Source organism: Narcine bancroftii, chromosome 4, assembly GCF_036971445.1.
Source record: "Narcine bancroftii isolate sNarBan1 chromosome 4, sNarBan1.hap1, whole genome shotgun sequence".
NCBI classification, from domain to species: Eukaryota; Metazoa; Chordata; class Chondrichthyes; order Torpediniformes; family Narcinidae; genus Narcine; species Narcine bancroftii.
The window spans coordinates 290,364,500-290,436,588 of NC_091472.1; the positions used below are offsets into that span (position 1 = coordinate 290,364,500).

A 72,089-nucleotide genomic window follows, 5' to 3' on the forward strand; every position below is an offset into this window, starting at 1 on the left:
TCCAGTGACTCATCTGGGCGCTGCTGACATTGAGGGAGTTGGTGCCTCGCCAACACATCATTCTGGGGTCTCATGCAGCAGGCCTTCAAGCCTTCTATGGCTGACCCATAGGTAGGGCAGTCTCTGATGATAGCATACTGATCTCCGGAGACCATTAGAGTTGAAGACTTGCGTGGCTGTCAGGTAGGACTGGAAGCACTCCAGCCAGTAGATGAATTCCTCTGGGGCCTCGGGACAGATGGTCGATCTGGAGCATTCCTGGCTTCAACAGGGCTTCCATCCCATTTCAAAGTTAAGCTATTAAAATTGTAACACGACTGAATGGACTCGGAGACAAGTGAGGAGTACAAATGCACTTTTAATAGCTTACAGTCAGTGGCCGGTAGACACAATAGTCCTCAGGTGAATCTGAGGTAAGGCGAGAAAACCAGGGTTCGTATTGGGGTAGTTGAGGGTGGTCCCAGGGGAGGAGCCAGCCATCTGAACAATACGTACAGTGAATTCCAGTTCACTGCCTTCATACAGTGTCCTTCCAGTAGGATCATTATTAAAGGAAAGAATGTGGATTAATTTTGCTTCCCTTTCCTGAAAGGCACGATCATTTCAATCATGACAAGCCAACTTTGCACTGGTCAAACCTAGGATTTGTATAACATTTAAATATTTACATGCTCAGCAGATAATATTCTCTTTAATGTATATCTATATTAAAATAATTTGATCAATGCAGAGCTCTGAATAGATAAATACACTCTGTTCCAGATGATAGTTAGCCAGCCATGACGCATAACATTGTGATATAACTGACAGATTATGATTATTTTGAAATTAGTTACTTCTTCAATTTATTGTTGTCAAATTATAAGTAATGATTTCTTTCAAAGAATGTGAATACTCTAAAGCAAGTATGCACACTGAGAAATAAGTATTTCTGAATTGAGAGCCCTGTGGAAAATGTGTACATCTCTAGGGGTTCACCAACTCAACATGATGCAGCAAGTTTCCTTTGAAATTTATGCTTGTGTAGAGTGATTTCATTGTGACGAAAGGTAAAATCGCTGAGAAGTAAAATAATCTTCATTTGTGGAAACACATTGGCAGGGCCCTATACAGTGAAATATCAGAAATCCTGAGGAAAGGAACTCTTTTTCTCACCCTATCTCAGGAACATGCCTGGGTACATTACTTCCAGAAGAGTGTATCTCTCCAGCAGTGATGTCATGTTTAAGGTCCTTAAAACTTCTTAATTTGACTGAATCAGGCTTTCAGGTTCCTATCAAAGGATGTGTTTAAACAGGCAGATCTGAACCAAGTAGAATCTTGTTAAGAATACTTAAATCCATTTACTGGATAGAGAGTTTCACTTTATTTAATTAACTGGGTATGAATTTAAATATAGATTCTATAAATAGAAAAGTAAAATCACTAAACCCGTCATTCTCTCATGAAACAGTGATTGAACTACAAACCTACCATTTGCGACTCTCACGGAGGTATACTTAGCAACTTATTCTTACGCTGATGTTCAATTTAAAGGCAGTATTTTCACAAGCAAAAATACCATGTAAAAGTTAATAGCTGCTTAATATGAGCTGTTAGAATGTTGGTTTTGTATGGCCTTGTCATTCACAAATGCATTTACACAGTAGGGTATGAGTCATGTGTGTTGTATTCTCAGAATTATTATGTATGATACAGATAGATCGACACCTTGCCTCAAGTAAGATATCTTGGATCCATTTATTTAAAACTATCGAGCATTTTCATCTTAACCTCGACTTTCCACCCTTTAAATTAATGGCTGGTGCATTTAATATGTATTCGTTTTTTTTTGTAACTAAATTTAAACATAAATTTGTTTTCACGTTGCTTTGGAAGTTATTTGTAGATCTTTATTGGCAGTGAAATTCTAATGTAGACAGAACACTTTGTAATAGGAAATTTAAGGAAATAGAGCAAAATTGGAATGTATTTACACATCTGCAATTTGTGGTCCAGATCATCAGATTTCAAATTGTCTTTGTCTTGAATCATTCATAGTTGTTTGCTAAGCCATCATATTAAACATAGACTTTCACATCAGTTTATCGGAATGTTCTGTCAAACTTTTAATCAAAATCCTGCTGTCTTGAGGTTTTGAACTGTTATCTTATCCTACTTAAGATGACAATTTTCAAATGTGCAATTCAGTAGATTGAAAACCATGGAATTGATAGTACAATTTCTTATATTAGAAATTATCAATAAAGTGAGATAAACATGTCAGTGACATAAAATTGAACTACATTCTTAAGCAGAAACAAATAGAACAAAATAATGCTGTGATATTGGAAGATAGCCTATTGAAGCAACTGAGTATCTGGCACATTTACAGCCCCAAGAATACATTGGGAATACAGGCAATTTTAAAAAAACACATTAGAAACAAAAGAAATAGAAAGAGGAATGGACCATTCTTCTATAACTGGTTGATTATTTGATTATTTCGTGCACAAACTCCATGATCTTTGATCACCTTAATATCTATAAATGTATCAATCACTGACTTGGATGTACTCAGCAAAGACAATCTACAATTTCTTTGTTCCTGACCTTCAGCAATTTGGAAATATTCTTAAGACATTCTTTGCAGGATGCTTCATTATTCTTTTTCAAAAATGAGGAATAAAATGAAAATAATAACATGTACTTGTTCATCAGTCAGATTTTGCAAAATAAGACTGGTTTTTATAGTGAAGAGTGTCAGATAGTTTCCATTATTCTCAAAAAATTTAGAAATTTAAAAATATTTAAAGTAAAAGAATTCCATGTGGGGATAATAGTTATTTTTAGATTTATGATGAACTCGACAGTAGAATATTATTTGCCAGAAATGGATTTGAGAGTATAAAGAATGACTTGATTTATGTAATGTTCAATAAGTTTGCCTTAGCTTGATGAAGACAAAAACTTAAATTTCACGTTGGAGGGAATTAACTCATGTACACAATAGAAAGCCATTTATTTAGTTGCCATAATAATTTTATGGAAGACTGAAAAATAAGGATACATGTAGATATGTTATGAATTGAGACAATTGACAATAGGTACTGGAGTAGGCCAATTGTTATGCTATGATTGGCTGCTGCCAGCAAGACCTGCCTCCTGAGACCAATCCTACCCATAGTTGCATGCTCCCCATTCCACTCTATCTCAGTCAGTCAATGAGGTTGACGGCTGTTCCTGTCTATAGTTAATAAAAGCTTGATAGTTTCACAACTCCAGTCTTTTGTGATTATTGATGGTGCATCAAATTGATTAATTTTTTCAAAAGAAGCATGGAGCGATAACTGAAACCTGAGAATCTCAATGTCCACCCTCGATTGCCAGATGCCCTAAACATGTTAGAACTTTGGTTAAATTGTTTTGAAGACTTCCTGGTGGTGGCCACGGTCACTATCAGAACATATGCTAACCAACTAAGATTACGCTTCTCGCAAGTCAGGCCCCAAGTATTCGTGATGATCAGCGATGCAACTCTTACCCAGCAGCTATGGAGATCCTGAAGGCCCAGTATCAAGAGAAAGTAAACACGTTCTACACCAAGCACCTTCTGGCCACAAGAAAGCAGCGACTTTGGGAATTGAGCACCATGTACCTGTGGGCCCTCCAGAACCTATGCCAAGTGTGTGACTGTAAGGCCGTGTGGTCACCCAGGATGCTGAGGACCTCATCCAGGATGCTAACTTGTCTGGTATCTGCTCCGGGTGCATAAACACAGAGTCCTAGGACAAAAGGTACTTGATCTACAGAGGGAAGTTGGTTATCATCAGCTCCCGATCCAGCCAAAGGACCACCAGTATACTGCATTCAAGGCCAATGGCAGCCTCTACAACTTCTTCCGGGTCCCTTTCAGTGTCACAAATGGAGTCTCCATCTTCCAGTGGGAGATGGTCTACATGGTGGACCACTATAATCTGCAGACCACCTTACCATACTAAGGGTAATGTAACCATCTGTGGCTACAACCTGCAAGATCACAATGCAAATCTCAATGATCCTCCTGAATCTTGCTTGTAATGAGGACAAATGCGTTTTCCAGACAGCACAATTAGCCATCCTCTGCTGCTTGGTTGAGAACAGTGTCATTGGCCGCGACCCTGACTGCATGGATCCATGGCTGGAGCTACCTTGCCCACATACTCACAATCCACTGAAGAGATGCCTTGGGTTCTTCTCGTATTACATTCAAAGTGTCCCCAACTATGCGGATAAGATTCGTCCATTGGTCAAAGCCACCACATTTCCCCTACTAGCAGATGCCCAAACTGCATTCAATCATATCAAAGACTATATTGCCAAATCAACCAGGCATGCCATAGACAAGTCCATACTGTTCCAAATGGAGAGCGATGTGTCTGACTTTTCCTTGGCTACTACACTCAACCAAGCTGGGAGGTCAGTCGCCTTTTTCTCACACACCCTCCAGGGTTCTAAAATTTGCTACTCCTTTGAGGAGGAGGCCCAGACCATCATGCAGTCAGTTGCCACTGGAGGCACTACTTCGCCAGAAGACAACTCACTCTCCTCAGAGTGGTTACATTCATATTTAACAAGTAAAGGTGCAAAATCAAAAACAATAAAATCCTCAGATGGAGACTTGAACTGTCCACTTACAATTATAACATCCTCTACCAGCCTGGCAAACTTAACGAGTCCCCAGACACTCTATCCCATGACTCCTATGCCAGTGTCAAAATGTACAGACTGCAGCCTCTCCATAATAACCTTTGTAACCCTGGAGTAACTAGGTTTTTCCATTTTATTAAAGCTCAGAACCTACCATAAAAACTACCAGGTCTATGCAGAAGCTAACTGCAATTCTACTGACTGGGGAAGATGCACCTGATCAAAGCCACCTGCCCCTTCGAGTGCCTAAGTATTGATTTCAAGGTACTCCTCCCCTCCTCTGACTGGAATGTCTACTTCCTTACAATCATCGACGAATAATCCTGTTTCACTTTAGCCATCCCATGCCTGGATGTGACCATGGGCACAATTATCAGGCCCTCTACAATATCTTTATGTTCTTTGGGTCCCCAGCTTCATCAACAGTGACTGGAGGACTTCATTCATGAGTGATACTGAGTCATTACCTGTTGGCCAGGGGCATCACCACAAGCAGGACCACAAGCTACAAACTTAGAGGAAATGGGCAAGTGGAAAGGGAGAATGCCATTGCCTTGAAAACCATCCCCTTGGCACTGTTTTACAGTGCTTCCCCATCTCCTAATGGCAAGATGTCTTCCTAGACGCATTCCACTCTCTCTGGTCTCTTTTATACAGCCACCAAAAACATGCCTCATGAACGGATGTTTGGTTTTCCGAGGAAGTCTGTGTCAGGGATTATGCTGCCTGCCTGGCTTACCTCCACAGGATGGTTCCTGGTTTGGAAGCATGCCAGGCAATCTAGGACTGACCCACTGGTTGAGAGGGTCCACCTCTTCCACGGTAACCCCCAGTATGCCAATGTTGTCTTCCCTGATGGGTGCAAGGACTCTGCCTCTATCCAGGATTGGGAATCTCCCCGACCATCACTGACCACCTACAGACACTTACCTTTTTCCCACCCCCCCTCCCACTTCTACCTTGGGGGTCCCTGAGCCTGCAGACACTGTGATTGTAGTAAAAACACAAAAAAAACTTCTTCAGAGTAGGCATCCTTTGAAGTGATTTCTCAATGGAGCAACTGAATAGTGTAAAGGGATATCTGCTGAATTCCTTCAGCAATTTTTTTTTTCTAGATTGATAGTTACCACTCTAAATTATGCCAAGTGCATGGGTAAGTCTGAGTGAGTTGATAAGAATGAGGAGCATAAAACCTGGGATTCAAGTAGAGTAAATGGGTAGTTGACGGTTGATGCAGCCTCATTGGGCCAAAGGGGTGTTCCACTCTATGACCATGTCAGGTGGATAATCAGACTCCTGAGACCACTGAAGTTTAAAGAAAATGTAAATTCATCTTCACTGCTTATAGGCTGCATTTTTGAGGTACTTTGTTCTTTCAATCTGTAAATATTTCTGGAAATTTATTTTGTGCTGTAGGTTCACTTTTAAATATCTTTTTGATTACTGCTAGCATGTCTGTAATCCTTTTTCTTCCAGTCAATACTAGCAGTTAGTCACCAAAGCAACCTTGGTTTATCAGATACACATCAAAAGTTGTGTATAGTGAACTCCTGCATTACAAAAGGGTTGCATTCATAGAAAACTTTCCATGTCACCTTTTTCCAATACACCAACTCTTTCTTCCCTAATGTTGAAAGGAGAGATGAGTTCTTACAGTTTTTCTCTCAACAGTAATGGCACTTTCTATAAACAAGGCCATTTTTCTAACTGAATGGTGGGCAGGAGCGAAAAGATTGCTGGAAAAGTGTGTAATGTTATTTGATAGAGTATTGGTGTGCAAGTATGAATGGAAGAGATTCAGCTGTACTCCTTGATTGTAGCAGGGTGAAGAGGGCATGGCCTGGGTGGTGGGGGTCCTTGAGGATAGAGGCTACTTTCTTAAGACACTGTCTCTTGTAGATGTCCTTGATGGAGTGAAGACTGATGTCGCAGATCGAGTTAACAATCCTCGAGTATTTTTTTTTGTTCTGAGCATTAGCCCCTCCATACCAGACGGTGATGCAACCCACCAGAATTATCTCCACAGTATATCTGTAGGAGTTTTCATGAGTTTTCAGAGACATACCAAATCTCCTCATAAATAAAGGTAAAGGATAAAGGGTAAATATTCCATTATTGTCATACTACATTTGGAATGAAACATACATGAAATTCTTTAACTATGTGAAAACAAATAAACACAAAATATTTGTGGAGAACTGAACTTGTTTTCAAGAACAATGCAGGCACTTTGTCCAGTGCCCCTCAGAAACCCACAGCACCTAGTGTTCCCAGGCAGTTTCCCTTCCAAATACTGGCCAGTCCAGTGCCTTCTTAGCTTCCGAGATCAGACAATCCCAGGTGTGTTCAGGTTATTGGGTACTGCGAGCCTTCTTCATGATTGCATCAATGTGAAGGCTCCAGGACAAATCCTTGGATATGATGACACCCAGGAAATTGAAGTTTTTGACCCACTCCATTGCTGAGTCCTTGATGAGGACAGGTTTGTGTTCTCCTGAACTCCACAATCATCTCCTTAGTCTTGCTCACATTGAGTGCAGGGTGGTGGTTGTGACACCACTCAATTATATATTGCCGTCTGTGATTCTGCTGACAACTGTGCTGTCATTGACAAATTAATAGAGGGCATTTGAATTGTGCCTGGCCACACAGTCATGGGTGTTGAGCAAGAAGACCAGTGAGATGAGCATGCATCCTTGCGATGTATCTGTGTTAATTTAAGTGAGGAGGAAACTTGTTCATGACAGTTGATTCTGATTCATACTGAATGTGGTCTTTGGATGAGCAAGTCAAGGATCCAGTTGCAGAGGCCTAAGGTATTGAGCTTGTTGACAAATATGGAGAGTATGATGGTGTTGAAAGATGTAGTTGATGAAAAGTAACATGGTGTACGAGTTGCTGTTGTCTAGATGATCCAGGGCTGAGTGAAGAGCCAACGATATTGCATCTGCTGTGGAGCTACTATGATGGTAGGTGAATTGCAGTGAGTCCGGATCTTGGTTACAAATTAATGCTTGCCAAGACCAACCTTTCAAAACCTTTATTCACAATAGATACAAGTGCTACTGGGCGATAGTCCTTGATGCAGCTCGCTCTGCTCTTGGGCACCGGAATGATTGATGCTCTTTTGAAACTGTTGGGAACTTCTGACTTCAGCAGTGAGAGATTAAAAAAATGCTCGTGAGCACTCCAGCTAGTTGGCATAGATTTTCAGTACCTTGCCAGGTAGGCTGTTGGGGACTGATGCCTTGTGAGGGTTCACCCTAATGAATGATGTTCTGATGTCGGCCTTAGACAGATATCACAAGGTCCTTGGCCTTTGCATTGATTTTTTTTGAGGGCTCTGTTGGGATTCCCTTTTCAGAGCAGGCATGGAAGGTCTTCAGTTCATCAGTAATGAAGCATCAGCTATCTATTGTGTTCACCATTTCTTTGTAGGATGTGATGGCCTGCATTTGGAAATCTGAAATAAAAGGAAAAAATGCTGGGCATATTCACCAAGACAAACAGCTTCTGAGGGGAGAGAGTAAAACCGTTCAGGCCAATGGTCTTTCATCAGAACATTTTTTAGCAGAAACATTGTGTCTGCTTCTCGCTTCAAAAAAACCTTTTCAACATTTTCTGTTCCTTTATTATTCTGAGGGCTAAATTGGATCTCAGGCTAAAAGGCCTTAAGCATTCAGATGCAATATGCAAAGATGCAGATATACCTGAGACCTCGTATTGATCTGTGTCTAGTGTTCAGTGTAATAGGAAGAATTAAAACTATTAATTACACAAGCTTAACAAATGCAGATCTCCATTTCCAACATGCCACATTAGTAATGCATGTCCATTTTTCGCCCTCCCCTCCTCGACACCATATGACTTATTTTCAATCTGACACTTTTTTTGTTGCTTGCCATTTTCCTTTTATCTAGCACTTGTAAATCAGCCGCCACTGTCGCCATCCTTCACCAGTCCCCCATTGGCCCCTATTCAACCCCTCCCACTCCATCCACCTTCTGCTGACGAGCTCCTCTCTGCATGATCCCAAGATAAAGGAACAGAAGTAGGAAATTCTCCCCAATGAGTCTGCTCCACAACTCCACCTTGAGCAAAACCGTTCTCTCATCTAGTTCCAAATTCCGGCCTTTTTCCCATATCCCTGGATACTCTGACTAATTAGATACCTATGAATATCCTCCACACTGTATGTGGCAATGAATTCCACAAATCCACAACCTTCAGGCTAAAGAAATTTCTCCTCGTCTCTGCTTTAAATGGATACCTTCTAATTCTAAGACGGCACCCTCCAGTCCTGGATTCACCCACAAAGGGGAACATCTTATTTGCATCTACTCTGTCCAATCCTTTCAGCATTGAAATATTTCTGAGATCCCCTCTCATTCTTCTATACTGCAATGAATACAGTCCAAGAACTGCTAAACACTCCTCAAATGTTAACCCTTGCATTCCAGGAATCGTCGTCATAAATATTCTCTGTACTTGCTCCAAAATTATTAAATCTCAGATAAGAGGCCCAAGACTACACACAGTACTCCAAATGAGGTCTCCCCAGTGCCCCATAGAGCCTCAACACCCCTTTATTCTTGTACACTATTCCTCTTGAAATGAATGCCATTTGCCTTCTTTACTGCCGATCCAACCTGGTGGTTAGCCATTAGGTTATCCTGCATGAGGATCCCCAAGTCCCTTTGCACTTCCAAATTTTGAATTTTCTCCCAATTCAAATAATCTGCCTGTTATTTCCTCTTCCAAAATGTACAACCATACATTTTTCTCAACATTATATCTTATCTGCCATTTGTTGCCCACTCTTCTAAGCTGTTCAAGTCTCTCTGCATGCAAACTTTTGGTTTTTTCAACACTTCCTATCTTGGTGTCATCTGAAAACTTAGCCACAAAACCCTTCAATCCATAATCTAAATCATCAATGTACATTGTAAAAAGAAGTAGCCCCAACATTGACATCTGGAGAACACCACTAGTAATCGGCAACCAACCAGAACAGGATCCATTTATTCTTTTTTCTTTCTGCCTATCAGCCAATCCTCCACCCAATCTAACATCTTTCCTGTAATTCCATGCACTCTCATCTTATTAACCTCCTCTTGTGCAACACCTTTACAACAAAGGCTTTTTGAAAATCCAAATGCACAACATCCACAGCCTCTGTTCATCCTTCATCCTACTTGAGATTTTCTAAAAAAAATTAATAGGCTGATCAGACAGTATCTTCCCTTCATGAAACCATATTGGCTTGGACCTATCATTTCATACACCTCGAGGTATTTCATAACCTCATCCTTGAGGATTGATTCCAATAATTTACCAACTACCTATATCAGACTAATAGGCCTATAATTTCCTTTCTTTTTAATGCCTCACTCTTTAACAACAGAACTACATTTGTGACCTGCCAAACTTCTGGGACCTGCCAGAATCGATCGAAGCCTCTATGATCTCCAAAGCCACTTTATTCAGAGCCCATGGGTGCACCTCATCCAGTCCAGGAGACTTCTCTATCTTTAGTCCATTTAGCTTACCATCTCTAGTAATCTTGACTGTACTTAATTCTATTCCCTGAGACCTTGAACTATCAGGTATATTGCTAATGTCTTCCACAGTGATGGAAAATACTCATTTAATTCCTCTGCCATCTCTTTGTTACACATTATAATTTCTCCAACATCATTTTCAATCATTCCTTTATCTACCCGTGACTTTATTTTACTCATTTTTAAAAAAAAACTCTTACTTTTCTTTTGTATTATTTATCAACTTCCTTTCATAATTATTTTTTTATTTCCTGATGACTTTTTGTAAGTGCTTAAGTTTCCCAGTCATCTATTTTTCCACTAACGATTGCTCCCTTGTATGCCCTCCTTTTTGCTTTTATTTTGGCCTTGACCAGATTTGTGCCATTTTTTAAATTCATAATTTTTTTTTCTTGGAATATATCTATCCTGCACTTTATTTCTTGTAGAAATATCCAATTCTGCTCTGCCGTTCCTCCATCTAGCTTATTTTTTTCAGTCATCTTGGGCCAGTTCCTCTCGTACCACTGTAAGTTCCTTTGTTTCTCTAAAATGTTGACACACCCGATATCAACTTTTTCCTTTTCAAATTTGAAACTGAACTCATGAAGGGCTCTAGCTCCAAATAGTAACAATGGTCATCTCCCATTGATTGTTGCACCCATTTATTATGCTGCTTGAGGTGTGATTCTGGGTTAAGCAAAATCCAGCTTTTGAAAAATATTCATCATATTTCAAATGCCTCAATTTTCATGTTTCCCCCTCTCTCTGTAATCTAATTCATTTTTATGATGTGCCTCTTTGCACCCGTTGAATATGCTGAGATTCCAACACCAGAGACTGTCTTCAGCTTCAAACTTTCCAAACTCTGGGAATTCGCTCCATAAACTATTGATTATTTAATTTCCTACCTCCTTTAGAACGTTGCCTCAAATTTACTCAGAGCCACAGCGAGATGCAGAAAAGAAAATGCTCTTCACCCCATGCTGACCATAAAGCACCCATTTTATTACTCTAATCTTATCCTAACCCATTTTATTTTCTCACATTCTCATTAATTCTCCCACTCATTGTTCATTTAGGACAACTTACAATTGCCAAGTGGTCTCCTGACCCACACATTTCTTTTAGAAAGTGGGAGGAAACCAGGGAGGGAACACCCCTGCTTACAGCCCTGAGCTCTAGACAGATGGGTTCAGATGTTAGGTTTGAACCCCTGTCACTGAAGCTATGAAGTTGCATCTCCACCAGCTTGTAATCAAAGCCTTGATTATCTGTTCCTTGGAAGCAATTAGTTATTTGGTAACTCTCCTGTGAAGCACCTGAGCTCCTTTCCTTTGTTAAAGGTACAATATAAATTGGGTGGGGGGGGGGGGGGGGGAGGAGGAGAAGAGATGGAGGGAGGAGAGGAGGGTGGTTGTTACAACTGATCAGGCACATCATTAAATTATCATGGTTTATCCTGTGGAATTAAGTTGTATTTCAAGATGTAGCTGTTGAACCTTCCAAGGTCTGATCTTTGTTCAAAACATTTTAATAATGTGTAATTCAGTGGGTGGTTGTTGCATCTGATACAGTGCCTTGACTCTCATTATTCACCTGTAACATGTGATGACATTTTCAGGTAAATGAGAGTATTGGGTTATCTTTTGCAGCTATCTAAATTTGCGTCTCCACAACTACTTTATCTTATCAGTACGCTCTGCATCTTTGGTCCTGACCACCACCTCTTCCCAGCCATGTTCCTCTGCTCTTTTCAGAGGGAGAAACAGACCAGTATCTGTTGGCTGTTCTTTCATCAATTTAACAAAGTTACAGTGGGTAAATGCTGGAATAATGTGAAAGGCAAGTGTTGTGAAGCACCACTGCAGTTTGAGAGGCAAAGAAAAAAAATCCTCATGGTTGAAAATAAGTAAAAATTCAAAGTTTAAATGAAGGGAAATTTTCTCTGAATATATTAGTATTTTTCACTGTTCGTCGTATTTAACCAGCATTATGCTTTATTACATCATGATTTTGAATACCATGACATAATTTGACTTGCTGCAGGGGAAATCCAGACAATGTGCAGCTGTTTTATGTATTGTGTCAAATGTCCTCTTTCATAAATGTAATGGAGAACTGTGACAAATTTGTTCTGATATTTGTTTATTACTAATTGTTTTCTTTCTTTTAAGAAAGAGATAAAGAAAGCAAGCATTTAAAATAGTAATGGAATTGTAACACCATGAACAATTTCACAATCAGAAATCCCACGTATTTGAAAAGGAACCAAGAAGTTCTTTGTTTAGCATGTGGTTTGAACAAAAAGGAAATTTAATTTAGCTCACCTTGTGTAGTTCTGAAAACAAATAGTACTCTGTGACAAAATGCAGATTACTTAGAGATGCAGATTGATACATTTCATTGTTTCACAATGGAGTATACTTTACAAATCTGTATATTGTCTGATTTATCCTGACGAATCCTATGGAAGATCAGCTGGTACGTGATGCTACAGACGTGATAGAGATGCAGGTAATGGGTAGAGGGGCATTGTTGCCTTTTTGAACAGTATTTAGAGAAGATAGTCTTGGAGGATGTGCATGAAGATGGCAGCACTTAAAATAAAGAAGGGAATGATGTAACTATATTTATACGCCTCTCAAATGTCATTGGGAATTAGAAGAGTGGATATGTATGGAGATTGCAAATTGCTGAAAGAATAACGGAGATTTTAACTTCCCCAGTGTTGACTCGTTCACTCTTAGTGCAAAGGACTTGGATGAGACGGAATTTGTTCAATGTCTCTAAGAAAGCTTCCTGAATCAATATATGTGTAAGACCTCTACTAGAGAATGTGCAACACTGGGTCTTCTCTTGAAGATCTGGAAATAGCAAGTGACTTCTGTGTCAGCGGGAAAGACACTTTTGAGCCAGCTATCATAATTCTATCAGTTTTAAAATAGTTGTGGAAGGAAGAGAACTCACTCAACTAAAGGTCCCATAATGCTGGAGAAATTCTGCTGGACAAAGAGTGTACTTTATACAGCAAAGATAGATACATAATCAATATTTAGGGCTTGAGCCAAAGTTGAGATAAGGTCAATTTTAAAGACATTCAGCAGGAACTTGCAGAGATTGATTGAGAGGTTATTTGCAGGTAAGGTGATGCTGGCAAGTGGGAGGCTTTAATAATAAGATAGCAAGACAGTCAGCATTTTCCTGTTTGAAGAGCAAAGCTGGCAAGTTTAGAGAATGCAAGTTGATGAAGAATGCTGAGGGACTGGCTAGAAAAAAGATGGAGGCACATGTCAGATTTAGGCAGTCCAGATCAAGCAAATATTTCCGTGGGTGTAAGAAGGGTAAGAATGTACTTATGAGGGATAGCAGAAGGGCAAATGAGGGTATCAGATGGATCTAGCAGACAAGGAAAATCCCAGGAAATTCTGCAGATATTATAAGAGTGGGACTAGGAAGAGATTTGGTTCCCTTTAAGATTATCATGGCTATCTTTGTATGGAGCCACTGGATGTGCATATGGATGAAATTTAAAATAATATTTCACATGAATCTCTACCATGGAAAAGATCATGGAAGGTAAGGAATTGAAACCAATGTGCTGCTATGTGATGGATGAAATACGAATTATCAGAGAGGAAGTATAAACAATTTCAATGTGAATTAAGGTGGACCAATTCCCAGGACCTGAGCATCTGCATCCTCCTATTCTGTGGGAAGCGAGGTAAGACATTTCAGTAGCCTTAGAGCTAATTGGTCACTGGTGAAATTTAGGAAGACTAAAGGGTGGCTGATGGACCATTAATTTAAAAAGAGGACCAAGAACAAGCCAAATAACTACAAGATGCCAAACCTGACCTCAAGTGCTGAAGATGATTGTAAGGGAAAGAACCTTCCAGTTTGGATAGGCAAGAATGCTTAAAAGTATCCAGTATAGATTTGTGCAAAGAAAATATTTTCTCATGAATCACAAGTTTTAGAAGAAATGACAGGACTGATGAAGGCATGGTGATAGATGCTGTGCAAGTTGACTTTACCACTGCTTTTGACAACCTTCTGTATGATAAGGTAGCCTGGAAGGTTGTATTGTGTGGATTCAAGGTGAGTTGGTGACTGGATTCAAAAATAGCCTGGAGAAAAGAGCCAAACGACACTAGTGCAGGGTTTCACAAGGGTGCTGGAGAAACTCAGTAGGTCGTGCAGCTTCCATGGGAAAGAAAGGGCTCGGGTCTAAATCTTTGCTTACTCTTTCCTTCCTGTCAATGGTGCATGACCTGCTGAGTTTCTCCAGCACTTTTCGTGTATTATGCCGAATTTCCAGCATTTGCATATGTTCTTTAAATATATATTTTAAAGTTTTTGTCCGCACATGAAGTCGATTACAAAATTGAAAAGAAACTAATAGAAAAAATGTGCATCCATTATACACAGTGATATATAATTCATACTTCCACCCCAACCCTGTCCCACCCTAGAAACCCAAAATAAATAAAAAAGAAAAGACAGGAATGGAAAAGAGAAAAAAAAGAAAGCAAGAAAAGCAGAAAGGATTGCCAAGAAAGTGCCACACAGATCTCCAATATATAATCTATTTAATTCTTTGGAGAAGATTAGCACAAGTCTCTAGGATTAGAAAAACATCTATGAATTTGTACCTGAAAATTTTAATTACAGGTACCAAATTTGCAAAAATATATCATATTTGTTTCTTAAATTATAAGTAATCTCAAGGGGAACAAGACTATGCATCTCGGCATTCCATTGTGCCATTACCTAAATGTGAATCACATTTCCAAGTAACTACTATACATTTTCTTACTAATGCTATTTTGACAAATTCTAATTGGTGTTTAGATCATATCAATTTTGGTCTTGTCCCTGTGATATTTCCCAATAAAAATAATTTGGGATTTTGTGGAAACTTGATTCCTGTATCCTGTTTTTTTTTAAAAAAAAAAGCTTAAATTTATCCAAAAAGGTCTTATCTTGGGACACGTCCAAGTCTAATGTTTAAAAATAAAAAGTACCTACCTCTTCACCATATCTGTAGACTTTCTTGATTAACAAGTGGAGTGTTGCTTTTTTTTTTCATGATCCCTGCAACCAATTGTGTGACAGAGGTCAGTGCTTGGTTCACTGATTTTTTTTTTAATGCATATTAATGTTTTGGATGATAATGTAGTTAACATGATTAGTAACTTTGCAGGTGATGCCAAAACTGGTGGTGGTGTTGACAGAGGAAAGATCTCCTAAGTTCACAGCAAGATCTTGATCAGTTGGGCAAATGGGCCAAGCGGTGGCAAATGGAAATTAACTCTGACAAGCGTGAGGTGCTGCACTTTGGTAAGTCAAACCAAGCCAGGTCTATGCAGTAAATGGTTTAGTCCTGCAGAGTGTTGCAAAAAGAAGGATATAGAAGTACAGATGCATAGTTCCCTGAAAGTGAGGATTCTGGACAGGGTGGTGAAGATATTTGAGACTCACTTTCATGAGCATTATGTACAAATATGAGCATATCATGATACAGCTGTACAAGTAATTGAACACTACTACCACATGGAGTAAATTGGAATGGGTGCAGATGGCAGTCACCAGGATGTTGCTGGGAATTTGGGTTGAGTTATAGAGAGAAGCTGGATAGACTGAGTCTTTATTTCCTGGAGTGTAAGAGAGGTGGCTTGTAGAAGAAAATAAAAATGATGAGAGGCATAGATAATGTGAATACTTAAGACTTTTCCTCAAGTTAGATGATTCAGGAACCAGAGAGCATAGGTTTAAACAAAATGGAGACATTTAAGAGGGAGCTGAAGGGAAACTTTTTCATTAAGAGGATAGACTATATCTGGACTGAACTGTCAGAGGAAGTGATGGTAATATAATTTAAATTAAAGGTGACAATAAACTTGATTGCACAAGTAGAACCCAACAAAGGGGTATTCTCCACTTGGTGGAAAACACGCAGTGACACACAGATAATACATATGCAGGGAAAGTATTCATTTATGCAAATAAATACAGCTTCATAAATAGGAGTTCCTGATAGTTCGTGTGAGCAGTTACTATGGTGGTTCAGCATTCTCACTGCCCATGGGAAGAAGCTATTTCTCAGCCAGGTGGTGCTGGCTCTGATCCTCCTGTATCTCCCCCGACAGGAGCAGGTGAAAGATGTTTGAAGGGTGGACAGAGTACTCAATGATTTTGAGTGCTCTCTTAATTCAATGATCTCAGTAGATCACTTGGTGGGGAGGGAGACTCCAGTGATCCTCTCTGCCACTCTTGTAGTCCTGTGGATTATGACATTAATTTTATAAGGAGATTTGGAAAAAATTATGGATAGGAAAGGTCTGGAAAGATGTGGACCAATTGGACACGCATGGGATTATCCCAGAATGCCAACCTCGTCACCATAGATGAGTTGGAAGAACCTGTTCCTGTCGGTGTGGCACCATAACCTTAAGTATTACATATACAGGCACTTTTTAAAAAAAAACGAAAAGGTGAAAAGTTGCCAGATCTAAAGTCGAAGAGTGATTTGTTTCTGGTGCAGCTTGTAAATGCAGATGAATAATTGAGGCTGCTGCAAACCTGATTTACATCAGCAAATTTATGATGAATACTGGATTAATGAACAGGCTTTATTGTAACATTGATTAAATTAAATAATTGTTTAAAACCAGTCCGAGGCCAAACCTTGAATCATTGGACATTAATTTCCTCTCACATTCCTTCTACATAGAAAGTAGGAACCTGCAGTGCTCCGAGACTTGGCTCACCCAAATGGCCTTCTTAAAATTCCATCAGCAGATTACTTTCCATGAATTGAATCTTGCTCTTAACAGCTGATGAATCATATTAGAGGAATGTTTATAAGGCAATGCACCAAACGTTTCACCCACAAATGTCAAGCAGGATATAACTGGTTGATTTTTATTTGCAGTGATGTGAACTGCAGATGCCTTTTTTGTGATAGTGACATGGTTCTTTCACTTATTTATTAACAAATGGAAGAAGGCCACTCAGCCCACTGAATTCGTGCAATCTTTCAAAAGGCCAAAGATCTTTTGTTAGAACTGGGGAAGAGAAATCAGGGCAGTTTTAAATTGCAGGGAAGTAGATGAATTGGATACCAGGACCAAAAGGTTCCTGTAATTTTTGATCCCACACTCACTCTGATCCAAGTGGCGCTGCCCTCCTGCATTGTTCCACGTCTTTTCTTTCTGGTGGGCAGATGGCTGCTTTCAGGACTCAACATCAAATTCAACAATTTCATCAAACTCACTACTTTTGTATCAGAGCCAAGATTATCCTTCTGCAATATTAATTGTTTTTTCCGCTTTCCACTAACAATGTGTGGGTATTTTTTTTACTATATTCGAGCATGTCATATAATCATATGTCCCTTTGCTCCTTTCTCTCTCCCCCAAATATCCTTATTAATATATCAACCAAGTAACCTTTTCAACAGCTTATCACTTCTGTATTCCCAGATCCACTCCATCAGAGACATTTCCTTTGTTTTATCCATCATTTTCCCCCTTTAACTCCACAAATTAAAACCAGCTCGTTTCCTTGCTGTCTGTTTAAACCGCCTTTAATCTGAAACGCCTTCCTTTCTACAGTTGTAGCCTGGGTGTTGTGTTTCCAGTATTTTCTGCTTTTGCTTTGGATTAATGGTTTGATTACGTTTACACATCACTGATTATGCAGTGCTTCTCAGTACTTGAGTGAGGTATAATTTTAGGTTATTAATTTCGAGGTTGGAGTGAGGCTACACTTGCACCTGGTGGATTCAGATGAGAAGATAGTAATTTAAATAGTACTTTGCATTTTATTCCGGATGTTGGCCGGTTTTCATAAATAGTCCATCAGTTTAGAATTCTATTGTTTATATTTTCCTGTCATTACTTCCTTCATGAGTGTTAATCATAGCTGCTATTCAAATCACATCAGGCAAAATGGTAAGCCCGGATAATGCAGTGCCAATATAGAACAGCAAAACCTGTTTACCAGAAGCTACAGTTTTGTCAATGGTTCAATGAGAAAGAAGGGTATGTTGAAGATTTTGACGGGTGATGGTTTCTTTAAGAGGAAGGCATCTCAGGCAATAGCAATGAGTCCTTTGTGGTTGAGGAGGTTGATATGAAGAACTTGAAGTTATTCTCAATGTTCAGGTAGTAGCTGATATTAAAATTGCCAATATGTATGTTGACCAAAGTAATACCCTATAAAGTATTACTTGTCCAACAGTTTATAATGATTAGATTAGTTGAAAGTAAGAAATAATATAGCAATGGTTCTAAAGAGGCATGAAGCAGCCTTAAGGTCCATGGCTGGGAATGCACTAGGAAATACCCTTTCAACAGGGCTTGACTGGAATATCTTGTGGTTGGGGTGCCAGCTTGCGCAACTAGTTTTCACGGAGTACAAACCAAAAGATGGTTGTGTGCTGTGTTCCATTTAAATTTATTGCTAGAGTACATGCATGACATCACATACAACCTTGAGATTTTGACCTGTGAGTCGAGCAGAATTTCTATTTTATGTTAGTGCAATAAAAAGCTAATACACAAGAGAGAAATGTAAACAAATTGTACAAATACAAAAAAAATTATTCCATATTTATATATTCAGTGCAAAGTTAGAGGCCTTAGACGATTCTGAGTCTGATGGTCGAGGGGTAGCAACTATTCCTGAACCTGGTTGTATGAGTCCTGAGGCAGCAATGAGAGCAGAACATGTCCGATCTGTGGATTCTTGATCATTGCTGCCGATCTCCAACAGCAGCGTTCCACATAGATTTTCCTGATGGTGGGGAAAGATTTGCCTGTGATGTTCTGGGCTATGTCCATCACCTTTTGCAAGGCTTTCCACTCAGAGGTATTGCTTCCCCCATACCAGGCCCCGATGCCACTGGTCAACATTCTTTCCACTACACATCTGTGGAAGTTTGCCAAGGTTTCTGATGTCATAGAGCCCCCACAAACTCCTGAGGAAGTAGAGGTGCTTTATAGGGTATTACTTTGTTCAAGATCAGGGAGCATGGTATTGGAGGTAAGGTGCTGACATGGATAGGAAATTGGTTAAGAAATAGGAAACAAAGGGTTGGGGTAAGCGGGTCTTTTTCAGGATGGCAGGATGTGACGAGTGGAGTGCCGCAGGGATCGGTATTGGGTCCTCAGTTGTTTGTAATTTATGTAAATGATATGGATGAGGGGATTATTAATAACTTGAGCAAATTTGCAGATGACACGAAACTGGGTGGCGGTGTGGGGTGTGAGGAGGATGTCAGGAAAATGCAGAGGGACTTGGACAGGTTGGGGGAGTGGGCTGCTGAATGGAAGATGACGTTCAATGTGAGCAAATGTGAGGTTATCCATTTTGGGGGCAATAATAGGAAAGCTGAGTATTATTTAAATGGAGACAAGCTAGGGAGTGGGGAGGAGCAAATGGATCTGGGAGTACTTGTTCACCGGTCACTGAAGACTAGCATGCAAGTTCAGAAAGCTGTGAAGAAGGCTAATGGTATGTTGGCTTTCATAAAGAGGGGATTGGAGTATAGGAACAGAGATGCCCTTCTGCAGTTGTACAGGGCCTTGGTGAGACCCCACCTGGAGTATTGCGTCCAGTTCTGGTCTCCAATTTTGAGGAAGGACATACTAGCTATAGAGGGTGTGCAGCGCAGATTTACAAGGTTAGTTCCAGGGATGGCGGGGTTGACATATGCTGGAAGGCTAGAAAAACTGGACTTGTATCCGATGGAGTTTAGAAGGATGAGGGGGGACATGATTGAGGTGTACAAAATTATCAGGGGGATAGACAGGGTGAAGTCGGATTACTTGTTCCCAATGATGGGGGAGACGAGGACTAGAGGGCATAGTTTAAGAATACAGGGTAGGCCCTTTAGGACGGAGATGAGAAAACATTTTTTTACCCAGAGAAATGTGAATCTGTGGAATGCTCTGCCACAGAGGGTGGTAGAGGCAGATTCGCTGATTATGTTCAAAAGAGAGTTAGATAAGACTCTAGTGGGCAAAGGAGTTAAGGGTTAAGGGGATAAGGCTGGAAAGGGGTACTGATGGTAGTGATCAGCCATGATCTGTAAAATGGTGGTGCTGGCTCGACGGGCTGAAGGGCCTACTCCAGCTCCTATTGTCTATTGTCTATTGTCTATTGACATGCTTTCTTCACAATGACGCTTGTATGTTCAGTCCAGGAAAGGTCGTCTGAGATGGTAACTCCCAGGAATTTAAATTTGCTCTCTCTCTGCATCTCTGATTTTTCTCTTACCCCCCCACCCATTGATCACTGGATTCTACACCTTTGGTTTTCCTTTCCTGAAGTCCACAATCAGCTCCCTGGTTTTGGTGTCATTGAATGAGAGGTGGTTGTTGTTCGTACACCATTCAGCCAAATTTTCAAATGCTGACTACCACCCCTTCTTATGCAACCCACTACTGCGGTGCCACTTGTATCTGCATATGAGGTAAACCAACCATACAAGGTCTAAAGTTGCAAGAATTTCTGTTCCATCATCCTCCCAAGTAATGTTTTGCTTATGACGTGGATGGTGCATCTTTCTTGTTCCCAAAGCAGCAATGAATATGAATTTGCAATACTAAGTTGGTTGGCATCTTCACCATTCATACCCTGTGTCTGCTTTTGCTAGGAGAGTGGTCTTCAGCCTCAGGCCTCCTGCAGTACTAACTCCAGCCCCAAAACCAATGGGATTTCTAGCATTCACATGCCACTAGGACGAATCAGACAATCTGATTGCTTTCACTACAACTTGTAGTTTACTAATAGGATATAGATCTTGTAATAGCCATTGCCTTTAATAGATGTGATGATCTCTGTTTTGCTTCAGATCAGGCTCCCGTGACAAGTTCTCCAAGCACTTGCCTTTATAAAAGATTGGGAAGGGAGTGCCTTTGTTGCCATATAATGCCTGGCGTGTCTGCTCAGCTCTCATTGCACAGAATCAATATCTTAGACCAGTTCCAGCTGGCTTTTTATTTTGGTCAAGTCTGAGCTCTCGTAAGGCAGTTCAGACATCAGTGAGCATTTGGACCAGTCGTGCATTGATATTAACCTTGTGCCCTAGATTCAGCCCTATGATTCCAACTGATCTTACCAAAAAAAAATCTGTATTACAAACCCAGGGCTCTATACATTCAACAATGACTTTGTTTCAGATTACAGACGATAACACGATCTTGAACTCTGCAGTTATTTGATATCTGTTATGAAACGGGTATCTGTCAATAAAATTGTCATTTGTTGAGTTAACAAAAGAATGAATCCACTGTGGACAGAGGTACAGCAGAAATACCTGGTGAACATATGTTGCAAACTGGTGCAAGATTTCAAGGCTTCCCTCATCATTCTATTCAGAGACCCTGGCAACAACAGTGACAGGTGTGCTAAAGAAATTCAATTCTCCGTACTGAGGGATTAGTGACACATCAGGCAGCAAACAGAAAATTTGTAAAATTTTCATGTAGAAAATTTGTATTCTTATTGTATAATTATTTGATTACATTATAAACAGTTAAATTAGATAGATGTCATTCGTTCTAAATCAAATACCAAGAAGATTATGCAATTTATGCTCAAAATTTAACCTTTGACATAATGATATCCATTCTGGGCAACATTCTCTCCACAGAAAAAAATACCTCTTGGAGATTTGATCGGAAAATGCGTTGCAGCACTTTAGATTGGGATCTCTATCGTTAAAATGTAGAACCCCACTTTGATATTTCAAACAAGATAAAAGATGACTTGCAATTGGCTTTCTTTGTGCCTATGCACTAGCTTTATAACGTTTGCATACTGACACAGATCTTTTGAATTTAGATGTACAGGTACAGTAAGAAGCGGTTCCCACCCATGAGTCTGTACCACCCAATTGACCTACATCCGTGGTTTGTTTTGGAGGGTGGGAAGAAACCAGAGCACTGAGTAAACCCACACAGACATGGGGAAAATGTACAAGCTCCTTTCAGACAGTGCCAGATTCAAACCCTGGTCGCTGGTGCTGTTAACGCACTGTCCTAACTGCTTCACTAACCATGCCACCCCTATCTTCTTCCACATCGCCCAGTTATTTACTATTTTGATCTTTCATGGTAAGATCCAATATTTGTTTTCCCTCTTGTTTAGCATGTCTATATATCTTTGTAATATTCTACTGTCATCCTTGTAAAATACAATATTTCTGAACTGCTACAATTCTTTACTCTTACCACCTGAACATAGGTACTTGTACTGAAACGGTATAGACACTGTATAATCTACCAGGAATTACAATTGTTCCACCATTCCAATCATAGAATATTCTTAATCCTACAATGTATGCTTCATTCCAACCATCTGCTAATAGATGTCATAAAGTTGGCTCCAAAGAACATGAAACTGCCAAATAATTTTGGAAACAAACAATTGCATTTGAAGTCTTCCTTACTCTTCCTTCAATATAGTTGTGGATTATTTGCTGATCAGCCTCTCATCTAACAGATCATAACTCCCCAATATAGCATTCCTATAATGTGAACCCAAAGGCAGTATTGATACGAAGTGATCAGTATTGTGGATGTAAGTATGTCTTCTAACCACAAGTTTTTCCACAAATTCAAGCCATTTAAAGGATGTTTCAGCCAAGGAACTACTTTTGGAACATCAACGACATTGCAATGGAGGGAATACTGACACCAAGTTGGAGCCAGCAAGCTCCTGTAAATGACAACATTTGATAATGGCCAGGTGATCTGTGATGATTTAAAGAACCTATACCATGAATCTCTTGCATCCACCTGAGAGGGCAGACGTCTCCAAGAGCAAGTCTTTCAAGCAACATTTCCCCCCTGTACTGCACTGAAGCAGATTCTTTGACTCAGAGGTTGAAATACTGCCAACAGAGCTCCAAAAGATAGTACAAAAACAAATTGTAGATTAGTAATTCTTTGCTGTTACAATAAGAAAGTAAGTTGTCACTTACTGGTAAAGCTGGACAATGTAGATTTTGCTTCCTGCATGATGCAGCAAATCTGAAATTATCTTTGTTCAGTTTAAAGTGGTTTATCATAATCCCCATTTTTTTCAGAAGCAAACCTTTGGGGGGGGGGGGGGAAGAAATTGTTCAGTGTAATATGCCAGCACCAAGTTGAAAATTAACAGTGATGATTTTTAAAAAAAACACCTTTCAAAATTGACAGTAATTTGCACATGGCTTCATATCAGGACACAACAGTGGTTGGCCTGGTCAGAGAGGATGATGAGACAGCACCTGGCCACCTGGTGTGCTGACAACAACTTGGCACTTAACACTCAGAAGACTAAGAAATGCTGGAAGCCACACTTATGCCCCTATTTGCATCAATAGAGTTGTGGTGGAATGTGTAACAAGCTTCAAATTCCTTGGTGTCCACATTTCCGATTATCTCAACAGGTCCCTGAATTCCTGCATCCTGATCAAAAAGGCACAACAGCATCTTTATATCCTGTGAAGCATGAAGGAAGTACACTTCTGTCCCAGGATATTGATGGATTTTTACAACTCTACCATTGAGAGCAGACTTGCCTATGGTAGCTGCGTGGTATAGCAGTTGTCTCAATATCAGACCGTAAAGCACTTCAGTGGGTGGTGGAAACTGATGAGTGGATTATCAGTGCCTAATTTTCCACCATTGAGAACATCTATCATGAACACTATCTGGGCATGGAAAAGAGCATCATCAAGGATGCATATCTCCCTAACTATGGACTTTTTAATCCTCCTTTCATCCAGTCTGCACTATAGGAGCCTTTGCTCTCGAACCAGCAGGCTCAAAAAGAGTTCTTTTTTTCCCATTGAGGCTGTAACCCTGCTGAAGCTTAAATCACAGCATTGAGTGGTACAGCACTCACATTGTACTGTCAGTATTTTTATAATTGTTTGCTTGCAGAATGCACTGGTAGTTGCGTGTAGGTAGTTGCGTGTAGGTAGTTGCGTGTAGGTAGTTGCGTGTAGGTAGTTGCGTGTAGGTAGTTGCGTGTAGGTAGTTGCGTGTAGGTAGTTGCGTGTAGGTAGTTGCGTGTAGGTAGTTGCGTGTAGGTAGTTGCGTGTAGGTAGTTGCGTGTAGGTAGTTGCGTGTAGGTAGTTGCATGTAGGTAGTTGCGTGTAGGTAGTTGCGTGTAGGTAGTTGCGTGTAGGTAGTTGCGTGTAGGTAGTTGCGTGTAGGTAGTTGCGTGTAGGTAGTTGCGTGTAGGTAGTTGCGTGTAGGTTGTTGTTTCTGCTTGGATGCTAATTGTATTTCATTGTCATTGTGCCAAGTAAAATACAAAGCCAATTAAGTTTAATCTAATTTAATATTAATTTTACAACAAAAATTAAAACATGGAAATATTTAGGAAAAAAAGGAGACTGCATTTCTCTGGGATTGTCCATGAAGGAAAGATCCCGGGGGGGGGGGGGGGGGAGGAATCTTTGTAAAGCTGATTTAAGTATAATATTTGGCTCTCCAAAGAATTAGATATCCTATTGAAATAGGAGCCACTAATCTGGTTTTCAGATTCTAGCAATAGAAACAGAACACACTTGGGATGAGTATATAATTATTTACAGATGGAGCAGAAGGTGGCATGTTAGTGGTGTTTGTTTGTGTATGTTAGCGGTGTGTGTTTGTATGGATGTAGAGAAATTATGACTCTTTTGCCCTGTGGTATTTTCTAAAAGATGATCAATCTTTTACCATTGAAAACAAGTTGAAAAAATCAGCTCCTGCGTTAATAATTTCCAATATGCCTATTGATGTTACCTTGAAGATCAAATGGAGACTAGTTTCACTCGACAAAATCATTAACTCCTTCAGCAATAAAAACTCCATTCCATTACTTCCAGTATCCATGCAATTTTTATTCTCCTAAATAGGACACACCAATGAGGTGGCACAGTTGGCATAGCAGTTAGTACCATGCCTTTACAGCGCTAGCAATTGGGACTCTGGTTTGAATCCTGCGCTGTCTATAAGGAGTTATGTTCTTTCTGTGTCTGCGTGGGTTTTCCTTGGGGGTTCCAGTTTCCTCCCACCATTGGAAATGTACTGGGGGTATATGTTAATTGGATGGTATGGAGCTGTAATGGCCAGTTACCATGCCATATGCCTAAATTTAAATAGTAAACAATAACTAGTTTGTTTTGTTGAACAGATCAGCTGATTGATATACACTATCAATGACTCCAAAGGCTGAGTGAGGAACAAAAGGCTTTAATACCCATGAGATTTCAGCTGGCCCAACTCCATGTGCTTGAATGAATGGAAGGGGGTAGGGAGGTTGACCTTTATGGCCAGATCACAGGAGAAGCGGTCACAGTATATATGTATAGATGTATAACCACGTTGATTGTGAGGATTTCAGAAGTATCAACGTGTGACTTGACTTGAATACAAAAGGATGGACAAAGAAGTTGATCATTTTTGTGAAATCACTCAATTTTCTTTTGTATAAAGTGTTTGAGAAGTTTGATTTGTGCCATTCTCTGGCTTTTGACACAGTCAATATGGAATCAGATGTAATTTAAGCATATTTGGTATAAAGTTGCACCTCCTAAAGTCGGTCATTTTTTTGAAACCAAGTTCCAACTGGAAGAAAAATATCAACTTTTTCAATGAATTGCGTTCACTTCTGCACCTATCAGGCTGAGCATGGGAGAATTTGCAACCCTGATTCTTTTTCAATCTAAGCAGGTTACACACGCTTTATTGAGATTTGGCATTGAAGTCTGACACTTAGCAATACAAGCAATGTGATTATTTTCTAAAGGCTTTTTAATATAAAATGCATTTCTCATATCTTGCATAGTATTTATTTATATACTTTATTCTAAAGGTGGATGAATTTCATAAAATTTAAGCAATAGTGAAATGAATTCAGTTCTGTCTAATCAACAAATATGCCTGGAGTGTGAAAGATTATCACCTACCTTCCACAACATAATATATTTGAGTGGTTAGAAACCTAATTTGTCAAGATTAAATTACATATGATCAAACCTATTCTTTTCCATAAAATAGGAGATATTTATTTTATTGAGTGAAAGGAAATTGACATTGAAAGGTCAAAAACAAAAAATTCTATGGATAAATTTCTAAACTAAGAACTAATTAATAATGTTCAAGTCAACCTTTATCTATCGTTCATACCATACTGGCACAGTAAAGAGGAGATAGCGTTTCTCCAGGACCACGGAGCATATTTACATAAATAGATGGAAGTTAAACTCCTAAAATATTAATTATTAAGATGTATACTGTGAGTGTCCCTGGTACCAAGGTACTCTACGCACATATGTTCTAGGAATTCTGGAGTCTGATGGTCTATTGCCCAATATGGACATATGGGGCCCGAGTGCTGCAATACCTCCTACCAGATGGCAGAAGGGAGAACCGTTTATGTGAGAGATGTGTGGAGTCCTTCAAAATGTTTATTGCCTTTTGCCTGCATTGAGTATTGTAGATGTCCTTCATGATAAGAAGAAAGACACCAATGATCTTTTCCACTGACTTCACTATCCTCTGCAGGGTCTTGCAGTCTGAGGAGGTACAGCTTCCAAGCCAGGCAGTGATGCAGTTGCACAGGATGCTCTTGATATATCCTCTGTAGAATGGAGGGTGGGAGATGAAATTTCCTCAGCCTTCGCAGGAAGTCGAGCCGCTGCTGGACTTTCTTGTCTATGGAGCTGGTGTTAGCAGAGAATCTCATCTGGTCCCCTAAGTGCATTCCAAGGAACTTGATACTCTTGATGACCTCAATGGTGGAGCTGTCAAATGGTCAACAGAGTGACCTGAGCCCTCCTAAAGTTGACAACCATGTCTTTTGTTTTTCTAACATTCAGTGCACCAGTCCATTAGTTACTGCAACCCATCTCTGACTCGTCATTCTTACTAATCAGGCCTACCACGGTCGTGTTGTCAGTGAACTTCATGTGGTTCAAGCCTTGTTTAACTGCACAGTTGTGGGTCAGCAGTGGACTAAGCATGCAGCTCTGTGGGGGAGGGGGTGGTGGGGTGGCTGTGGACTTGGAGGTGCCTGAGGTGACAGGAAGTTGAGAATCCAATTGTAGAGGGAGGTGTTTAGACCCAGTAGGTTCACTTCTTTCTTAGGTTGTGTTGAATGCTGAGCTGGTCAATAAACAGCATTCAATCATACGAGTCCTTGTTTCCCTTCTGGGTGAGGACTAGATGGAGTGTGACGGCAATGTCCATGGAGTGGTTGGGACTATATGCAAATTGCAGGGGGTCTAGTGACAGGCATCAGGAGCCTGATGTGTCCTATGACGAGCCTCTTGAAGTAGTTTATGATGACAGACGCGAGTGCAACAGGGCAGTCGTTATTGAGGCAGGACACAGACTACTTTGACACAGGGACAATGGTAGTGGCTTTGAGGCACGTTGGGACCACGGGGCTCTCGGAGATGTTAATGATGTCAGTGAGGATATCTGCTAGCTGAGGCATACATCCCCTGAGCACTCTTCCGGGGATGTTATCTGGTCCAGCAGTTTTCCGCAGGTTGACCTTGCCTAGCTCACTCCTCACATCGGCCACTGGAAGACACAGTACCTGATCATTTGGAGGAGGGGTAGTTTTCTTTGCTGCAACATTGCTTTTCATCTCAAAAACAGAGGTTATTCAGTGCATCTGGAAGGGAGGCATCACCAGAACAGGCAGATGGTGTAGTCTTGTGGTTGGTGATGCCTTGGATATCCTTGCTATCCAGGAATGTGCTGGTTGTGTGCATGTTTTGTTTCTCTGGCCTTAGACACTTTGGCCTTTGTAGTACCTAGGTCTACCTTGTTGTCCACTCTGAAGATAGCATCTCTGTTTATGAGTAGCCCATAACCTCCAAAGTCAACCATGGCTTCTGATTGGAGCAAGTTATCATGGTCTTGGGCACAGTGATGTCAACTGAGCACTTACTGATGCAGCTGGTCACTAATGCCCAGTGCCCACTGTAGTGCGCATAGAAAGAACCAAAGACTTGTTGATCCAAACCAAGGCTTTTATTAACAAAAAGACTGGAGCATATTCACAAGTTGCTCGACCAGTCCAGAATGTCCTGGTCTGGCTAGGAGCAATCCTTTAAGACCTGCTGGTAGGTGTGGCTACGCTCTCATCCAATCACAGTCATCCTACACTACCATCTGTACATATGTACATATACACATTGGTGATAGAATCTGTACTATCACACCCACTGTTCAAGCATAAATTTGAATTGAGCAGCACTTTAAGTAAATTATACTTTGAAATATTAATTTTTACAAATTCTAGTTATTGATCAAAATATCCTAAAAATATTTTGTGGATCAACAGTGAGAAGACATTATAAATCAAGAAAAAAGAAATACAATTGAACTTGAGCAAAAATAGAAATGAATTAAAACAAAAGACCATTATTTTTTCTTGTGCAATCTCTTTTACAGTTTTTCTTCCTTCATACTCAATATATGTTATTTTATGGTGAGTATGCTTATTAGATTAATCTTCTGTTCCTTAATATTGATAACATCTTGTGGGGATACATTTTTGCTGCACAACTTTCAAAGCAAATATGGAAACCATTACTGTGCGATTAATTAAGTACAGCTGACAGGCTAGCTAATGGTCCCCAGGAGACGTTCAAATCAGGCTTGTCATACGTAGGACTTCCTCCAGCTATTACCTTGGCAATAAGCACACATCCAATCAACATACCAGCCACAGTTCAGCACTATGACTAATGTTATAATTATAGCCTTAAGTCACCTCAGACCATTACACTGGTCTCAATTCAGCCTTAGAGAACCGCTCTGAAACTAATAAACCTAAAGACGATCAAAATATCAATAAAATAAGATTCAATCATTGCACAGCATTTAGTACAATTCCATATATAAAACAGTAGAGGATCTAAATATAGCCTTACTTTAATTGTCTTTAGTAGTCAATCTTAAATCTTCAAAAATACACTAGTCATGCCTCTGTGACAGGATTCTAAAAGATTTAGAATCTTTTATTTGCAACTGCACTTTTTCTAAGGCCATGAACCCCATTTTTTTTAACTATAACCTTATCCCTAGTTTGACATGCCCTTCATGGGATCAACTATGGACAGATCCAATTAATATAGCTGTTCTCATGCCATTATTTCTCCCTCTAGTAATTAACAGTATATATTTTTAAATCCTTCTCATAAATTGCTTTATAAATCTAAAACCATATTCACCATGGACTGAGAAAAAGATGAAGACAATAGAACATTTAAAATGAAAATATTATGCACATCCATTCTGTGGTGTTGTGTTGTTTAATTTATCTCGCTGCTTTGCATTCTAATCTGCTTCTTAATCAAGGATCTGTAATTATCTTCTCATTCCATTTCAATCTGTTTCATATGATACTCCAACAATTACCTGAAATTATCGAAAGTTTGAGAAACTTTAGCAAGCTACAAATCATTCAAATTGAGTTAACAAATTGCACACATGCACACTCCAAATTCCTATATCTCAGACCAGCAGCAATAGAAATTCACCAAGAGACTTATTGTTTTTCTTTTAAAACAATATATTTATTAATAACTACTAATAATATAACAACTTGGCTAAACTGAACCCCAACTATGCGCAAATATACTTGTTTGTGTATGTGAAACCCAAACCATTAGAACTTCGGCACAAATCTGGAAAGTCATGCCAATTTTCTGTCTTAGAATCCCTAGTTGGAAATCAGACTCTTAAAATGATGCCCAGAAGTAATTAAGGAGGAGTTGGGAGAGACTGAGCAACCGGGCTTCTGAAAACTCACAAATCCTTGTTGAGTTTTTTGCTGAGCAGTATCCTTTCAGATGAACCGTTGTCACAACTCCCATTTTCCTTGCGTAGGAAAAATTAATCAAGTGACTTCCCTGATGCTTCTAAAACCCAGACACGATCAGTCGAAATGACCCATCACAATGGTCATGATTCAATGCAGCAATTCTCCTGTTTCCTTTACCTAGATACAGGTAAAATCAAAGTGATCTTTCCTTTGGTCTTGGCGATTCAATAATTCCCCTGACAGGGAGTATCAGCTGAATTGTCCATTTCACAGTCACTCCACCTGTGTGTTCATCAGATGGCCGGTGGTCCCTTATGGAAAACTGTTCCTGTAAGTGTCACGTTTACATGACTCTCTATAGGTATTCTCCTGGATAAACAACCATTGTTTTTTCGCTTCCTTCAGAGCACCAATCCTGTTTATAGTTTACTCGATGGGACCATCCAGTCTCACCACAACTGTGAATGTTGCAGCTTGTATTAACCCTTAAAGTGACAATCGCACAAAATGAAACATGAGCACATAATAACATCTGGTGTTAAAACAGATTAGTGTGCAAGGAAACAAAATCACTAAATTATGTAAATTTATTTTTAATTTGATTTCTGGTTCTCTGTTCACTATTTCACTGAAAGCAGTGATCAGAGAACTAAGTAACATTGGGGACACATCTGTCACTGTCAAACACTGACAAGCTTACTTTGCCATGAATCTCTTCTCGTGGCTTGGTCCTGAATTTCTGACATTACCCACAGGAAGCCCTTCCAATATGTGAGCCCTATTATGATTTGTGTCTCAAAATAATAAGATTTCAGTCCTTGAATAGAGATAAAGAAATCTTTGACATTTTATGTTTGTTCTATTGACCTGTCTCCTGGGTGAAGTTGAAATAAGCCAGGATTGCAAAAATGTAATAACAATTAAAACAGGTAGACTTACTACCTGTTTTCCTTCTATAAAAACTTGCGTTTCCTCTGGAGTCACAGAAATTGCGCAAAGTGGTATCCATCATATTTCATTGGTTAGTTCCATTGGCAAAACTAATAAATTAAATTCCGTGAATTTCCAGTTAAGCTTGGCTTCCACTGAAGATCATCCCTGAGAAGGATAACCTCAGATTTTTTTTTCCCCAGAAATTCCAAGAAGGATTATTTTAAAACTTCATTTTGCCATCCAACACATTACTGAAGATACAAAAATCAGATAGGTAAGAAAGGAAAATGGGTCTTCATTTTTCAAAGAGAAATGGTCAGAAACCTGACCAAAACATGTTCTGTTGGGCTGATAGAGTTCCAATGAAGTTGCATGTATAACCTCATTTGGTGCAAGGAGCATTCTAAATTTCAAGCACAAAACAGACAGCTGGAGGAACTTGGTGGGTCAAGCAGCCTCTGTGAAAGTAGAGGGATGGTCAATATTTTGGGTCAGGACCCTGCATCTGTAGTCCCATGTGTCTCTATTCAAAATTCCCAGCTTTTTATACCAAATCAGAGAATGCATATGAAATCCCAGCCTGTAAGTATCAAGTATTTAAGGTTTACACATAATATTGTGAAAATGGTGGAAAAAAAATACTTACATTCAACAACTCCATCTGCAATACTATAAAACATAAATTTTCCATATGCATTTGCTATGAATTTATCATGCAACCTGTCTCCACATTTTCTATCATTTTTTTTGCTGTTGTTAATTCAACTTCATCCTTTTGTTTTTTATATACCAGTTCATATGTCTCCTTTCTTTAAAAAAATGGAGAGTGGATCCTGATTGCAGAACATAGAAAATAAGTGATGCATTTACACTTGCTCTCCTAGTTGAGATTTAATTTGAAAATCAATCCACTCAACAGGAAATGGGCCTATTTTCTTTTCCAAATTTGGCATAATATTATTGTTTAAAATGGGGAAATGTAGGATGAAATCCTCAGGCAGTCATCACAGGCAAAATATTCTTAGAAATTCCATCGCATGAGGCTAATGCCAGTTTCCTTTGTGTTTTCCAGCCCAAAATTCAGAAAACCATATCCTACTATACTATCTATCATATTTTTATGGAATTATGCTAGTCAAGAAATTTGGGGTGAGTTTTTTTTTAATCAGAATCCATCCTACTGAATCCAACATTTTCCAACATTTTGATTAGGGGCAGCGAGGGGAGGGATGTAAAAGAAAATGATCACTTGGCATATATATATATATATATATATATATATATATATGTGTATATATATATATATATATATATATATATATATATATAAATATACACATGATGCTGTTATTATGCTTTTCCTTCTTGGAACATAGATTCTACCTTATGATCTGTACCCCTTTGTCCAGTTTTCATTGTCTAAGAGAACATTGGTAGTTTCTGTACAACTTGCCCTGCCCCAGAAGCAAGGACGTTATTTACATTTAAGGAAAGACTGGATAATTACATGGAGGGGAGAGGATTGGAGGGGTATGGACCAGGTGCTGGTAAGTGGGACGAGGAGGGTGGGGATTTGTTCCGGCATGGACTCGTAGGGCCAAACTGGCCTGTTCTGTGCTGTATATGGTGATTATGGACCTCACTGGACAAATTGTAATGTATGGTGCTGCCTGTCTGCCAGTGTCTGTCCCTTTAAGAGCTGATCCCATTTCTGATTATGCTCAGCTATGGTCATTTTGGGAGGTCTTCCATTAGATCTTAATTCACCTTTTCTGACTTTAACATTGTATCACACTTATCAGCAACTGCTTGCATATTTTTAAAATTTATCGGTGACCGGCCCCGTATAACGGTCAAATCCAGTGGATCACTGGAGATGTGAGGGAGGTCATTGGAAGCGCTATGTGAGAAGACAGAAGCATTGCATTGGAATTTGTAATGCCACTGAATTACCTAGTTTCCACACCATTAAAGAATACACTCGTTTCTTTCAGTACAAAATAGAGTGGACTTTTTAAAATTCCCTCTTCAGGCACAACACAGCATTCTTCAACTCCCCAGACACCACCCAGCCAAACCCCTAGGATCTTCTCATTGGCTCATTGTCAGATGGGTGATCCTGATGTTCTGGCTCTCCTTCTTCTGTGTCTGAGATCCATCCCTGTATGCTGACTGCTTAACTAACCCATATATGCGCGCTATTACCCCTGCATGTCGCCTTGGATACGTCATCGGTGGCAACCGAAACAGCTCCCAACACGGGTAAACTGCGACAAGTTAGACTATGAATGAACCCATTCAGACCCATGGTTCCAACGATCTTCCTCGAAAATGTAGGATCGCTAGAGAGGAAAATGGATTAACTAAGACTGCATATAAACCAGAAAGAACTGCAAAGTTGCTATGGTCTGGTACCTACAGAAACATGGCTCCACAACTCCATTCTGGTAAGACTCGAGGAGGGGATCTGTGCATTGAGAACTGGTGCACAAATGTCTCTGTTGTAAAGACCTGATCAGCAGCGATAGAGTATCTGTTGGTGAAATGCAGACCCTTCAGTCATGCTGAATTCAGCCATGCTGAATACCACAGTTTATATTCCACCTTCATCGAATGAAGGTGAAGCAATGAACGAGCTTTATGGTACCATCTGTGAAGCCCAGACATCCCACCCTGATGGTTGCATGATGGTATCTGGCAACTTCAATCGTGCCAACCTGAATGGTTCTATCATAGTTTAAACAGCATGCCAACTTTCCCAGCAATGTGAAAAAAACTCTAGAACAAGTGTACACTTAAGTCTTTCACGAATAGCTTGGTAGTGGAGAGTTTGGAGTGGACTTAGTTCATTGAAGTCCACTTAAGAAGTGACCTATCCCGGGGACACACCATCTCCTCACATGTCAGGAAGGCACAACAGTGACTGTACTTCCTTAGAAGGCTGAGACAGGCAAGGCTGCCTGCCACCATTCAGACAACTTTATGCAGGAGCTCTATCAAGAGTACCCTAGCTGGCTGCATTATAGTGTAATATGGTTGCTGTAAAGCATTGGATCAGATGTCAATTTGCAGGATCATAAATATGGCAGAGAGGATCACTGGGGTCTCCCTCCCTCTCCATTGATGTAATTTATTGGAATTGTTATTTAAAGAGAATTTGTATTACACGCAACTGTTTTCTTAATCATTTACAGACTGCAAGGCACCAATTAGGTCCAAACTATAAACAAAAGTTGATGCTCTAGAAGAACTTGTTTATTCAGAAAAAAACAGATGGTGAGAGAGGGTCAAGTGATTAGGACACTTAAACAAATTTCAGTATTGGTCAGCCAGCTATTTGATAAACACAAAGGTGGAATGACTCTATGTGGAAATGGACATTTCTGCTGATTCTCCTTGTCAGGGGAATTATTGAACCACTGTGACCATTCTAATAGTCATTTTGATTGACCCATCCCTCTGCAAAGGAAACAGGAGAATTCCTGACTGGATCATGACCACTGTGATGGTCATTTTGTCTGACCCATGTCTTGGTTTTGGAAGCATCATGGAAGTGACATGTTTCTTTCCCCATGCAAGGAAGAGGGGAGTTGTGACACTCATTTGTATGAAAGGACATTTCTCTGGAAGCAACTCAACAAGGATTCATTAGTTTTTTGGCTGTTTGATCAATCAATCTCTCACCTCCTTTGTAATTACTTCTGAGCATCAACTTTAAAAGCCTGAGTTTCAATATAGGATTTCTAAGATTTTCCAGAATTGTACCTAAACTGAAATTGTGTGGGTATTATTACACACACTCACTCACTCTCCAGCTACTCACATTGGGAAAGAGATACAGAAGTATTAGAGCTAGAACCAACAGGCCAAAGTTCATCTTCTTCCCAAAGGCAGTTAGACTGCTGAACTGCAAAACAATTCTGTGATTCTATGTCTATCTTCTATCTGTACATATATCAAACTACAGGGGAATCACGTTGCTCTCCATTGCAGGCAAAATCTTCGCTAGGATTCTACTAAATAGAATAATACCTAGTGTCGCCGAGAATATTCTCCCAGAATCACAGTGCGGCTTTCGCGCAAACAGAGGAACCACTGACATGGACTTTGCCCTCAGACAGCTCCAAGAAAAGTGCAGAGAACAAAACAAAGAACTCTACATCACCTTTGTTGACCTCACCAAAGCCTTCGACACCGTGAGCAGGAAAGGGCTTTGGCAAATACTAGAGCGCATCGGATGTCCCCCAAAGTTCCTCAACATGATTATCCAACTGCACGAAAACCAACAAGGTCGGGTCAGATACAGCAATGAGCTCTCTGAACCCTTCTCCATTAACAATGGCGTGAAGCAAGGCTGTGTTCTCGCACCAACCCTCTTTTCAATCTTCTTCAGCATGATGCTGAACCAAGCCATGAAAGACCCCAACAATGAAGACGCTGTTTACATCCGGTACCGCACGGATGGCAGTCTCTTCAATCTGAGGCGCCTGCAAGCTCACACCAAGACACAAGAGAAACTTGTCCGTGAACTACTCTTTGCAGATGATGCCGCTTTAGTTGCCCATTCAGAGCCAGCTCTTCAGCGCTTGACGTCCTGCTTTGCGGAAACTGCCAAAATGTTTGGCCTGGAAGTCAGCCTGAAGAAAACTGAGGTCCTCCATCAAAACGGTCAACCAGTTTACCTATCTCGGCTGCACCATTTCATCAGATGAAAGGATCGACAATGAGATAGACAACAAACTCGCCAAGGCAAATAGCGCCTTTGGAAGACTACACAAAAGAGTCTGGAAAAACAACCAACTGAAAAACCTCACAAAGATAAGCGTATACAGAGCCGTTGTCATACCCACACTCCTGTTCGGCTCCAAATCATGGGTCCTCTACCGGCACCACCTACGGCTCCTAGAACGCTTCCACCAGCGTTGTCTCCGCTCCATCCTCAACATCCATTGGAGCGCTCACACCCCTAACGTCGAAGTACTCGAGATGGCAGAGGTCGACAGCATCGAGTCCACGCTGCTGAAGATCCAGCTGCGCTGGATGGGTCACGTCTCCAGAATGGAGGACCATCGCCTTCCCAAGATCATGTTATATGGCGAGCTCTCCACTGGCCACCGTGACAGAGGTGCACCAAAGAAAAGGTACAAGGACTGCCTAAAGAAATCTCTTGGTGCCTGCCACATTGACCACCGCCAGTGGGCTGATAACCCCTCAAACCGTGCATCTTGGCGCCTCACAGTTTGGCGGGCAGCAACCTCCTTTGAAGAAGACCGCAGAGCCCACCTCACTGACAAAAGGCAAAGGAGGAAAAACCCAACACCCAACCCCAACCAACCAATTTTCCCTTGCAACCGCTGCAATCGTGTCTGCCTGTCCCGCATCGGACTTGTCAGCCACAAACGAGCCTGCAGCTGACGTGGACTTTTTACCCCCTCCATAAATCTTCGTCCGCGAAGCCAAGCCAAAGAAGACATATATATTGTCTGCATGCATGTTATGTCTGTATGTGTGTTTGCACTTTTATTGCACTGTGGAAAACACTGTATCATCAGAGAATCCTGTATTTTACAACCATATGATAAATGAACTTGAACTTCCACAACTTTTGTTGGAACTTATCTCCTGCTAAGGCTTTAAGCCAAAAAATTCTCATACACCAAAACAAGGTGAAATTGAATTTTGCTGGCATTTTTTTCTGATAAACATTTCATAACGGCAAGAAATCTCATAAACTAGGTTTAATCTAAAAGTGTGATTGAAGTCTCATCTTTCTGCAATTTGAGCAGATCACTCTGAGTTCTTTGTTGTTTAAAAATAATCAAATTCAGTAGTCGAGCATCTTAAGTGCTGTTAAAGTAGTATTTTAAGTGAACTTTGCACAAGAGTATTTTATTTTAGTGAAGCATCCCTTTCATTTTCTGCATTCTGCTGTGAAAAAGAACATGGAGCATTACAGCACTGTAGTCCATTCGGCCCATGATGTGTCGACCCAAAAAAAATGAAACCCTCCCTACCTCGTAACCCTCTACTTTTCTTTCATCCATGTGCTTGTCTAAGAGTCTCTTAAACGCCCCTATTGTTCCAGTATCCATTGCCACTCCAGGCCCCCACAACTCTCTGTGTAGTAAAACCTACCCCTAATGTCACCCCTAAACTTTCCTCTCTTTGCTTTGCTAACCCCAACCTGCCATCCACTGGGGAGGGGGGGGGGGTGGAAAGGACTGGCTATCTGCCTTGCTATGCCTTTCATAATTTAATATACCTCTATTAAGTTACCTCCCGTCCTTCAAATTCCAAAGGGAAAAGCCCTAGCTCTCCTAATTTCTTAAAATGCTTTGGATTTCATGAAAGATATGAGAACATTGTGTACTACCGTGTACTTTATAACTAATAATCCCACTGCCATGGGTGATTATCTGAAGTGTTGTCTACTTGTAGTTAGAAATTTATAAAGTTAACTGGAACAATATATATTTTAACGTGAATGCCAATTTATTTTTGAGCTCTTGAATAATAACACTTCAGTGATGAATAACTTTGTGTGCAACATGAGTTGATTTAATTACTTGATATATTTTGGATTACAAATAGAGTTAAATGGCCAATTCTTTAATTCAAGCAAGTGTTTAAGGATCAATGAGCTGAACACAATTTTGCTTATAGTTGCCCAGTTGGTGATATAGACAGACAAGATTTCTAGTGCTGATTAGTGCATTTACGTTGGCTAGATTATTCTTTTCCTCATCTCAATATTCTTGAGTACAACAGAAATACCAGGCCCATTTCCATCTGTGCACGGTGGAATACTGGAATACTGCAATATCCCTGTAATCTTACTTAATTTCTTTATCCAACCTCTTGGCATTTTTCGCTCATTTCCTTGTTATAATTGCCTCAATTGCTCTATTCTTGAAATATTTGAATCTTTGCACTATATCTCTCATATTTTGGCCAGGTTTATCTGCAGGGAAATGATGATTATGGTTCTTCAACTTCCATTTCCATCAGATCCATATTCCATCACCATGGATTTGGCAGCAATTAGATCTCCATCTATTCAATTGGAGGATTTGCACCTGAAAATTCCCTGATGGCCTTTGACAGTCAGCAAAACAGTTATAAAAACTTGCATTTAAATGTATTAAATACCTTTGAAAATTTGTGTACAGTAAAACCCCTGTTATATTGAATTCAAGCAACCAGTAGCCTCAAACAAATGGCAAAAATAAATTGGAAAATAAATAGGTTTTAAAAAAAAATACAGAAGTTCTAAATTGGTGTGCCTCCCTGATAGTTTGCTAATCATGGAACAGTCTCGATCAACCAGAAAATTCACTTACCCAGCATCTTCAATTCTCATGTGTTAGATATCACCAGTTTTAACTATTGTAAAATGCAATGAGATATTAGAAAAAAAATGTTGTTTAGCATGAATCCAGGCTTGTCAACCCATGCTTTAGTACAATAGGTGTAAAAAAAAAACCCAAAAGTTCAGAGTATAGTGTTACAAAGGCATGTTCAGTTAAAACAATGTAAGCGCTGTCATAAAGTAGCATTTGTGAGATCAAGAGATTACTTTTTAACCAATGAGTGGTCCATTCCAGAGTCTGATAACAAAGGGGAAAAACTTTTTCAGTCAATTTGGTGGTGTGCATTTCCAAACGTGTATCAGTGACAGTTAGAATTTATTAAATTGAAATAAAATATAAAAAATTATCACTTCTCAATAAATGTAAAATTTAACAGCACCTTAAAATCATCACAAATAGCCAAGTCAGTTAAATAACTAACCACGCCCTCTTGTACCTTTCCTGAGTTCTAAATTTCCACTGTAATTTATATTTCGAAGTATCGACTAATTTTCTGCCTGATTCACTTTTTGAGCTTAATCCTGCTGACAGCAGTTTTTCTCCACATAGCATGTCTTGTAAAGTTCAAATAAAACATTTTTAACCCAGTTTTCTTGGACAATTTATGCATCGTTTATTTGCTCTCTTCTTCCAGTTACATTATTAGAATTTAGATAGAATTCAGATTTATTGTCAGTACATACATAACATCACATACAACCCTGAGATTCTTTTTCCTGTGAGCGAGGCAGAATTTCCACTTGTAGTGCAAAAACAGCGTATACATGTAAACAAATAAAGAACTGTAAACGGATAACAAATATAAACAGAGAGAATAAAAAGAATCAATAAGTGGACATGAATCTCGAGGCAACTTTAACACAGCTGCTGAAAAGTAGAAAATTTGCAAAAATTTTCTGCTCCGCTGGCAGTGTGGGGGGAAAAAAACCGTCCTGATGGAATTCCATCCTGTAATTTTTCCGCCAGGACCCCTGCACATTTTTACGGTGTGGGTGCAGTATAAATTGACCACAGGCACTTCATAAGAAACTGGACTAATGAATACGACATCCATATCTGACAATCTCCACCATACAGGAAGGCAGTGTGAAAGTGCTTAGGAATCATGCTGTCACTCAAGCAGTTTCTTTGTCAAGGTTAAAACCTTCGGTTTTGATTCTGTTAATTTTGTGCAGGTCTCTTTAAGAGAACTATTGTTTGTAGTGTTACCATAGTGACTATGATGTAATATGTCATAATATAAGCCCAAACAACTTGCTCATTAATCAACCAGATATGAAGAAAACGTGAGCATGAGAAATTTTTCTTTCAATTTTTTGCATCTCTTTAAATACCTTTTTATGTATCACTTTAAAGTTTGTCTTTCTTTAAGCTAGTATCTCTACATATCTTTTGTATCATTATACAGTAAATGCTTTGTTATTCATCATTATGAAAGTCTTAATGTGAGGCTATGCAAAATGTTTATCCATTTTATCAATGAATTAAAGCTACATAAAGTGACAGCCACAGAGTTTTTTATTGGATTAAAGAGATTGAAATTTGGAATCTCATACCTCACACCTTGGAAGATGACACTTTGAAATTAGAATATATTAGAATAAGGAAAGTGTCATCTATATTCCTAACCAGATCAATAAGTTGACTTCACATGTGCAAACTTGAGCCTTAGCTCATGATCTCTCACAAGAACTTTTCAAATGAGTAACCTTCCATCTACTGTATATTCCTTCATTCTGTACTTCAGTTACCTGTTTAGGAAACTCATTCAAGGGCTAAATCACTCCAATTTAAAAAAAAATCTGTTTGAAGTAAGAACTTTCACAAACAATCTTTGATGTACAGAGACTGAAAATGGAGCTGTATATAGGAGGGGCATATGAAGAGGTGACTTTTCCATAAGTGAAAATAGAAAGTCCTTGGAGGATATTGAATGGAAAGAGTGGGAAATGAATGTAAAGAAAGAGCCATGACAATAGAAGAAACAACACACAAAAAAATGGTGAGAAAATGCAAAGAAAGATATCAGAAATTCAAGGGGATGCATTTGAAAGTGGAATTGAGATGCGGACTTGGAGGGTCATAACTCAACAAAAAAAGGACAATGTTGAAGAAAGCAAGATGAAAGGTGATTGATTATATGGGAACAGGGTCAGCCTCAGAACAAATCTAATTGGGGCATTAGGGTAGCCACAGGGGCACAGACTGACATTTTAAAACTCTCAGTGGGGGTGGGAGGCATGCTTAAATTATGTGCTGCCACTAATGACGCTAGTGCTATGGGTGGGGGTGAACAATTACTCATTTGGGGGGGGCAATGCCCACGGATGCACCCCTTGACATTGGCACCAGCCCTGTATGGGGAAAATGTATGAAAAATTTTTGAGGAAGAAAAGATAGATTGGAGGGAGTGTGACAATGAGAAGGGGGATGGAGCTAAAGGAAAAGACAGAAACAAAGGAAGGACCAGAAATTATGACTGTGCATTTAAAAGTGAGAATTGAGAGAAGTTGTCAGTTGAACTAAGAGAAGTTGAGAGTGATGGTTATATGGTGAAAAAAATATATAATTGGGAGAGAGTAGAAGGAAGGAGGAGGGAGGATAATTGGAAGAGTCTCACTAAATAGGCTGAAGGTGGAATAGAAGCAGGGATGAAAGGACAGCTGAGAGAAAAGCTTCAGATGAACAGGAAGAATTGAGAAGTAAGGCAACTTGACAAAAGGTATAGAAGAGATTTACCAGTGTGCTGCCAGGATTTGAGGGTATGAGTTATTGGGAGAGGGTGAACAAACATGAGTTGTTCCCTCTTCTTGAGGGTAAAGCACATCACTCGTTTTGGTGCTGCTTCAACTCAGTGAATGAACAAGAACTTTGGAAATTGAAAATATATTACCAAGTCAAGGTAGGTTGAATTAGAATATACCTTGCTGTTGTTAGAATATCCAAATTCAAGGAATTTTTGTCTTTCCTGGTGGCACAGGGAAGGCTTTAGAGGAGGATGACCTGTCTTTGGTGGTGATGCAGAGGAGGTTCACCAGGTTCATTACATAGATGAAGGGGTTAGCCTATGAGGAGAGATTAAGTCATCTGGAACTGCTCTCATTGGAATTTAGAAGATTGAGAGGGGATTTTATAAACTCGTATAAAATTATGAAAGGCATTGATAAGATAGAGGTAGGCAGGTTGTTCACAGGGGTGTGGAGACAAGCACTTGGGGACATAGCCTCAAGATACAGGGCAGTAGATTTGGGGCAGATGATTCTATATTTTCAAAAACTGATTATTGACAGTTGCAGAGGGAGATATTTAGGCCCAGCAGGCTCAACCCGATTCTTATCGGGTACTAAGGAATGATTATGTTGAAGGCTAAAAAGTCCTTATTTTCCAGGTGGGTGAGGACTAGATGGAGAGCAGTGGCGATGGCATCGTCTGTTGAGCGGTTGGGTCGGTATACGAACTATAGGGAGATCTAGTGATGGGAGCAGCAGGAGCTTGATGTGCTCCATGACCAAACTCTCGAAGCACTTCATGAAGGATGGACATGAGTGCAACAGGGCAGTAGTCATTGAGGAATACGATAACAATCTGGAGGAAAGCCAGCTCAAACAAAACAATTGAGTCATTCCTCAGAAGATTCTGCCATAGAAAATTATATTTTTTGATAATTACAGTTCAGTTGTTTGGAATATTAAATTTAAAGGGTGGAGCAAGAGGCTGACTCCAAGTAACTTAGGCTCTAGGAAACCTTTCTGCCTCATTTCTGCACATCCAACAGGAAAGAAAAGAAAGGGTCATTGTAGTTTTCACTTCATTTTCCCTTTCTGATTAATTGTGACAGGCCTGCATTTATGCCATTGAATCAACCTGATTGGTTCACATTAATAACTTGAAAACCCTGAAGAGAAACTTGACTTTCCTGGTGAAATGTTGACATCTTGACAGATGGTTTGAAAAGTTGAGAATCAATTTAATAATGATTTCCATGTGTTTCAGTAGAAAGATGGGATAATAAAGTCAGAAGAGAGGTTAAATTTGCTCACTTTCCCCATTTTACTCTCTCCTACTGAATCAAAACCTACGCCAGTGCACATTCTCTTGGGATAATTTTCAGTTTGGCAACTTTGTTTACTATATGTCCAAATGAAACATTATTGAAATCCATAATGTTCTAGACCTTTGGCACCAGTCTGGTTTTTGTATTCAATTGGAAAATATTTCCTGTGCCAATCAATTCATCTGGAAATTGATTCAAAAATTAATTATCCGAGAGTCATTTATGGAGACCCCTTAAATATAGGGTTGAAGTCGACTCAAGGCAGATGTATAGAACATTAAAATTAATTTTCTTTCTCTTCTGTATCATAAGGATTCCATTAGAAATTTCAAAAATATTACCAGAATTCTAGAGTACTTTATAGCATTCATTTAATTTTGCCAACAACTTTTGTTTTAAAAAAAAGCCCATTTCACTATAATAATTTGACATGTGCTATAGTAGCAACAAAGAATGTTGCACAAAACAGCTTTTGTGCACTAATTAGCACCTCAGCCTGTGGTTGCTGTTTCATGCAGTGTACAGAAACCCTTTATTGCATTTCCTTGGATAGCACACAAATACTAATGTGTGGAAAGCAAACACCTCTTTTTAAAAATTCTTCATTCTATAGATAACATGATATTGTGAGGAAGCAGGCTAATTCCACACTGAATGATAATATAAAGAGGACTGACTGCACATGCAGGATTTTCCTAGCATTTGCTTTGTTCCATTAACCAGCATTCATTTGAATTGGAGTCATAAAGAGTATGTCATTTGAAAGGCATTAAAACACAGAATACCTGTCAGGAACAGAAGGCAGTTCTGCATGCACTGCCAACCTCATACAGCTTCCTTTCTTTAAATAGCTGCAGAAAAATATTCAGGACAAAATATTACGTGAACATCTGTGATGGTTATTAAACATGAAAAAATAGCACTCAGCTATGGTTTATCCCTTTCAAAGCAAGGGAAAAATAGTGCTTAGAAAATTCCAAGTACCAACTTGAATGTGCTGGACACGTTATAAAGTACATTTTTAAATTTAGGCCTACAGCATGTTAACAGGCCATTTTGGTCCATGAGTCCATGCCGCCCAATTTCCACCCCATTAATCTACACCCCCGGTACGTTTTGAAGGATGGGAGGAAATCAGAACCTTCGGGAAAAACCCAAGCAGACACTGGGAGAATGTACAGACAGCATGGGATTCGAACCCCAGTCCTCACCTTTGGCACTGTAAAGCACTGCCGTTAACTTCTAACCAACTGTGCGCTCAATAGGGCATTTGCAAGTGTTTTTGTTGTGTGTCCTCAAAGCCACACTGACTGGACATTCCACACATTCAAGAAGGAGGGGCTGGTTGCCAGAGCACAATGATCAAGAATGGGTTTGATCTGGGGTGGAAGGATCAAAGCCAATGATCAGTGGTAGCTTGGAGAGGTATCTATGGGATTGGGGTAGGAGAGTATAAAATACAGGGCCTGTCGATTTATGTTGTCTGGGAAGTTCAGGGACTGTGAATAAAATAACCCTCAGGTAAATGGTATGGATATTGGTGGAAGCAGGAGAGAATGATCTGAATAAGGATTCTAGGGGCGACAAGTCAGCAAAATTTGAAAGGTCTTTAAAAATAGGAGTGGAGGACTGCAGTGAGGGGCATTAGAATGTTGAAAGAATGCAACCAAGCCTGCTCTTCCTTCCAACCTCAGTTGTTCAGAATTTATACTGGAGGTCTGGTGATGGGGTGTTATTATTATGGTGGGGAAGATAGGAAAGGAAAAAGAAAAGGAAAAGAAAGAATTCTCTTGTTGGCCAGTTACTAAACAATTTAGATCATAAAGGATCAATGCTCTCCAGAGAATTCCGTATACATATCGTCTGTTGTAATGTTCCAAAAGCACATTGAAATGCTTGGCTGAAGTTCTAGAAAGACGGGTGACATTTTCTTATCACGCTTAACACAAAGAAAAGTTCATTTTCAATCACATTACACAATATAGTATAATACAGTTGTACATATTTACAATGTAATGTACACAGGGACTTGCAGAAGAATACAGAAATAAGGAAGGTTTTGGTGAAAGTCCAAATACCCAACCAGGATTTCTTTTAATAATGCAACCTCCTATTTATAAGAAAATAATTTATATGTTGAGTGTTTAATCAATGTCTTCATAAATTAAAGATATCATGAACATTCCTATAATATTTTTAGAACAGCAGATCTGTTTTGGATTAAATTGCTTTCTTTTGTTGTTCCAACTAATTCCTACATCTGGAAAAAAACTCCAATACTTTAAGCATTTTTCTCAGGAATGATTTGATTTACATAATAGAAATAAACTTTTCTCCTCTAGTTTGTTATATTTTTAACATTTAATCAGCTGCTTCATTTCCGTATACATAATTATTTTTAAAATGTACTGAAAGATCTAGTAATACTATTCTGTAATACGCTCTAGAACACAATCAGCTATACTTTGGCATTGAACCCTAATAACCTCTAAGTGGTCTATTATTTATGCATCTTTTGTCTTCCTGACCCCATATTTACTTGAGTAATGGGACACAATTATATTGAAAATCTGATTTTCCTAACAAATTTCTGCACTAATTTACAAACTTCATATGATTCAATTTTAAAATACACCAATATTTAGCAATCCTTTCCACAAAGCGAATGCAAAAAGAAATGATGTGGATGTTCCTCTTCCTTGGTTTTAACATACAGTATTTGTTATTTTTCCAGGGGTAGATACAAATATTTTATAAAAAGTTAGGAAATTCACAATTTCCATTAGTGGTTTCAGGGATTGGGTTCCACCATTCCATCTGTTAGTAATTGAGGTAATTGGTCCATGTCAACTGGACAAATCATTTTTTTTTGTTTATTATATGGATTCCAGGACCTTAATTGTTGTTTTAGGAATCAAATTCTGCAGTCACAGACATTTTCTGTGAAACCATCAATCAATGTGTTTGATCATTATGGAAAAGCTGTATAATACATCATTACTTTATTCCTGTTAAATTCATTCTTTTTGCTTTCACATATCACAATAAAATAATAGTTGACCATTTTTTAATACATTGCTTTGCACATTAGAATTTTGAAACTAAGAAAGACCAAGATGAAGCTTTCATCTTGTAGGCAATTTAGATTTGGACATTTTTTAAATGATTTTATTATTGATTAGAACAGACCAGCAAATGACATGAAATTTGAATTTAAATAAAGATATTTTTTAAAAATTTAAATGTTTCACAATATTTACTGCAGATGAAAGTGAAAAGAAAATGAAAGTCTCACATTATGGAATTTGGGATAAATCCCAAAATCAAATGTTCTCCTCTTGTTATATGTGCTGTACTGTTAACTTCTATATATGCAAAACTCTCAAGTGAACACATAAATGGTGATACAGAATGTAATATGTTTTCCTGGTATATTTGCAGCTACATTTCAATGGTACGTAAATATCTTGAAAATATATGCATATTCTTGGGATTGCTTATATCCAAGACTTTCAATTTAAGGTTGCCTAACATATTACTGAGAATTATCTTGAGTTGAAACGTGTGTATATATATATTTAAAAAAAATGATTTAAAAAAAAATTGAATGAAACCGCATGGTAGAAGGCCATTCCAGCCCATTAAATCCATGCCACTCAGTTACACCCAATTAATCTACAAAACCTGTACATTTTAGTGGGTGGGAGGAAATCTGAGCACCCAGAGAAAACCCACGTAAGTCGTGGGAAAAACGTGGCAACTCCTTACAGACAGCATTGGATTCGATCCCAGGTCACTGGCGTAAATCCTGCCCAAACTGTGCTAGCCTGGTAGCCAAGGTGCTAAAGTTAGAGCTCAGATGTTGGAAGTTCCCATCTTGGCATTTTTCCTTGTCCACCTTGGCCAGAAATTATGTGGGAAAAAGTCATGGGATGAGAGTTGGGTTTAAGAATAGGGGCTAGCATAATTCAATATTGTCCTTGTATCAATACTGATTCCCATTGCTATATCGTGAGTCTATGCAAAATGTCCCAGCTTGGGCTAGCAGAGCAACCACTGAGAAAGTGGAAGGCTCATTGTTTCCCTACAAAGACATCTAAAGAGAATGAAGGTCTGGTATTGTATTGATTTATCTATTCCATATTTTACCACTGCACCAGAAAAAATGCTCCTCATTACTACCTTTTAATAATTTAAAAAAGTATTTACAGCACACTAGAAGATGATTTAGGCCATTTAAAACCATGCCGCCTAATTACACCCAAATTACTTACAATCCATATGTTTTGGACAGTGAGAAGAAACTGGAGCACCTGGGGAAATCCCACACAGGCTTGGACAAACTTCATAGAGATACTGCTGGATTCAAACTTGGGTCACTGGAACTGTCATAGGATAGTGCTATCTTTTTTTTAAAAACTTTATTTAAGATTTTATAACATGAATAACATATAGGATTACATTTAAAAAAAGTTAAGAATAAAATAATAAAATTACAATACAATATCAGTAATCTAAATAAACTATACCCTCCCCAATAATTATTACACATTAATAACCCAACTCAAATTAGTCCAACCCCACCTTTCCCCCCAAAATAAAGAGTGAAGAATTAATAAAGTTAATAATATATGTGAGAAAAAAACCCACTTACAAAAAAAAACAAAAACATAACCAATTAAAATACTAACAAAAAGAAAAGTAATTAATACTAAGATATCAGACTTAAAAAACATATTTAAATCAAACTTAAATGCATATATTTAACAAACGGAGTTAAGATGAAACATATTTAACTCAAACGTAATATAAAAAATTAGTGAAGTTAGTAACATTAGCTATCAAAAATTCTTAAACAATGATCAATCCTTAAAAAAAATTGTAGCATGAAAAAAAGATGAAAAAAAACTTTCTCTATAGAGATAAACCTTCACCAAATATCAACTAACTTCACATCTATCATCATATTAGTCACATAAACCACCATCTTAAAACAAAATTCAAACCTCATTAAGCATTGTACAATTAAATTTTAGTACTCTTCCACCATTTTTCCCTTTTACTCTTGAATAGTTATCCAATAAAAGCTCCAATACCACATTTAAATATCCCCAATCATTACGTTAAAATTCAGATATCCAAATAATAAAAACACATCTACAACGAAATCTATATCTTCAACAAATGGAGCATAAACCACAAACAAAATTCAAGCCTCATTAAGAATTGTACAATTCAATTTATAACTTTCACCATTATTCCCTTTGTTCTATAACTAAAATAGCAAAATAATATACACCAGAATTACCACTCCTTTCGCCTTAAAGTTAAAGAAAAAATATATTAAAAAAAACTTATCCATCCCATTCACATTTAAATTTCAGATATTCCTTATCTACTGAATAAACTTTACAAAAAAAACCACATCAATTTTTAGTTTTTTAAACAATCAAATACTTTCTTATGCTTTTTTTTATATTTAAACAAAAAAAAAACCCCTTCACTCTTTAATCTAATAATACAAAAAAAAGGAAAATAAACGGGTAGGAGGTTAAAAATACCCCCTCCCGTCTAAACCGCGCAATGCGGTAACTCCCCAAAAAAAATGGGTGTGAGATAACTGTCTTGGGTAAACTTGTACCTCTCACTTTGTTCGTTTTAGATTGGTCACAGTGTTTGAGCTACCGAAAGAAAATAGAGACACACACCGAGAGCAGTTCAGTCTACACAAATGTTTATTACAAATATAAAGCAGGTTTCAAACTACAATATGCAAGCCCTGCCTAATCATACTTAACAACGCCTGGACTGGTCCCAACTGCCGAAGCGAGGCAATGATAGCACACTTGTAGTAGGCTGCCGGGGCGCCGGTAGCAGCTCCTTCACCTCCCCCGTCCGGGACGTTGCTCGAACTCTAGCTGTTCTTCCTTCTTGAGAAGGGATGTTCCCATCCCTCAGAGAGTCTGAACTTCAGCAGCAGGACCACAGACTTTTATACCCCAAAAACAATTAATCATGCACCCACTCCCTCTAACATTTGTCAGTCAAAATCAAAGCTGAGCATACTATGCTACAATTTAGAAGATTAATTATTATGGAACCAGGATGCTATGATATCCTGGTTTATCTCGTAGATACAAAGACTTATTGAAACTTCTAAGGCTTTAGCAATAACGTGCTATCCTGCATTTAGGAAAGAACAATTAGTCATGCGCCTACTCCTTCTAACATTTGTCAGTCAAAATCAAAGCTGAGCATACTATTCTACAATTTAGAAGATTGATTATTATGGAACCAGGATGCTATGATTTCCTGGTTTATCTCGTAGATACAAGGACTCATTAAAACTTTTTGAGCAAGACAGGTTGTGACCAATACGTCAATTTCAGAGTGTCGTATTTGACAACTGCTTTCCCTGGGCCTCACAGTGGAATTCCATTTCAAAGTGTATCTTCAGATAAATCCCCATGGCTGAGTTTAATAACATCTGCTAATTCTGAAAGTAAGGTGACCTGAGTGTGGCCCCAGTGTTGTCAGTTTCACATAAGCAAGGAAGCATCTGAGCACATGGTTTTAACCCTCCATTACATTCACACGTAGCAGATGACTTTCAGGAAATAGTGCCTATCCAGTTCTCTCCCCCAACTCTCACTTCATCTTAAACTAACATCATCATTATTTAATATCCCTTTTTAAAAAAAAAATTAGAAAAAAAAGGACAACTCTTCTTTTAATCAGCTCCAACAGCCGAGTCACCATTACAACCATTCCATCTTGGAGCACGGCTCTTTTCTTCCATCTCTTGTCTCCTTAGAGATCGCGGCGGACTATGTCTCTGTTGAAACTGAGTAATTGGCAGCTCTTGAGCAAATGCTATAGCTTCCTTTGGAGAATTAAAGAACTTTGGTTGGCAACCATCTTGAAAAACCTTCAAAACAGCTGGATATCTAAAGGTTGCCTTATAACCTTTCTTCCACAACAACTCTTTAGCAGGATTGAATTCCCGTCATTGGAACATAACTTCTTGACTCAAATCTGCATAGAAGAAAACTCGATTATTTTGAATCATCAAGGGTGATTTTCTCTGTTGTGCATTTCTAATAGCCACTCGTAAAATTATTTCTCTGTCGTAATAATCCAAGCAACGAACCAAAACAGGTCTTGGACTTTGACCTGAAATAGATCTTCTACTCAAGGCTCTGTGAGCACGTTCCAGTATTATACCTTCCGGGAAATGTTCTTGACCCAGCACCTGCGGAATCCATTCAGTAAAAAAATTTCTTGGGTCTGATCCCTCCATACCTTCCAGCAAACCAATAATCTTTATATTGTTCCGTCTGGATTGGTTTTTCCAAATAATCAATCTTTTTCACCAAATTTTTATTTTGAGTTTGTAAGTCTTCGACCATTTTGGTCACATCAAAAACTTGATCCCGTATTTCGTCTATATCTTCTTCACACAAATTAAATTTATCTCTCACTTCAAGCTTAAAAGCTCCAAACTCAGCCATCTGTTGAGAATGTATTTTCACCAAAGTATTAAACCTAGTACCAAGTTCAGTCATAATCTTGAATAATCCCTGCATTGTATAAGATAATTTAGATTCGAGATTCACAAAAATCTTTTCAATTGGAAGAGATTTTGGCTCAACAGATTCCTGCTTCTTCTCCAAAGGATCTTCTATTCCTTCCTTCATTCTGGTTGCCTTCCTTGTAGTATGACTGCGTGTGGAAACCCCAGCCATAGCGTCTCCAGCAATGACTGGAGGACACTGGCCGGGGTTTTCCCCAGTCCATAATGTATTAAATTCTCCCAGTACATCAAGTTGTATAGGTTCTAGTATCTCAAGAGATGCAGTTTGCAGCGCCACCTCTACAGCTGACAAATGCCTTTGAGTAACTCTTTGTTCTAAAGGCTGTTTGGTGCCCTCTTTAGGGGGCTCTACCGATGTAACATAGAGCTCTACATCCAAACACTGTACCTCTCTCCTGGGATCCATTTCATGCTGAGTCCCAGTGTCTTTCCTGTAGGTAGGCTCCAAAACTTGAACTTTTGGAAAATGTAGTATTTTGATGATCTGTTGTCTTTTTTTTTGCTCTTTTGCACCAATTGTACCATCATAAGTTAAATTAACAGCACTGAAATTATCTAAACTTTTAAAGAATTTTAACGGGCATTTCTAGACAAAACAATAAGATAGAGTCAGGAGAGGACTGGAAGGCACGTCTGATCCTTACGCCATCTTGCCACGCCCCCAGGATAGTGCTATCTGATACGCTAATCGCACTGCCCAATACGCTAATGGTGCCCACTTCTACTGTGGGAACTTCCTAGGGAATCTTCTTGTGATTTCAGCTGTGTGTGTCTGATTACACAAAACATTTAGCATAGGAATTACTAGTTCAGTCAAAAGTACAATGAAATAATTGAAGCTTCAAAAGTATGAAGTCAAAATTCTTCAGATGAAGTTCAAGGTGATTTTGAATGTCACTAATTTTCTTATTGATTTAAAAAGAATATGCTTTGCTTCAGATATGTTTCCTTAAGTGGAGACATTGTGGTGATAATTTCATACAGCTTTGTTAAAATATACCAGTATACATGTCATTTTCTTTTTTCCATTATTCCTCCCAATTTGTATCTCAACCTGGGTTTCCCAGTTGCATTGCCAAAGTGACAAGAAGTGAATTCTTATAAGAGGATAAAGTCTACAAGTGACCAGTTAGCAGAGGGAGTCCTTGATAGATTTAAGAAAAACTCAAAGAATCATTCATTGACCAGGGTTCTTGCTAGATGTAAGAAACCCTGTCTCTTTCGCAGCAATGAGGTTGGGAAAAAAATAGCTGGAGGGACTCAAAAGCAGGTCCTGATCCAAAACATTGACTGTCCATTTTCCTCTATAAATGTTGCCTGAGCTGTTGAATCTCTCCGGCTTTTTTTTTTTGCTCATGAATCTAGCATCTGCAGTTCTTGTGTTTTATTAACAAGTAAGAAAATTATCTCCTCCTTCCTGAGCCCTTAGAATCATTCATCTGTTTTTCTTCTTGCCATCTTCACAGACGTCAACCAGGAATCACTTTGTGCTTATCCACATGAATGTGTCATTAATGAACGTCTGAATATTCATTATGTGCAGGAATAGGCCACTCAGCTCCTTAATCCTGCTTCACCATTCAATGCTCTGATAATATCTCAACTCTGCATTGGTGCCTGTCACCAATAACTTTCATCCCTTTGTTTATCAAGAATCTGTCTACTTCTCTCTAAAGAAAATTCCAAGATTTTGTTTCCATCATTCTTTGAGGATGGCAGTTCCAATAACTCATAGCCCACAGAAAAATATTTTGCCTCCTCTTTTGCGTAAATCTGCAACCCCTTAAATTTAAATTGAATACCTCTTAATTCTTGATTCTTCCACAAGCATCCTCTGTACATCTCTCCTCAGAATCTCCTATGTTTCAATCAAGCAAAGTTTCACTCTTCTAAATTCCAAGAGATACAAGCCTAACCTATTAATGTCTCCTCAAAATACAAGCTGCATATGTGATAAACCACTGTAATGTATCTGTTCAAGCATGCCTATTGGCCGGTTATACCTGTTGCCCTTCCCCACAGGCTCCTGTATAAAGGGGGGCTGTCAACTCAGTGCAGGACAGCTGAACAGTAAGGATATGCAATATTCTCAAGTGAATTAAAGCCTATTGGCTTCTCAACAATAGTCTCCTGAGTGATTAATGGTGCATCAGCATACTGTCTAGATATCAAATGTTATGAATTTTCTACGAATTGTTTTGCACACATTTGTATCAGGAGATCAATATGTGGTCTCACAGATATCCTACACAGCTGAAGCATAACCTTCATACGTCTGGATTCATTTCCCCTTCCAATAGATGATAACATTTTAATAGCCTTTCAAACATTTCCTGTTCCTGTACATTAGTCTTTTGTGGATCATGCATGAGGACATCCAAATGCTTCTGCATCTCAGACCACTGCAAATTCTCACTATTTTAATAACATTTTTATTCCATCATGGACAATTTCACATATTTCCACATGTATTCTATTTTCCAGATCTTTGCCCATTTATTTAACTTAATTATGTATTCCTTTCACACCTTGCTTTTCTACCTACCTTTGAGTTGTCAGAAAATTAGTCAGTTATATCTTCAGTTTCTTCATTTAAATAAATCTTGAGGCCCCAGTTACGATCACCAATGGTGCACCACCTTGGAGAATAGCTAATGTTACTAAGTGACCTATTCCTGCATATAATGAATGTTCATATTTCAAAATAAAGGGAGAGGAAAACAAAGTACAAAACAAGGAATTTTAGTGGTTAGCATTATGACAGAAATGGGAAAATGCAGGAACCGATTGTTAAAGATCTACCAGCTTTTCTGACCAATTTTAATTCCTTGGCACACTTTCCCAGTGTGATTAACTGGGACAATGGACTAAGGAATGGCAGATGGAATTTAACTTGGACAAATGTTGCACTTTGGTCGGTTAGATCAGAACAGGGCTAACGAATTGAATGCAAGGTTGCTGGAGAGTACTGCTGAACAATGGGATTTGGGGGTACAGGTCTGGTGTTCTATTGTTCCATGGCAACACAGATTGACAGAGTGGTGAGAAACACTTTTATCATGCTTGCCTTCAGTCAGGGCACTGAGTACAAGAGGAGAAACATTTTGTTACAGATGTAACAAGATGTTGCTGAGCCTGCATTTGGAGTATTGTGTACAGTTTTGAAAGGAAAGATCTAGTTAAGTTTGAAAGAGTGTAAAAAGATTTGTGAGAATCAATTAGCTTGAATTACAAGGAAATTGTGGATAGCCTGGGTCTTTTCTCCCTGGAGCATAGGAGGCCCAGGGAAAGTCAAATAAACTTTTAATAAAATTATGAGGGCATAGATAATGTAAATATTCATAAGCTATTTGACCCATGGTAGGGCAATCTAAATCTAAAGGGGATATATTTAATGTGAGGGGAAAGGTTTAAAAGGAATCTGAGGGCCATTTTCTTTGCACTGAGGGAAATGAGTATATGGAATATGCTGCCAGATGAAGATGTAGTAAAAGGTACAAGGTACGTGGATGGGAAATGTTTGGAAAGATGCGTGTTGAATGCAGGCAAATGAGACCAGCTTGATTAGCATGAACAAATTGGGGAAAAGGGCCTGTTTCCATGCAGTAAAACTCAGTACGACTCAGGCAGAAGACAGTGTCACATTCAATTGAAGTCAGCATGGATTTACAAAAGGGAGATGATACTTGACAAAATTGCTGGAATTTTCTGAGGGTGTAGCCAGTGGAGTGGATGGGAGAGCCAGTGGATGGAGGAGAACAATTGGATTTGGTGCATTTTGACTACACTGGCCTCTCATCTGGGCCTCACATAATTGATTAATGTACAAAACTGAAAAACAAAGAATAAATGCTATTTCACTGACATGGCAGGAGAAATTAGATATATAATTAGATGTATAATATCCAAGATTTTGGAGAACTCAAGTTTTGGTAGGAATGTGTGCTGTGACTACAAACACCTTCTTGTAAGCTTGTCAATTTTCCATCCACATGATGATGACCTTTCACACCAGGAAATTTTACTTTCTGTAATAACCTTTGACTGAGCACCTTATGAGATTTATTACTGAAATCTAAGTAGAGTACATCATTGGTTTACATTTATATGCAGCACATTACTTCTTTGAAGAACTCTAATTAATTCGTCCAAGATAATTTTCCTTTCACAAAATCAAGTTGTCATCCCCTGATCCCCTTGAATTTTTCTCAGTGCCCTGCTATAACATTGATAATAAAAGTTTCTAACATTTTCCCTGTGGTAAATGTCAAGTGAACTGAATTGTAATTTTTGCTTTCTTTCTGTTTTCTCTTTTGAATGACAAAGTTACATTTGCTGCCAATCCATTGGAACCTGCCATGTATGGAGGGAATTTTGGACAGTCCCCCTCTTTTTCCAAATGTGGCTGAAATTTACCTCTCATCTATTTGAAAATGATCTGGCCCACATATTTATGGTGATCTTACAGGCAAAGTATAGATTTCAAGCAGAATTTTTAGATTGAGTATTTATGTTGGATCAATGTTAGTGCCTGCAGATAGGAATGTACAATCACATTGCATCACTTGAATGAGTTTATTTGAGAAACTCAGAGCCAATTTTAATGTACAGAGGTAATCCTGTTTGAATAATTGTACAAATCTAGCCTGAAAGATGATAAGCTCATAGCACTCGCTAGTCCAATGTTTATTCACTTGAATCATCATTCAGTGCAATGTGTGTAGACTCTGATGGCTCCCATTAAAAGCATTTGCCCTTTCCCATCACTATTGAATTAATGCTCAATTTAAAAAGAAAGGATAATTGTTTTGTAGTTTCACAGTAAAGGGACAGAACTAAATTTGAAAGTTCTTGGATAGCCCAAAAGAATTTGAACACAAAAAAAGTTAAGAATTGTCAAATGAAAACAAAAAAAGGATGCCTGACTGAAAACACCAGCCTACGGACAAATAACTGTTTGGCCCAGTATCAGGCCCTCGTGATTAAAAGTGACTAAAGTAAAGGTTGAGGTATTTGAGAGTAAATCGACTTCTATGTTGATCAATGGAATTTCATGTCTGTGCCTCATCCAAGCCACAAATATGGTAACTAAGCTAAAATCAGTAGTAGATGGACAGCTAATAAGCCAGGTCTGCCTCTTGCTCTCCCTATTATTCTACCTATAATGTGATTAAAATATGACATTGTATGATTGGTCCATTTCTAAAGAACCATCCAGCACATTATGCTCATCAGAAGAGAACTCTTTCGCCATGACACCATGTCAACTAAAACATCTAGTATTGGAATATTTCTGACTACCAAGGATGTAAGAAAAATAAAACCATTGACATAGCTGGAGAATACATTGCTCTTCAAAGATGAATGAAGAAAAATTACAGTTTTGAGGTTTAAGCAAAGCAATTCAGAGAGGAGCAAACTGAAGAGGAAAAGACTTAGATCCAGATGAGAAAGACAATGTTGCTTTAGATGGGACATACCTGTATTTCTCTTGCTATAAATAAATTAGTTCAGAAACAGTTAAATAATGTTCATAGTTAGAGCTCCAGTCCTTCAGCAATTCTAATGACAGTATTTTTAATCTTAAAGTTTCTGATGAAATTTGACTTCCACTCTTATACATAAAAAATTCTGAACATATTTATCAATATTGAAAATAAATTGGTTGCAATTTCTTTTTACAACATTTTACACAAATCGAAAATGTCTTTATTATTTAAGTCATGATTATTACCATCTGAGAATTCACCATGTACATTTTACTAATGTACTGTGAATCAAAAATGGGGCTAAGGTGTAAAAAAAATCTCAAAAGTAAATGTCTCTGGGTTTAAGCATCTAGAGTATAGGGAGAGATTGGACAGATTAGGTCTTTATTCTTTGGAGCGTAGAAGGTTGAGAGGGGATTTGATAGAAGTATTTAAGATTATGAAAGGGATAGACAGAGTAGATGTGGATAGACTATTTCCGTTAAGAGGAGGAAAGATTAAAACAAGAGGACATGAGTTAAGAATTAAGGGGCAGAGGTTTAGAGGTAACATGAGGGGGAACTTCTTTACTCAGAGAGTGGTAGCCGTGTGGAATGAGCTTCTGGGAGAAATAGTGGCGGCGGAGTCAATTGTATTATTTAAGAAAAGGTTGGACAGGTATATGGATGAGAAGAAGATGGAGGGTTATGGGCATTGTGCAGGGAGGTTGGACTAGAGAGGGGTGTTTGGTTCGGTGCGGACTAGAAGGGCCTAATGGCCTGTTTCCGTGCTGTAATTGTTATGTTATATGTTATGTTAAAAATGAATCAATTACTTGTCAAAATGTATCGTAAATCTATACTCTCAAAGACAGTTTAATAACCTGATAAATTCTAAAGCTTGGAAAACAATGAATGTACATTTATTAAATTAATAAGAACCAAAGAGCAGTCCAACAGAATTCATCAGATTTCAGCGTGATTATTTTCCAGAAGATATTTACGCTTATTTCAAAGCAAAAATAAATGGCTCCGCACTTGCCAAATTTTTAAATTTAAATTTAGACATACAGCACAGTAAAAGGGCTCTTTCAGCTCACAAGCTCATGCTGCCCAATTGTATCCAATTTACTTAGAGAACGGATTTTTAAAGTTATTTATTTTATTTTTATTTTACTTGCAACACAGTAGAAGCCGATTCTAGCTATTGAAACCCATGCCACCCAATTAATCTGCAAGCCCGTACATTTTTTAGAGTGGGAGGAAACTGGAGCACCCGGAGAAAACCCATGCAGATCACGGGGCGAATGTGCAAACTCCTTACTGACAGCACCGGATTTGAACCCAGGTCGCTGGTGCTGTAATAATGTTGTGCTTGCCACCACATTAAATCAAGTACATTCTGCATGTGAAAATGATGGAATCAGATACCAGCCCTTTGCTCTGCCTACATTAGATATTAATTGTATCACTCCATTAAAGATAAAATAGGCCTTAACTTTGAGCAAATCATACACAACAAATGACCGCTGGCAATTGATTCTATCTGCTGGGTGAACTTCTAATTTTCTGTTTGTCAATCACATAGGCAGAAGTGGTTGGAACTGCTGATAAGAATTTACTCCATATCACTGATTAAAACAAAAGCAGAATATTTCCAAAGCTAGGCTTGGGTTTAGAAGAGTAAGAAGGTACCATAAAGGATTGAGGCATTTGACACAATGGAAGAAGGGGCTATTGAACTTTTTTTTAAGACAGATGCAGAAGACTTCTTTCCTTTCACAGAATAACAAGTCTTTGGAACTTCTCTACTCAAACATTGATGGAAGGAAGATCTATAAATCATTTTAGGGAAAAGTAGATAGGATTTTTGATGCACAAACATGCTGGAGAAACTCAGAGGGTCATGCAGCATCCACAGGAATTAAAGGGTGACAAACTTTTCGAGCCTGGGCACTTCGTCAGGTGAGCTTCTCCAGCACCTTTGCGTATTGTACTCAACCCTCGCATCTGCAGATTTTCTTGTTTAACTCAATTCAGCTGCTTGACTGCAAAGTCTTTTTGTAGAAGTTCTCAATAGACCAAGCCTGAAACGTTGGTTGATGCGTGACCTGTTAAGTTTCTCCAGCACGTTTGTGTATTGTACTCAACCCCAGCATCTGTAGACTTCCTTGTTTAATTAGGATTCTTGATAAGCAATATGAGAATGTGGAGTTGAGAATAAAATTAGATCAGCCATAAATAAACTGCTGGAAAACACTGAGCAAGACAGGCAGCATCTGCAGAAATGGTTAATGTTTCAAATCTGGGCTCACTTCATCAGAAATGGAAAAGAAACAGAGAAGCTAGTTTTCAATAGGAGACAAGGGCAGGTTGAGGACTTAAAAACAGCATGGAAGGATGGGTAAACCAAAGGGAATATCTCCATGGGGCAAATCCTAATTGGTTAATGGGGGGGGGGGGGCTGTTACAAGAACATTAATCTTCTTTATCTGTGCAATGTGTTGCAAATAACAAGCTTGTGACATGGACATCAAAATAATAACAGGCAGGCAGAAAGTGTTGGAGTAAAGTTAGAGAATTCAATTTCATGTCCTGCAGGCTAAAACTTACCCAGAGGGAAGTTGAGACACAATGTGATTGTCCAATATATGTTTAATTTCTCCATTGTAGAGGAGACTACACTGTGAGCACTCAATGCAGTGCACTCAGTTACAAGTTCAACTTGCCTGGAAGGAATGCTTGTGGGGGGGGGGCGGTCACTGTGGATAGGGAATGGGAGAAAGGTCAGATGTTATATCTCCTGCAATTTGTTTGGGATGGTGCCATAAAATGGGGAGTGATTATGTGGGTATGCAAATGGAGATCATGGAATTGCAAAGGAGGTGGTTCCATTGGAATGCTGAAAAGGGAGTGGAATGTGTCTCACTGGATTCAGCATAAATTGTAACGGATGATCTACGAATATGAAAGTTGGTGGGTTTAAGTCAAGAACCATGTGAACTCTGTTCTTGTGAAACACCAAATACTGCAGACTCTGTGATTGTAGTAAAAACACAAAAATACTAGAGGAAGTCAGCAGGTAATACAGTGTCCATAGGAGGTAAAGATATATAACCAACATTTCAGGCTTGACCCCTTCTTCAATGAATATGAAAAAAACATGCAGCAGCTTAATAAAAAGGCTGGAGAGGAGCAAAGGCCAAGAGGTAAAAGGCTTGGACATGGATAGGAGGAAAGGAGAGAAAAGAAGAGAATTGATTGTGGGAAGGGGTTGGTGTGGTGGTTACACCATCGGCCTATTACAGGGGGCATCCTCTGTACCTGCAGGAGTGTAAGGGGACAGCACAACACCTTGTGTGTGTCTGATTCTGGTTAACAGCGCACCACAGTTGGCTCCGTGAATTCAGACCTGGAGGAAAGGAGACAGAGCTAGAGGAAAGGTCACATAGGGATAAGGAAAGAATGGGGGGGTGGGGTGGGCTCATGGAAACTGGAGGAGTTGATGTTAATGCCATCTGGTTAAAGGTTTCCAAATGGAATATGTTCCTCCAATTTGTGGGTGGTCTCAGTCTAGCAGTGAACGAGACCTTAGACGGACAAGGGAATGGGGTGGGGAATCGAAATGGGCTGCCGGTGGGGGGAATCCCCACTATTGTAGAGGCCAAAGCCAAGGTGCTCAATTAAGTGAATTCCCAGTTAGCATCCAGTCCCTCTGATGTAGAGGAGGCCACAACAGGAACTCCAAACTCTATTCTTGATCTATTCAAGAACAGTGGTGATTAGTCTAAGAGCAGAAATGTGCAAAGTGAATGAGATTCAGGCCATGGCATTTCCCCCTATAGTTAAAGAGGGCCTAGGGATCAAAAAATGTCAGATGCTTTTTTATAAATGGCAAAGCAAGTCGAAACACCTACTCCTGCTCTTACTTTCAGCTTGTGAATGCATAAATTAAGATAAACACTTATCCTCAAAAATATAATGTGCAGAAATAATCCAATGGTGTCTGAAATTTAACCACTATGAAGTGGGCTTAAAATAAAAGCAACAATTTTGGTCATCAGGCAGAGTATCTTAAGAGATGGCCATTCCATTGCACTCGATAAAAATCTATGTAATTTCTATTGAGACAAATTCATTTGACAACTTTGCAATTTCTGTTTGGTCCTGTCCAATGGTACAAAGTTATTCATCAACTTGGTTCCAAGTCTTACTCCAGAGACTGACACAAAATATTAGCTCAAATTCCAAAGCAGCGCTGAGAAGATTGCACAGTTGGAATTGTCATCATTTGGATGAGATGTCTGGCTTCTCAGGTGTTCACAAAAGATCAGCTGGTAATATTACAGAGGAGCAGATGGGAAAAATACTAGTGTTCTGGGCACTATTCATCCCTCAGTATCTCTAAAACTGATTTCCTGGCCATTATCACACTGCTGTGTTATGGACCTTGTGATACACAAATTAACTGTTATGTTTTCTACATCACGACTGTGCCTCATTTTAAAACTATTTTATTGACTGCAAAGCCTTTAGGGATTTTCTGAAAGAAACATGGAATCTCTTTTTTTAATGTCCACATAATTATTATGAGTGATGTTGATTAATGGATAATTATTGGCTAGGGTACCAGAAATGTAGCTTCCTTGCATCTTTTCAAAATAGCATCAAAGATAGATAAATTTATCACTTGAAAGATAACACTTCTGACCTACCTATCACTTTCCCACCAAATGAATACTTAAGATTTTCCTGCAAGTTTATTGATTTTGCAATCTTCTAAAACCTATGAGTTTCCCTGAGACATATATAGAACTCCTCAACTCAAATGAAAATCTAGAATTAAATAAATGTTATGAAGAACAAACTAGCATTTTCATCAAAAACTGTATGAGAAATTACTTTAAAGTCACTGTTAATAAATAGAATTATTAATAGTTTCAAAATTTGAGAATTCCTGGAAGACTACGTTTATGTGCGGCATTTACAGGATTAAAATTATTTAGTCAGATTTAAAATGGTGCAATTCCAGCTCTTGAAATGCTTATCTTTCAAACATAGACATAATTAATACAGATGTTCAAAGTATTACTAGGGAGTGAATTGGAAAATAAAATCTACTGTTCAAAATAATTTTTAATTTATTTAATTGATTTACAAAAAAAATAAAGAAAAGCACGGCGAGAATAATCATACATATGAATTCCCACCGCCCAGGACATGTTCTGTTCTCGCTGCCGCCATCAAGAAGGAGGTATAGATGGCACAAGACTTGCACCACCAGGTTCAGGAACAGTTGCTACCTCTCCATCATCAGACTCCTCAACGACAAACTCATTTAAGGATTGTTACTTTGCACATTGTTTATTATTGAATATTTATTTTCTGTATCGCACAACCAGTTTGTTGACACTGTTGTTTACATTTCTTTTTTTGAATACCACTAATAGGTGGAAGTTCTGCCTGGCCTGCAGAAAAAAGATGTCATGTATATACACTAACAATAAATCTGAACTTTGAACTTTAAACCTATTGACAGAATATTTTAACCTGCACCAGTTTTGATTGCCGTGTGATTGGAGTGTAAAATAGGCTGGTGATTAGCTATCATTTATTCTATACTTCTGCCAATTTTATTCTAACAATTTTTAAATTTGATGGATTCTTGATCTTATTGGACTTGGAATACAGTAACAGTAAGTAGGTAATGAGTTTCACCAGTTCCTGGTTAGCATCCAGAAACCTTGAATACATTGAGCGATGAGACTTCTACTAGAGTTGTTCACTTGCAGGTCTCTCCTTAGTGAAGCAAGTAATACAGCTCCCTATGGAGATACAGGAACCAAAATAGTAGCTCTCTAGAGGAGAACAAAAAGAAAATGGCCTAAAATTAAGATTGTCTCAAAGGATTTTAGATTTTTTTTAAATTGAGTTTTCTTTAAAAATATCTTTGGCTTTAAAAATATCAACACAACCTTGGGAGAATACTTCATTTACATAAAGGTGATGCTGCTTTTCCTCCAAACTTCCAATGCAGACTAATTTATTTGCAGCTAAATGGAGTCGGGAAGAACGAGACCAGTAGTCGGTGGGCTCATTTCCACTCCAATTGTTTATTGAAACTTCCCGCGCTGCGCATTAAAAGGCTATAGGTAAGTCCCACCCATGCGCAGGAAACAACATCATGATGTTGCCCCATGTACAGGCGGACCCAACCAGGCCGGCAGAAAAGACAACCCCGGCGATGCCATCTTGACACAGCTGCTCTGCTGCCGCAACCATAACACACAGAGCCAGTTCGCCACATGTTATACACTTTTGGTGTCTTTATTTGTATTGAATTTCTATCAGTGCAGTGATATGAAACTCATGCCTTTAACCTTGGATTACCTCACTAGTACAATGAACAAATATACACCATCACACAAGCGAACTGCATTCATGCTAAATAACGTTGTCTTATTTGTCCAGATGACTTCTGTAGAATTCATATGTATGATTATTCTCGCCGTGCTTTTCTTTATTTTTTTTGTAGCACAGTCCATAATTGTATTGTACAAACTTATTACTGAAAATCAATTAAATAAATTAAAAATTATTTTGAACAGTAGATTTTATTTTCCAATTCACTCCCTAGTAATACTTTGAACATCTGTATTAATTATGTCTATGTTTGAAAGATAAGCATTTCAAGAGCTGGAATTGCACCATTTTAAATCTGACTAAATAATTTTAATCCTGTAAATGCCACACATAAACGTAGTCTTCCAGGAATTCTCATATTTTGAAACTATTAATAATTCTATTTATTAACAGTGACTTTAAAGTAATTTCTCATATAGTTTTTGATGAAAATGCTAGTTTGTTCTTCATAACATTTATTTAATTCTAGATTTTCATTTGAGTTGAGGAGTTCTATATATGTCTCAGGGAAACTCATAGGTTTTAGAAGATTGCAAAATCAATAAACTTGCAGGAAAATCTTAAGTATTCACTGAAAGGTATACATCACATTTTGTAATAGCATTTTATTGTATATGTTGCTTAACTTCTTGAGTTTGCCAAGTGAAGCTCCAAACTGCAGGTTAGCTAGATAGAACATCACTATGGTAACCCTATGTAAACTACTCTTTGCAGATGATGCCGCTTTAGTTGCCCATTCAGAGCCAGCTCTTCAGCGCTTGACGTCCTGCTTTGCGGAAACTGCCAAAATGTTTGGCCTGGAAGTCAGCCTGAAGAAAACTGAGGTCCTCCATCAGCCAGCTCCCCACCATGACTACCAGCCCCCCCACATCTCCATCGGGCACACAAAACTCAAAACGGTCAACCAGTTTACCTATCTCGGCTGCACCATTTCATCAGATGCAAGGATCGACAATGAGATAGACAACAGACTCGCCAAGGCAAATAGCGCCTTTGGAAGACTACACAAAAGAGTCTGGAAAAACAACCAACTGAAAAACCTCACAAAGATAAGCGTATACAGAGCCGTTGTCATACCCACACTCCTGTTCGGCTCCGAATCATGGGTCCTCTACCGGCACCACCTACAGCTCCTAGAACGCTTCCACCAGCGTTGTCTCCGCTCCATCCTCAACATCCATTGGAGCGCTTACACCCCTAACGTCGAAGTACTCGAGATGGCAGAGGTCGACAGCATCGAGTCCACGCTGCTGAAGATCCAGCTGCGCTGGATGGGTCACGTCTCCAGAATGGAGGACCATCGCCTTCCCAAGATCCTGTTATATGGCGAGCTCTCCACTGGCCACCGTGACAGAGGTGCACCAAAGAAAAGGTACAAGGACTGCCTAAAGAAATCTCTTGGTGCCTGCCACATTGACCACCGCCAGTGGGCTGATAACGCCTCAAACCGTGCATCTTGGCGCCTCACAGTTTGGCGGGCAGCAACCTCCTTTGAAGAAGACCGCAGAGCCCACCTCACGAACAAAAGGCAAAGGAGGAAAAACCCAACACCCAACCCCAACCAACCAATTTTCCCTTGCAACCGCTGCAATCGTGTCTGCCTGTCCCGCATCGGACTTGTCAGCCACAAACGAGCCTGCAGCTGACGTGGACTTTTTACCCCCTCCATAAATCTTCGTCCGCGAAGCCAAGCCAAAGAAAGAAGATGGTAACCCTATGTACCACTGTTATCTCAGTTTTTAGATTTTAGTTCTCTTTTTTTTTAGTTCACTAATTAGACCTGCAATAATAGGGATTGGACAAGATCAAATTGAATTCTGATGATTTTTTTTGGTTTCTGGGGATTCTATCAATCACGACATGATAGGGCAGTATACAATGTGAGGTGAACAGGGACCAGATGTTTGCTTTCTGATGAAAAGAATAAGGGTCATTGAATAATCTCGCAATTTTTCCAATTAATACTTTTCAGTACTTTAACTTCTCATGCCTCTAAAGAATTTCCTTCACTGTGACTGATTAATCTGATAATCCAAAATCCATCATTCAATTTTATATGTGAAAAAATAAGGAGGAAAAATTAAAATCTGCAAGGGTTGGATGCCATTGTTTCAGCCAGTGTATTTTTCAAATCATTTTTTACCCTGGTTTCTGGGACTTCTAATATTGTTAACTTTTGTTTGTCTGTCGGGAAAATTATTTGCCGTGAACTCACTACAACGGGACAACTTTGTCCAATCATTTAAAAGTTAATTTTCCATTCCTCCAGGACTGAAACAGGTCCTTTAATTACTGCAACGAAAACTGATGTTTCTATAGTGTAGACAGATCTTTTGTTGGTCCCGGAGTAATTTATGGTTAGTTAATGAAGTAGTTCAGGGAAGCTGAAGAACACGATAATTGCTGGATAAAAATTGTTCTCAAACCCACTCTGCTTCAAGTCTGCTGTCATTAACTCCATCCAAATCCTAAGATAAAACTTTATCCTTTCAAATATTCTTCATGATCTTAACTTTCCTGTTCTGTCTGTGAACATGTTGTCATCTCATCTTGCCTCATTTGAACCCTATTGGCTGTGTTAGCAGTGGGGAGGATAATTTTACGCTGCAGATTGATATTGATCAGTTGGGCAGGACAACGTCAGACAAACTTTAATCCCCATGGAATGTGTGATGATACAATTTGGAAGAATTGATATGGATAGCTCATACATTGAGTGATATTGAGGATCAGATGATCATTGATATACAAGCCCAAGGATCTCTGAAGGTGATAAATAGAATGTAAAGGACACTTACCTTCATTAGCCAGGGGATAAATTATAATTTTATACCATGTTGGATGGCCACATCTGGATTAAGGAAAACAGTCCAAATTACTCTTGGTTTGCAATGATTGACCTCAGACAACTACTCTTATCATTTTTTTTCTTGGTGTAACTCCAACTGTTATGGTATTTTCCCCTTAATGCTTAGTTTTACCTGGGCTCTTTGATCTCTGCTTATCAAATACTACCTGGAAATCAAGTCCAGTTACTCTTACTTCACCTTCAGAATTCATTTCTTTAGTCAGCATTTGGACCAAGGCTATCAAAACCAAAACTGGGTACTGCCAAGAAGATGATCTTTCCTCATTGTTCATCCTCGTTTTCAAATTCTCCAGTACCCCCATCCATAACGTAATTGAGCTGCCCTCATCACTGTGAAATTAAGCACTTATTCAGTTCTGCTCCTTGGTGCATCATAGATTTTAATTCCTCTTTCAAGTCTGCCATATCTTCAGCTGTAGGGCCAAGCTGTGACATCTATTTTCTATCCCTATGTGTACCCTTCCACATTCAAAATGCTTCGCGAAATTTACCACCTTCAACTAATAACTTTTTATATGGCACATTGTGTTTGATAGCTTGCCAGTGAGGGACTTTGGAATGTCTTTCATTCTTCCAGAAATTGAGTGAGGTGCTACAGATTAACAATAGACAAATGTTGCAAGGTGCTTTAGGAAAGTGGAATAAAACAAAACCAAACCATCCAAATAAGTGAGGAATTCTTGTTCTTCCCTGTGAGTTTGAAGGATCTAAAGAAGTCAAGGGAGGAGCTTGTAGCATCAAAGTGCCAGAGACACAGGTCTAATCCAATCCTTGGGTGGTGCCTGTCTTGGGTTTACATGTTCTCCCCATTACTCCGGTTTCATCCCTCATGCCAAATTTTTGCTAATTGGTAGGTTATTTGATCATTGTAAATTGTCTTGACGGTGTAGATGAGTGGTAGAATCTAAAGGGTGTTGACTTGAAAATATAAGGATGATTTTTTTTAAAAATGGGAATATTGTAGGATTGCTGCAAGTGTAGTATCTACTGCGTGTCCCGCATCGGACTTGTCAGCCACAAACGAGCCTGCAGCTGACGTGGACTTTTACCCCCTCCATAAATCTTCGTCCGCGAAGCCAAGCCAAAGAGTATCTACTGAGTGGGCTAATGGGTATGTTTCTGTATTGTATCTCTCTATTACTTTATGAATATTGCAAAGAGTTATGGAAAGTTTTGTAAAAAGTGGGACCTTGATGGTTCAAGGTATATAGAGCAGCGAAGGAATTCACAGGAGACCAGAGTTGCAGGAACTGTAAATTCAGAAGCATTGTACAGCTAGTTAAGATTAAATATATAAAGAAAGGGCATTAGAGCTGAACCAGCTTGGTTCATTTAATTTGTGTGCAATTGGTTTTTTTTAATCATAAGGCATCATTCTTCCATTCTCAGACTGACAGTAAAGTATTATCCTATTTTAATAAATTGAGCTCCCATTTCATTTAGTTTGAGTATCACTTTAAGGGCTAGCACTGGTTGCAAACTTTCACAGCTGTGGAGAGACTGGAAGAAAAGAAAGAACAGTTGTTGCTTTATCCAGGGATACAGGTGGTGAGAGAGTCATGTAAGTGGGACACTGGGGTAAACAGGATTCATTATTGACCACTGAGGTGGAGTGACTCTGTGAAGTTGGCAATTCAACTGATTCTTCTTGCCAGGGGAATTATTGAACCACACCATGACCAAAGGAAGGGTGACTTCGACTGACTAATACCTAAGTTGTGGAAGCATCATGGAAGTCATGCATTCTGTTTCCTCTATGCAAGAAAAAGGGGATTGTGGCAACTGTTCATCCGAAAGGATATTTCTCAGCAAGAAATTTGACAAGGATTCATGAGTTTTTGGCAGTCCCATCATTCAGACTCTCCCACCTCCTTTGTGATTACTTCTGGGCATCAGATTAAGGGTCTGAGTTTTGACACAGAATTTCCAACAATGAACTTTCTAATGACTTTCTAGAACTGTGCCCAAGTTGTAATAGTTTGGATATCGTGCATATATACATAAACGTATGCACATACACACACTCACACACACACACACACACTCACACACTCACACACACACATACACACACACACACACACACAAACACACACACACACTCACACACACACACACCCACACACACCCACACACACTCACACACACGCACACACACACTCACTCACACACACACACTCACACACACACACTCACACACACACACACACACACTCACACACACACACACACACACACACACACACACACACACACACACACACACACTCACACACACACACATATTGTTCGGTTTGATAATATGTGTTATATTATTAGTAGTTAGAGGGTTGGTGCGAGAACGCAGCCTTGCTTCATGCCATTGTTAATGGAGAAGGGTTCAGAGAGCTCATTGCTGTATCTGACCCGACCTTGTTGGTTTTCGTGCAGTTGGATAACCATGTTGAGGAACTTTGGGGGGCATCCGATGTGCTCTAGTATTTGCCAAAGCTGAAACAAGCCATGAAAGACCTCAACAATGAAGACGCTGTTTACATCCAGTACCGCACGGATGGCAGTCTCTTCAATCTGAGGCGCCTGCAAGCTCAGACCAAGACACAAGAGCAACTTGTCCGTGAACTACTCTTTGCAGACGATGCCGCTTTAGTTGCCTATTCAGAGCCAGCTCTTCAGCACTTGACTTCCTGTTTTGCGGAAACTGCCAAAATGTTTGGCCTGGAAGTCAGCCTGAAGAAAACTGAGGTCCTCCATCAGCCAGCTCCCCACCATGACTACCAGCCCCCCCACATCTCCATCGGGAACACAAAACTCAAAACGGTCAACCAGTTTACCTATCTAGGCTGCACCATTTCATCGGATGCAAGGATCGACAACGAGATAGACAACAGACTCGCCAAGGCATATAGCGCCTTTGGAAGACTACACAAAAGAGTCTGGAAAAACAACCAACTGAAAAAGCTCACAAAGATTAGCGTATACAGAGTCGTTGTCATACCCACACTCCTGTTCGGCTCTGAATCATGGGTCCTCCACCGGCATCACCTACGGCTCCTAGAACACTTCCACCAGCGTTGTCTCCACTCCATCCTCAACATTCATTGGAGTGACTTCATCTCCAACATCGAAATACTCGAGATGGCAGAGGCCGACAGCATCGAATCCATGCTGCTGAAGATCCAACTGCGCTGGGTAGGTCACGTCTACAGAATGGAGGACCATCGCCTTCCAAAGATCATGTTATACGTCGAGCTCTCCACTGGCCATCGTGACAGAGGTGCACCAAAGAAGAGGTACAAGGACTGCCTAAAGAAATCTCTTGGTGCCTGCCACATTGACCACCGCCAGTAGGCTGATATCGCCTCAAACCGTGCATCTTGGCGCCTCACAGTTCGGCGGGCAGCAACCTCCTTTGAAGAAGACCGCAGAGCCCACCTCACTGACAAAAGACAAAGGAGGAAAAACCCAACACCCAACCCCAACCCACCAATTTTCCCTTGCAACCGCTGCAACCGTGTCTGCCTGTCCTGCATCGGACTTGTCAGCCACAAACGAGCCTGCAGCTGACGTGGTCATTACCCCTCCATAAATCTTCGTCCGCGAAGCCAAGCCAAAGAAGAAAAAGAATAAGAGAAAAAGAAAAATTAGTAGTTATTAATAAATATATTGTTTTAAAGAAAACAATAAGACTGTCTTGGTGAATTTCTATTGCTGCTGGTCAGTGATGTAACACATTAATTTTCATACTCAAAAATACTATTATAACATTTCAACATGATATCAATAATCTTTCATTTTCTTTCATGTTTTCACCACTAGGAAATTTGATCTAAATGTGTTTTATTTTGTTATCAGATGCAAGAAGTGGAAAATGCTCTCAACTTGTACATTATAAGCAATAAAAACTGCAATAGAAAAATTATCTGCCTTGCTATCTTTTGATAGTGGGTTCTCATGTTAAATGATCTCATTGCACTGACTGAAAATCCAATTATACATAATTAATCTATGGCAATTAGTAACAAAAGCTGGCATTAAGGTTTTGATTGTACATATTATTTTCATATGTGAGTCGATTGCCATTATTTTCACGCTATGTATTTGGTTAACTGATATTATAATGCTCCTTTATTTTACTGATATTATTTTAAAGGTTTTATATTCAATTTGAATTGCTCTTTGTGCCTTTAATCACAATGATTCTTCTGAATATATTCCTAGATTTGCTTGAACTTTGTTTTAAAATTCTACTTTATTCAAAAGTCAGAAGTACTTATTTTTATAATTTAAATTTGATGAATACCCACATCTTCGTGTTATGGGAAATAAATTGTCCCTTCCCACACATCCAAATTTCTTCTGATCGATGGTGAGATGATCAATGATCATTCCTGGGTCAGTGGGAGCAAAGTTTGGGAATGTTTTGTGCCAAAAGTGTGCATTTACGTTTTTCAAAATATGTCAAAGTCTTTAGTCCTAGAGTTTGGATGATGGATGGGATCTATATTTAAAGTTAGGAAAAATCTAAACTCCATCAGCGAGAGAAGGTGAGTTTTTGTGGGAGTATGTATGTATGTGTGTGTGTGTGTGTGTGTGCGTGTAGTTTTTCTTTAAATAAAATCTGGACCAAGCAGTTTCTTAGTTCACAAATTCAGTCCAATCCATTAATGAAAGAGAATATTATTAATGACCATTGCACAGTGCCCAAAGAGCTGGTAGGAAACTCAGATGTTATTCTTTAAAATAAGAATGACCTAGCCCTTCCCCTATTAAAACATTCAAGAATACTTCTCTGCCTCTCCGAATTGACCCACAAATGTCAATCAAGACTTTTTTGTTGACTCGAACGCCTACCAAAATTTGCAATTGGATCTGTATACCTTGTTGAGCTTAGTCAAGTATTCCTATCAGCTTTTACCTAACGAGTTAGCAGCATATAAAGGTCTCCCTATAATTTCAATAGTAAGGAGATGCCTTGAATTGGAACATGGCCAAGTCATTGCTTTGCTTTCTGAATAATGGGTAGGTCTTTGCTATTAAGTTACAGGGCAAAAATAAACATTGAAAAAGACCATTTAGTGAGCATGTTTACATTATTGGAGAATAATAATATATCAAATACATTTTATTACTCTTTACAAGCAGTAAAGAAAGACTTGGTATAGATTTCACAACCACAGGATATTCCAGAGTCAATTTTGTCATTTAAGAAAGAGTTGGATAAGTCTGTGGATGGGAGGGGGAATGGAGGGATATGGGCAGAGTGCTGGTAAGTGGGATTAGAGGAGGGTACTTGGATCAGTGTGGACTAGAAGGGCCAAATTGGCCTGTTTCTGTGCTGTTATTGTTATATGATTATAAAGTGATTTATAAAATGAAATACAACATAATTTTAATTACTGTGATGTGTAAACGTGGCATAACAACCTAACAATGCAAGTTAAAGAATAAATTCTCATCATACTAGGGGAAGCTATTTTTCAAAATACTGCCATGTAATCTTTTGTAGACTTCAGATAAGGCAGAAGGGTCAATAAGTTAGCAATTTTATTTCAAATACCAAATTACATTTTTATACTTAAGGCAAGGATAGATTAAACCCATTGCTTTCCAACAGAGAGTATTATAAACTGAACCATGGTAGGCATCTTTGAGATAAATAATTACTTGTGAATATTGATTGACTAGAATGTAACAATATCCATTATATGTTGAAGATTCGAACAAGTAATTTGATGCGGTAAAGATGCTGGGCTCCAGTGATGTTCACTTTAAAAAGCTTACAAATTTTCCTGAGGAATTGAAAGAGGCACTTAAATATAATGTGTAAAATTCTTATGTGAAATTGTAAACTAATAGACTTCTATCATTTGTGCTGTTAAAGCAAGCATATGTTCTGTCCAACCTGATCTAACAAGCAGCATACTTCAAAAATATGCACACATTTCCTGTCTGCTACATGGAGATGTTTGAAGTTTATCTATTGCCCAAAAAATAAGTTTTATGAGCTCAGTCTTTAGCACAAAATGCCCTAATAGATGTAACGATGAAAGGTGATTCCAGGAAAGATTTTTAAAAGAAGTTAGATGAATATTTTGAAAGGAAAATGAAACTGATCTGATTGAAGTACAGGATGGAAAACTAGTGGAAAAGAGTTGATCTCATTTACTTTAAATTTCTTGGAAATCTGTAGTAATTTGTAATATTGATTATTTAAAGCAGTATTCATATCATAAATGAGTCATATTTAAGCTTAAATATTTTTGGAAAATTTCCACTCATTATCAATCACACTGGACAATTAAGATTTTGCTTTCTGAACTCTTTTGGGTGTACTTTATGGATTTTGGACTACTAATCAGGAAAATCACCTTAAAATGTTCATATCATGTACTTTTCTTTTAGATATAACCTATTTTTGTGATTTCCTCCACATTTTAAGTCTACTAGCATATTGACCACAAATCAAGTTGCAGGTGTTATGCAAACATTGTATTAGGCCTGGACATGCTTAGTCAGGATAGATCCAGTCAGCTCACATATGCAGATGCTGTGCATTACATTGATATAGATTGAATGCATGTTGATGCACACGTTCTGCAGGCAATAGCATAGTGAGTGTACTTAACAGTAGCAATTATTGTCTCCAGGAAGATTCAATACAGCAGAAATATCACAGCTGTGATACATTCCGGTACATTTGTAGTCAGTATATACTTTAGGCTCAAAGATGCAGTATGACTGCACTTATTAAGAAAGCCTGTAAGCTCTACTTTGGTGGCAAAATTGATGGCCAAGACCAATCCTGGGCTCCTCATATTTGTTGTGCAACATGTGCAGTTATAAGTGAGAGGTTAGCTCAGAAGTAATTAAACATGCTAAATTCGATAAAAGTTAATTTAATGCTTTTTCCAACTTCCAGCATGATACAACAAATCTGCAATTGGCTTTGTGTTCATCTCGAAGTTGTCCATCATAATCCCACATTGATTTTCAGAAGACAAACCTTTTGAAAATAAATTGTGTCCATTGGCATTGGAAAAGGTGAAATTGATGACTGAGAATGTAAATTAAACTAAATGACAAATTCAGAACTATAACGTGTCAGATAAATTGGGTAATAATCATAAGTATTGTCACACAGGCTTTTATATCAGTGAGACACATTAAGGCTACAGCACTTATTTATCTTTTCCAAGGTAAATGATCTCCTGTCTATAACAACAATCATAAAGGAACCTTTTCTTCTCCCTCTCCATTCCTGTGTACAGACTACTTTTTAAAGAAATGAAAACATTTTTATTTTGAGTATAATTGATCTCAGTAGACAATCAGTAC

General features: G+C 38.9%; 1 long non-coding RNA gene across 1 annotated transcript; it reads right to left on the reverse strand.

Moving 5' to 3' along the window:
* Positions 1 to 29,527: 29,527 nt before the first annotated feature.
* Positions 29,528 to 38,475, reverse strand: LOC138762083 (uncharacterized). The gene is made up of 3 exons (XR_011356748.1): positions 38,318 to 38,475; positions 33,397 to 33,510; positions 29,528 to 29,638 (listed from the first exon to the last, which is right to left on the reverse strand). It is a non-coding gene; the product is annotated as an uncharacterized lncRNA (long non-coding RNA).
* Between the last annotated feature and the right edge of the window lie 33,614 nt (positions 38,476 to 72,089).